Source organism: Stegodyphus dumicola, chromosome 2 (genome assembly GCF_044657685.1).
Source record: "Stegodyphus dumicola isolate Sdum_Otavi_A_Nest chromosome 2, ASM4465768v1".
Lineage (NCBI taxonomy): Eukaryota > Metazoa > Arthropoda > Arachnida > Araneae > Eresidae > Stegodyphus > Stegodyphus dumicola.
Genome location: NC_140769.1, coordinates 181867112 through 181939200, shown reverse-complemented (window position 1 = coordinate 181939200; position 72089 = coordinate 181867112). Strand labels below are relative to the sequence as shown.

General features: G+C 32.3%; 1 protein-coding gene across 1 annotated transcript; it reads left to right on the top strand.

Annotated features, from left to right (window-relative positions):
• The first annotated feature begins 14046 nt into the window (after window positions 1-14046).
• On the top strand, window positions 14047-67766 carry LOC118196420 (uncharacterized). Its single transcript, XM_035367875.2, has 4 exons — window positions 14047-14165; window positions 47220-47306; window positions 55388-55516; window positions 62854-67766. Exons 1-4 carry the CDS (start codon window positions 14145-14147, stop codon window positions 62917-62919), a joined length of 303 nt encoding a protein of 100 aa, XP_035223766.1. The 5' UTR covers window positions 14047-14144; the 3' UTR covers window positions 62920-67766.
• The last annotated feature ends 4323 nt before the right edge of the window (window positions 67767-72089 follow it).

Below are 72089 nucleotides of genomic sequence, written 5' to 3'. Positions count from 1 at the left end.
ATCCGTCATCGTAAGGGATCATCGCACGGGAACACCGACGCCCTGTCTAGACGACCTTGCCCGGAAAGCGGCCGATATTGTTCCAGGGTCGAAGCGAAATACGAGCTGCTGACTCCGGTCGCAAGACAAATTACAACATCAACATCGGCTGATCGAGAACCGTGGAGTGATGATGAAGTTAGGAAAGACCAGCTGGAAGATCGCGACATTAAACCCATAATTGATTTAATGGAGTCATCAAACAGAAAACCTACCTGGCAGGACATTTCTATCTGTAGTCCTGCAACCAAACAATATTGGGCACTCTGGGATTCACTTCACATTCGAAACGGCGTCTTGTACCAGAAATTCGAATCGGATGATGGGAAGACGTTCCGATGGCAAATTATATTTCCAAGATCCCGGATTCCTGATGTCCTTAAAGAACTACATAACAGCCCTACAGGAGGTCACTTTGGAATTATGAAGATCTTACAGAGAGTTCATGCGCGCTTTTACTGGAATAATGCAAAGGATGACGTGCAAAAGTGATGCCGATCTTGCGATGCCTGTGCAGGTCGGAAAGGACCGAGGAAACGCAGCCGAGGCAAGCTGCAACGTTACAACGTAGGGGCGCCTTTTGAACGTATCGCCTTTGACATCCTGGGACCTCTGCCACGAACTGCTGATGGCAACAAATACATACCCGTTGTCATTGATTACTTCACCAAGTGGCCTGAAGCGTATCCTATTCCTGATCAAGAGGCTGTCACAGTAGCTGAGGTAATGATACAGCACTGGATTTCCAGGTTCGGAGTGCCTCTTCAGTTACATTCCGATCAGGGAAGGAATTTCTCCTCGGCGGTAATCAAAGAACTATGCAAACTACTCGGCATTGACAAAACTCAAACGACGCCATTGCATCCCCAGTCGGACGGCATGGTAGAGAGGTTCAATCGAACCATCCTTAATAACCTCTCATTAGTGGTTTCCAGAAACCAACAGGATTGGGACAAGAAATTACCACTCTTTTTACTGGTTTACCGCAGTGCTGTCCACGAGACTACCGGCTATTCTCCATCACAGATGCTCTTCGGTCGTGACCTTCGTCTGCCTTGTGATCTATTGTTTGGCCGCCCTCCGGATGCTCCTTCATCGTCTGAGGAATATATTCAAGATCTCCAGGCCCGGTTTGAAGTGATGCACAACTTTCCACGAGAGCGAGTCAACTTGGCGACGGAGAAGATGAAGCCCCGATACGACACAAGAGCTACTGAACTTCAATTCCACAAAGGAGACAAGGTGTGGTTGTGGAATCCGACTCGACGGAAAGGACTTTGTTCGAAATTACAGTCACCTTGGGATGGCCCGTACACAGTCCTAAACAGGCTGAATGACGTCGTGGTTCGGATTCGTAAGTCTTGGAACTCTAAACCTAAAGTCGTTCATTACGACAGGTTAGCTCATTACTATGGCCATAGTACGTAATGTAAATAATTGTAAATAGTATAAGACCATGGTCCTTTTTGTTTTTAAATGTGTATTTGATATGATTTGTATTTAGTATTTGATTTGTATTTAGTATCTGATTTGTATTTGATAGCATTTGATTTGTTTTATTTATTGCATTTATTGTTCATGTTGTTTATTATTGTAATGAAATACTTATTAATGCATTTACGCCACAGTTGTAAGTTTAGCTTCTTGTCCAGGGATTGTACTGCCTGGGACGTGCAGTCCTTGGGAAGGGGGCAGAGTTACGAATTTGGTTTTTAAAAAGCCAAAGTTAGTTCAATTATAAATTAATTGGTTTTATTTCCCGCGCAGTGCAGCGCGTGACGAATATTAAAAGAAGAAAGCTAAGCCGGAAAATTAAAAATACAAGAGCGCGTGCATTAAATAAATATCTCTTTTTAATTTCGAGAAAGTACTGGAAAATTCTAGCGCGTGATTTTCAAATCTTATAAAAGGAGGAAAACATCTCAGTTCGTAGTAGTTGCTTAGTTTGTTGTTGTTTAGAAAACTGCTCTTGTTGATTGTAGCGAATTCGCGTTCTTTAGCTGTTTTGAATTACGTTCTATTGGACATTTGAGTAGTTAAAAGATAACTACTGTGAGATATTGTAATACTACGTGATAGTTTGAGAAAATTTATGCATTTTTGTTGTGATAATAATAAATTTTTGTTCATTTTTCATCGGACTTGTGCATTCATTTCATAACGAACCCGTACGCATGCAGCAATGTATAACTCTTTTGGATTTAACAAAGGGATACTGGCAAATACCTTTAACACCTAATGCTCAAAGATTATCCACTTTTGTTACAAGTTTTGGCACATTTAGACCTCTACGGATATCTTTCGGACTTAAAAATGCACCATTTTCATTTAGTAAAATGATGGCCGAAATCCTTCACGGTTGTGAAAACTTTGCTGTTCCATATTTAGATGACGTGGCAATCTTTTCAAACACCTGGGAAGAACATCTAAGTCACCTGAAAGCCGTTTTGTCCAAAATAAAGGACGCTGGTTTAACTATTAAACCAATCAAATGTAAATTTGCTCAAGATAGAGTAAAATATCTAGGACATATTGTAGGTAGTGGTATAAGAATGCCAAGTGAAGTGAAAGTAAAAGCTATTCTTGATTTTCCAGTGCCATCCACAAAAAGTCAAGTCAGAGCATTTTTAGGATTAGCGGGATATTATAATCATTACATTCCCATGTTCTCATCTATCGCAGCACCTTTAACAGAAACTTTGAAAGGAAACTTAAAGAAAGAGAAAATAAATTGGACAGAAGAGTTCACAAAAGCATTTGAAGAGTTAAAGGAGAAACTGTCTCAAAGGCCTATACTACATGCACCTGATTTCAATAAGGAGTTTATTTTGCAAACTGATGCTTCAAACTCTGGTATGGGTGTCATTTTAGCTCAAAAAGATGAACGAGACAATGAACATCCAGTATTATACCTCAGTAAGAAGTTTACAGAAACTGAAAAAAAGTACTCTATCAGGATCAATGTTCCGTCTTACCTTCTTCGGGAACATGCAAGGACCTGACTCGGAACAGAGAGCTTACTAAAGCTATGTTCAAAACTGTGGGAAGTAGACAGGATACACAAGAAGGGTATACAAAACCCTTTATTTTTCTCTATTTAAAATAACTTCCGTACTTCGGAATACACAGACCCGCTACTTGGGGTCTAACGTAAAAATATAAAAATAGAACTAAACTCTAATTTAACTTTAAAATAATAAACGTGGAAGATTGGCCTTATATTAACAGGAAGCCGTATGTAGTACAGAGAACAGTGAACACTACAATACGTTTAAAATTTATCAAGAGGATTAAAACCTCTGGCCTGGAAGGCAACCAGCAACTGCGTAAAACTTCTAAGGTACGCGGCCTGCTTCGACTCACTGCTTCCTCTCTCTCGCTTGGCAAAAAGCCACAACTTAAATACTTGGCGTTCGCCAGACAAACTTTGCATAAATACATTAACGCTTATAATTCTGGCCGGAAGTAGAAAATAAGAAGTGATAGTAAAGATTAAAAATAAAATAAACGTTAGTAAAACTTAAGATCCTTACACACTTCCCGCCAGAGTTAATTAGTTTGAAACTGAGGTCTAAAACGACCTTGTTGAAAACTTTTAGCTCTAGAATCTAACGCGAGGCCAATCTTTTACAAACATTTTTCGCTAGAAACTAGAAATTTAAAAGAAAGAAATTTGTTACAATAGCAGCTCCCAGGATACAAAAATTTTTTTTCATCTGTACTGCATCTAAACAGGAGCTTTTATTCAAATCTGGTTCCTTCCAGAGATCTGGAAGGAAAACTAGTTTAATGAAATGTTACAAAATGAAATGGCAAGTAACATGTATAATTATATTTCTCTTAACATTCTTATTTCATTCATGACTATTTTAATTATCTCTCCCCGTGCTCTCTGACATGTGTTGTAAAAGAACACCAAACACGAATGTGTTTCTGTCTACGTGTTCAACACTTCCTCCTACAATCAAAACACTAACGTGTTAAAATTCAACATACCAAGACCTTGTAACACACCCTAATTTCAACTCTAAGCCCTGAGGTACTATTCTGAAAGTGGCTAACTCTGAAGTGTAGCGTCAGAGAGCCTAACTACATCATTCAACCTTTAACACATATTCACCATGATTTAGTCTTTTTACAGTCACACGAATAAAAAAAAATTTTAACATTACTTTCACTTTTACCATATCACGGTATTTCTTAACATTTAAAATAACAGTTCGCATTGTATATAAGAACATATTAACATGCCGTTAATTTTATACATTTGAAAACATACATTAGTAGTACATTGTTAACTTCTATTCTTTTCAAAGCAAGTGCCAATTCTTTCTACATTGAAATAATACATTTCAAAAAGTCTTTCAGACTAAAACTTCTTTCTTGCCAGAATGTTTTAAATAATATTTATACAACAACTTTTTACAATATTTAAGTCTTTACACAACGCTATTATACATCAACTTTAGTTTTACGCGCGAGTAATTGAAAAACATAATACCAAAATCGGTAACAACTCATTTCTCGCCCTTTTGGCGATAAAGGTAGACCTCGCATGAGGTAAAACTTCTTGAAATCTGCCACTTGCAGTAAGAATGAAAGATTAACTTAAGTTTGCAAAGTAACATAAAATTTTACTTATCTTTGTGATATTCGGACATTCTTTTCTGGGCCCAGTCCTTAAAGGTAGTGCAGATAGTTGTTTGATTTATCCTCCTTCTTGTCCGGGCTCGCTCTTCAGTGCCTTCCTCCAGATGCTTTCTTTTTTCTCCAGTTCGGTCATCCTTGAATACCTTCTTTTTCGCTTCTGCCTGTGGTCTTGGCCGTTTGATGGCAGCTGGTCTTGGCAGAACCGGGAAACTTCTTTCGTGTTCCTGCTTGGACCTCGTTGCTGGCCGTTCAAATTTTCCTTGTAGCTTTCCCTCCGCCGCTGATGGCTCTTCCGCAGTTCGGCGACATTTGCTGCGGAGAGTCCTGTCGGATGAGTAGATCTTCCGTTTTAGAGGCGGGTTATAGTTGCCGTCATTTCTCCTGGTTCTCTTTGCATACGTCGTCCTTCTCCCTTCTTCATTCTGGGGGTGTTCGCGAGCTCTCTTTCCTGGACGGTGGAACGGCTTCTTTTTCTTGTTACCTTCAATTTTTCCGCTGGGCAATTTTCTTTTCACTTGCTTCTGTCTCTCATTGGCTTGCCCTTGTACTTGTAGTTGTTCCACCTCTGGAGCTTGTGCCTGCTGTGTCTGCCGTGCCAGATCCTGCAAAAGATCTGAAAATATTTGCATTTTATTACGATCATAGTAGGGTTTGATTTGATCAATGTTTGCGGAGCAGGTTTCACCATTTCTGGCTTTTAACACTACTACAGCGTGAGTTATTTTTTCTATAACATATGGTATTTCAAATCGTGGAAAAAATTTGGCAGTTTTATCTTCTGGTGCTGAAGAAAGTGAATGCTTAATTTTTAAAACTTCATCCCCTACTTTATAAGTTACTCCCCGTCGTTTCAAGTCATAATATAATTTTTGTTTTCTCTGTGCTACTTCAGTATTCTTCTTTGCTTCCTTAATTAGTTTTTCTATAACACCCATTTTAAATTCTGGGGCTCTTTGTTGCACATAAAATAATTTATCTAACGGCATTATAATCTTTCTGCCCAAAAATAACTCAGCAGGAGTTTTGCCCGTTGTATCATGTTTTGCGGTCCTAAGGGCGAAAGCAAATTCATTGACATAGTTATCCCAGCTTTTATAAAATTTTTAACATAACTACGGATAATTTTCACTATATTTCTATTGATCCGTTCCGCTATATTTGATTGCGGCCGATACGGGACCATTTTTAAATGATGTATGCCCAGTTTTTGGCACATGTCTTCAAATATATTACTTACAAATTGAGGACCATTATCCGATATAACTTTTAGGGGCGCCCCGTATTTTAAAATATATTTATTTAAAACAGAATCAGTAACTAATTTCGCGGAGGCTCGTTTTAAGGGAACAATTTCGGTCCATTTACTAAAATGATCAACCATAACAAGGAGATAGCGACTTTTATTTAACTGACTTTTTGGGAAAGGGCCCAATAAATCGATGCCAATTATTTCATTTGGAAATTCGGATTTAATACTATTTAGAAACCCAGCCGGGCGGAAATTAATATAATTAACTGCCTGACATGTTGGGCAGGACTGGACATACGCCCTTGTTAACTTTTGCAGTTCAGGAAAATAGACTGCCTCGCGTACGCGTTGGATAGTTTTTCGAATACCAGCATGAGAAGCTAAAGGGTTGTCATGGAGCTCCTGCAGGATATTTAATCTAAGACTAGCTGGGATAACAGGTCGAAATTCGTTGTTGGAATTTGTAGTTTTTGTATAAAATAATAGACCATCTATTAGTTCGTAATGGGTCGCCCTATTTCTTATCGCCACAATATCTTGGTGGCTAAAATTTTCAGGATCCTTTAAATACTCATAAATGCTTCCAAACTCAGGATCCTTACCCAGTTCGGTTATTACAGTTTCTCGGGAATTTATTGTACATACTGTGAGCATTGCCACCTTTACAGTATTACCTTGTTCATCTATTTTAATTCTTGATAGGGCATCTGCTACGATATTTTCCTTTCCGGGGGTATGCTTGATTACCAGATTATATTCTTGTAGCTTGAGTGACCATCTTATTAACCTTGGGGATAAGTTTTTCCCTGAGTACAATCTAGTTACCGCCGCATGATCAGAGTACACTGTTATTGGCGCCTTTCCAAAATAGACTCGGAACTTTTGCACTGCTAACAGAACTGCAAGTGCCTCTCTCTCAGTCGCGGAATAGTTTCTTTGTGTTTGATTTAAAGTTCGGCTAAAAAATGCCACGGGCTGCTGATTTTGCGAAAGTACCGCTCCTACCGCATAATCCGAAGCATCCGCTGAAATTTCTTAATTCTCATCCTTTTCAGGAAATTTCAACACAGGGGTTTGCGTTAATGCTTGTTTTAATTTTTCGAAAGCACTATTGGCTTCGGCCGTCCACGAGAATCTTGCCTTTTTCCTTTTTAATTTTAACAATGGCCCAGCGATAGCTGCAAAATCTTTTATAAAGGACCTATAATATGAACAAAGTCCTAGAAAAGAAGAGAGCTTCTTTGCCGTGTTTGGAGTCGGATACTTTTGTAGAGCGATTATTTTTGATTCGTCTGTCTCTATTCCTTTCTGAGATATCTTGTAACCTAAATATTTTAATTCAGGCGCTGCAAATTTGCACTTTTCGACATTAACTTTTAGACCGGCCTCATTTAATAAAGAAAACACCTGTCTTAAATCCTGTACATGTTGGTCGAGATTATCACTAGTAATAATGATATCGTCTAAATAGATAAATGTGGACTTTCCAAGAACAGGTCTTAACACAATGTCCATACATCGCTGAAATGTTGCCGGGGCCCCTGAAAGGCCAAACGGCATACGCAAAAATGCATAAGTGCCAGACTTGGTTATAAAAGCAGTCTTAGGCACGTCCTCAGGCCTAACCCCTATTTGAAAATAACCAGTCGTTAAGTCTAAAGTCGTCATATATTTGGTGGATGTTATGTTCCTTAGAATTTCCTCAATAATAGGTAACGGATATACCGGATATTTAGTTATGGAGTTTGATTTACGGTAATCAATAGCGAATCTCCACCTTTTTGGATGTGTCAAAGGATAGTCATTATTTTTCTTACATAAAACCACCGGGCTAGCATAACTACTTGAGATGGGCGTTATGATCTTTTTACGTAGCATATCGGTGATATGCCATTCTATAATTTTTTCCTTATTCTTATCATACCGGTATGCTTTGTGGCGAACTGGCATTGAATCTCCGGTGTCAATACTATGGTTAGTAACCTGAGTAAATCCTGGAATATCACTAAATAACGAAGCAAATTCACTTACCACTTGTCGGATTCTTCCTTGCTCGTCATTAGGCAGGTGGTCAAGATTTAACATCGGCGGTTTAGCCTTTTCTGCACGAACTGGTTTCATTGTCAGCTTAAGGGACGCTTCATTAAAATCCAGCGTTGCTTGTGCTTCTGAAAGAAAATCTATTCCTAAGATTATATGTGCTTGCAGATTCTTTACTATAAAAAACATCACCTTTACTTGTTCGTCCTTGATAGGGACATACAGCGGCACTTTACCTATACGCTTACATTTTTCTCCTTGCGCCGCTAACACTGTCGTATTATCCGAATTATATATGCGGTATTTCCGAAAATACTTCCTAAAAAAATCTTCTGCCACACAGGAACACTGCACGCCTGTATCCAGGAGTGCGGTGGCTGGGATATTATTCACCAACACTTCAATCTTCGGAAGAGTCAAATTTTTCACCATTACCGTATTTAACTTGAAGGAAGAGGGGTTTTCGTGGCCTTCGGATTTCCGCACCCTCTCGTCAGCAGAAATCCGTTTTAGTTTAAATTATTTTACTTTTCCGTGCTTTCCTTCATTTTCCACTGGCCTTGAGACTTTTTTCCTGGATTGCTACTGAACTGTCGTCGTTCGCCGGCTGTTTTTGAATGCTCGGGTTTCCTTGCCCACTGATTCGTTTTGCTTCCGTAGCCGTGTGCTTGAGTTTGCTGTAGTCTTGGCGCACCAAATTGGTTTCGCTGTTGATATTGGCGTCTTCTTTCAATGTCCGCCGTTCTTCTACTTTCAAACTTGATTGCTAGCTCAAATAACTTTTCCAGTGTAGTCGGATTTCTTAATTCAATAAAGTCTTGCACTTGGGGCAGTAACCTCGGCAAAATCACTTGAATTATCTCAGGATCCGGACGGTTTCCATACAAGAGTTTGAAGACGTGAATTTTTCTTAAAATAAAGCTTGAGAGATTTTCGATTCTTTGTTGATATATGCTGAAAAGTTCCGTTTCTAATTTCGCACGATCCCTTACGACAGGGAAGGCCTTTTAGTAGGGCAGTCTTGAAATTCTCGTAAGTATAGGTGGGACTTCCTGCTTGACCCAAGAGACTTCTGCCTATACATTTGAACCAGTTAAGCGCTTGGCCCCTCAAAGCGCTGGTAGCTAAGGTAACTTTTTGAAATTCGTGCACGGGGTAAAGCATGAAGTGGTCATCCAATTTTTCCAAAAAACTGGTTACCGGTGAGTTTCCATTAAATGTTGCTTCTGGTTTCATCGAAGCGCGCATGGTCTGGACGATGTAACCAAATCCTTCCAGGGCGGCAGCTGGCATTTCTGGATTCTGAGCCGCTTCTGCAGGCAGCACAGGTTCTTCTTGAAACTCGGCCATGGTTATTCTTCTTCGTTGGGCGCCACTATCAGGATCAATGTTCCGTCTTACCTTCTTCGGGAACATGCAAGGACCTGACTCGGAACAGAGAGCTTACTAAAGCTATGTTCAAAACTGTGGGAAGTAGACAGGATACACAAGAAGGGTATACAAAACCCTTTATTTTTCTCTATTTACAATAACTTCCGTACTTCGGAATACACAGACCCGCTACTTGGGGTCTAACGTAAAAATATAAAAATAGAACTAAACTCTAATTTAACTTTAAAATAATAAACGTGGAAGATTGGCCTTATATTAACAGGAAGCCGTATGTAGTACAGAGAACTGTGAACACTACAATACGTTTAAAATTTATGAAGAGGATTAAAACCTCTGGCCTGGAAGGCAACCAGCAACTGCGTAAAACTTCTAAGGTAAGCGGCTTGCTTCGAACTCACTGCTTCCTCTCTCTCGCTTGGCAAAAAGCCACAACTTAATACTTGGCGTTCGCCAGACAAACTTTGCATAAATACATTAACGCTTATAATTCTGGCCGGAAGTAGAAAATAAGAAGTGATAGTAAAGATTAAAAATAAAATAAACGTTAGTAAAACTTAAGATCCTTACAACTCTACCACAGTAAAGGAATGCACCGCCATAATATTTGCTGTAAAGAAACTTCAATGTTATTTAGACGGGCATACTAAATTCCTCATCATGACCGATCATAATCCCTTAGTTTGGATCAAAAATAATGTGAGTCTAAATCCACGACTTATGAAATGGGCACTAGTACTACAACCCTACAATTACACGATCGTTCATCAAAGTGGTAAAAACCATAAAAATGTAGACGCATTAAGTCGTACTCCTTGGCCTGATTAAATAATTTGTTTCTCTATATAGATAAAAAATATTTTGTTCCTTCCTCTCTTCCTCAGTGTATGTTATTATGTTATATCTTGTATTTCAATTCTGTATTGTGCTGATATTGTTGTTTAAAAAAAAAAATCTGAAATGTTTCAGATTTTAAATTACGTCCAAAGGGGCGTTTTTTAACATTTTGTGTGTTACCTTTTTTTATTAAATATCATGTTCCTCGCACTTAAACTATAAGATCCAGTTCAACAGCAATATCGCAAAATAGTTTTAAAACGAGCATATCTTTAGAATTTCCGATACAGAGACTCACGCGCTGGAGATAAAAATGTTTTTTCTGCACAACGTTGCCATTGCTCGCTTTGAAATCCTTGAGTTTGTTAATCAAAAATTCGTCAAAGTTTTAAAAAATAGGAAATCGATCATAAAACAAATTTCAAATTTCAAGTTTGGTCTTCCACATGCTCATATTCGTTGGAGGATTACGTTATTCAAAATTCGATGACTCTATGTACCGTTGTTTTATCACAATACGAGAAATATACATACATTTATGCAGATTGTTCATTATTTAATTTCTTCAAATATAATGCAGGACTCTAACATTTTGTGGCAACAGTTTGAAAAGTGAACCGACATTTATGAGTCCGACGCAAAATGCCAAAACGAAACTAATAGTCCTTTGGGATTCAAATCCCTTTGGACTAAAAAAAAAAAAAAAAAACGTAAACTTTAATTTATAAAAATATAAATTGAGGTAAAATGATGAGGAATTTAGTATGCCCGTCTAAATAACATTGAAGTTTCTTTACAGCAAATATTATGGCGGTGCATTCCTTTACTGTGGTAGAGTTGTAAGGATCTTAAGTTCATCTGGAGGGGGGAGAGGTTGTAATATCTTGTTATTTAATAAATAAATATAATTATTGTTAAAGTGGCTACGCCATATTTGTATTAAACCGTTACTCAGCAACGTGAGATATTGTTTTAAAAGATTAGAATTCTGAAGATTTTACCAGCTAGGAGTAGTATGAAAATTTTGCCACTTCAGAATTGTATAAAATTTCTATATCACCATGAACTAGAAATAAAATTTTTGTTCTACTAAGAAGATTGTCTGTTTTGTAAATTACTGCAAAATACATTACAATATATACTATATATAGATATAACTACATATGAGTGTATACACCAGTGCTCCGCAACCGGTGTGCCATGAGTAGGATATAGTTGTGCCGCAATCAAATACATGTATTTGACATTTTGCAATTTTTTATCATGTATTTAATACACAATGACAATTTTTTTCCTTAATAATGTTTATTTTAAATGTTTTTATATATTTCACTGTTGTGTGGTTGTGTGTGTGATTGTAAGTGTGTCAGCATTTGAATTTTTTCGGCACTTCCTTGATAACTCGGAACTCTTTGGTGTGCCACGAAATTCCAGAAAGATTTTTTATGCGTCGCAGGTGAGAAAAGGTCGCGGAGCACTGGTATACACATTAAAAAATACCAATATATATATATATATATATATGTGTGTGTGTGTGTGTGTGTGTACATGTATACATTATTTAATTCAAAGTAAAGTTAATGAATATATGCACAATCTTTTCTTAGGCTATAGATTCATCATGTTTTATTGATGCAGGAACATGAAAATGTGCAATACCCTCACCGGGATGCATATTTCACAAGTGCACATCAGCGTAGCCACTGAGGGAGGGGTTTCGAAATTGGACCAATCAGCTTCTATTGATCTTGTGACGCTAAATCTTCGTGCACGTAGGCGTATGTTGTTTACGTTTCAATTTGCATTGTTTCGCAGTTATAAATGTATGACGTAAAAGTAGAAAATCTCGTAATGCTTTCGTTTTATGAGTTTAATTAATCGCCGACATTTCACTTTCGCGATTTTTATCACGCATTGATATTTGGATTGATGTTCACGGCATGTTATCGCTCTTTACACCGAGAAAATGTCTCAAGCTACAATTAGCCTCGAATATTATGCATTTACTAACAAATGTGGATTAAGAGAATTCATGCATATAGTTTTTTTTTTTTAATTTTATTTTGAGCTGAGAATGACTGGAAGTGTTACAATGAATCTAATGTTTTCTTATTTCCGTGCTTGCATTCATTTGATTTTGAAAGTGTAAGATTCAGAATACATATTGTGTATGATCTGATTATATCCATTCTTAATATTAAAAGTTATATGGGAATAAATTGAATATATTCGTTGTGAATAGAGAAATTCATTCTGTTTGATGAGTATTTCTTCTGTAGACAGTACATTTAAGAGTGAGCAGTTATTAAATCTGAAATTTAACACACTAAATGCAAATTAGTAAAGCTCACTTTGAAATTCTGCATTGGTTATTATTATAGAACATCTTTTTCATATGGACTGAAATAAAAAGTACTGACTTCTATTTACATATATAACTGGTGTCAATATTTTTCTCATATGCATAGTTTTATGTACAGATAGCATTTGGGCTCGGATGTGTATCACATATTTCTTTCGTCTTATTTATCACTTATTAAGTAATATTTCGCATGTATATTTTTGCGGAGTATCCAACATGTGTTTGTATTTATTTCAAATTCTTTCAACCAGGTAGTGAAATCTTCAGAATTGCTTATATTTGATCTAGCTTCGGAATGAAAATTTTCAGAAGAAATAGACGATGTACAGAATTTTGTACAGAAAATTGCGTGGCAAAATATTTTCAATCATCTTGCCTAAACTTTAAAGCGTGCGAAAGGTCATGTGACACGACAGAAATATTACTGGATGCTCATTGGTCCATCCTAGAAGCCACTCCCTCGGTGGCTACACAGATGTGCACTTGTGAAATATGCCACCGGGATTCGAAATCCGGAAATCTCGAATACGCGTCCAGCGAGCTTCCATTTATACCTCGAGGACATTGAGAAAGCAGGGAGAAAATACCTTATATTCTCCTTCCTTTAAAGGGTGACTGGGTATTAGGGGACCCAACTGCCAAATCCTGGTGGTGCGAATTATCGTCCACCACCTTTTAGTTCGGGTACCACTTGTAAAGTCATTAGGTTTTATTGATGCAAGAAAAGTGAAATTGTGCAATGCCTTCGCCGGGATTCAAATTCTGGACCCCCGTAATACTTTTCCAGCATGCTTCCAGTTACACACGAAGGCACGCGGAAAGGAAGGAGAAAACAAGTGGAATGAATATTGTAAGAAAATTTCGAGAAACGTAAATTTAAGCTTCATTTTAAATAAGTAAAATTGTTTTGATATCAAATAAAAATTAAACAAAATTTTCTTTAAAATATAATAGAACTCATGTATTCTAAGTCTCAATTCTCATCTAGTACGCTAGATGAAAAAAAAAAAAAAAAAAAAAAAAAAAAAAAAAAAAAAGACTGCGAATATGCGAATATTTGCTAATTTTTTATGAAGTATTAAGTTTTTTTGGAAATCCCCTGCCCCAAATTATATAAATACAATTTTAAAGGAAGAGAATTTTAATGCCAGGGAATATACAAGTTTTTTACATTATTATTTTTGTTTTCTAATATGTTTACTGTAAAACAAGTTTCTCTGCTAGAGTGTCATTAAAGCAGTGCAGCAGTCTTTCAGTACCCCCTGTGGTCTATTTGAGACTCAGATTATTATACATATAAAATTTTGCTAAAAGGAGGAAAAGCCAAAATATTTGCTATTGATCAACACTTTTCCTATTTCATACGTGTGTAACTAACTGTTCATGACCATTGTTTTCTATTCATCTCCTAAAGCGTTTCTGCACACTTTTGCGCCAAATCAATTGCCGTACTCCCACGTGATCTGAGCAACACGTAGTTCATGACGTCAGGAGATTCACCGCGGAGATGGGAAGTTCGGATTTTCATTCAGTCGAGCTTCTTGTGTTCTCATGCTATGGCGCGGGTTTTGACGATGCATGTGGATTCTTTCAGCACGAGTAAGTGTTTTCATGTTTGTTTCCTTATAACCAAGTTATTGCAAATTCGAATTGTTTTACAAGTCTTTCCTAGTTTTGTTAGTATTTGTTATTTCAATTATTGTTGCATTATTTAATTCAATTTTATTTTTAAATGAGTCAGAAAGCATATTTTATCTCTTTTAGCATATTTTGAGCATATTTTATAAAATATAATCAACAGAAATTTAATTTAAATAATTAAATGAATGCATCTTTCTGTTACAGCAATTTTTTGCTTTAAATAAGTATTTATATATAAGTTTTCAAAATATTACTTTTATTACAAATTTAGTATATCTTAAGTGCAGTAAGGATATCTTATAAGATATTTAGACAGGAATGAGATAGCTACTGCCCTTACGGCTACTATTTGCAACGTTTTACTTCTTTCCCCTGATGCAAAATGTGATTTTCGTTTTGCAAAACATAAGATTTTGAATTCTAGCGCAAAAGTGAGCACAGAATATCAAGAATAAAAGTTCGTCACGTGTTTAAGGATTATTTAAAAGCAAAAACAGGACTAAACCAAGACTACCCTTCTGAGGTTGTTGTTCTGAGCAGGCACATAATGAAAATGAAACTGAAAAATGTCTAGACACAGTGTGTAATAAAAGTGTGTCTGTTTTCAATATGTCTTCAATATTGAAGACATATTGAAAACAGATACACTGTTTTGCACGTTATTCAAGTTTGAAGAAATATTGAATACATTTCTTTCACCTGAGTATATGTACGTTTCTGGACGAATAACAGTTTTATTAAGCATTTAATATAAGCTTCTGTATATATTGAATTGGAACATACATTTTCAGTGGCATACTATCAAAAGCAGATAAATGCTTATAAATAGAATTTCTATAAGACCACAAGCCAAAAAGCCGAGACATGACGCGTGAACTGTGCGGCAAATCTGATGCTACCTAGAAAAAGTAAATAAAAGTGGTATTCATCAGAGTTTGGCGGACAGCTCCCACTATCTATCGGCGTTATGACTTAATAATGTGTGTAGTGTTTTTAGTTAAGGTTTTTAGATTAAGTAACATGCATTTGTTGGGCACTTTTTGTATATCTCACGACTAACTTTCTTGACAAACTAAAAAAGTAAACCTAGTCAGTCTTAAAATTATCCATTCTAATTAAGAGTACATGAAGATTTTCCGAATATAGTTCAAACAGTTCACCTTTGAGAAAGGCGCAAATAATTATCTTTGGAACAGAAATATATGTAACTTTATCTGCTAGTAATTAAGAACTGGATTAAAAGGTCGGAGGTCAATAGAATTAATAAAATACTTTTTTACTTATTTTTCATTAGATCCTTAATTCAACATATTCACTTATATTGAAATTCTCGTACTAATTCTCGCTGAGAATTTTTGGTAAGGATTTGGGGAAAAAACTTTGTTTTAAAAAGAGAGTCTGAGGTGAAGCAATTCTGAAAGCACCAATCTGGTGCTCTTTCTCCAGTTCTAGTTCAATGGAATTCTAAACACTTAGTATTTTTCAATAGGTAAAAAATGCTAAATTTGCAAACTTGTTTTCTAGCAAATTATATTTATGTAGATTAGTAAATATTACTCAGATTTAAGATTTAAAATTATAATATAAAATTAAATAAAATTTTAAATTAATATTATTTAATATGTTAATCAATACGTATGCTCATTCAATTAGTATAAATACTCATACCTAATACTTAAAGCAAATTTATAGTAACTAAAAAATATAATAGAATAAATTATATTTTTATTTTACATTAAAACAAGCATTAAAGGAAATATTTACTAATACTTGTAATATTAGATTGTTTCAATGCAAAAACTTTACAGCAACACAAAATGCTCTTTTGGCAAGATGGGGTATAAAATTCTCAGAAAAGGAGATTTTTGGTGAAAATATCTATTTGGTTTGTTTTCTATTAAACTATGTAAAACTTGATCTTTTTAAACCTGTCTTTTTTTGGTTCTAAGATAAATAGAAAGGTAATTCTAAGAGATTTAATGCTTGATGAAAACTGTCAAAACAGTTGTAAGTATCCGTCCTTCAGATCATTTATCACGTGTTTCGTTTATTCTAAAGACTATTTATTTAACAGTGAAAGATGTATATGGAGAAAATAGTATTACAAAATAAAGAGAAGTTACAGATATTCAGAAAGATATGAAATGCTTTTTTACAAAGTTAAAAATTTAAGAAATTTGTTCTAAAACTAACTAAGAAATTCGAAACTTACAATATTCCATGCAAACGAATAATTTATGTGCAAAATATAGAGCTATTTAGACAGTTCTTTGTAATATATATTCAGGTATAAATCAGTGCGTGCATGCAGAATGTGAAAAGAAATCTTACAGCAAGTATTAAGATATATCAATCACATGCGTAGGAAAAATTAGAAAGACATTTTAAATGCGTGCCAGAAAGCATAGTTAATTTTATAAAACATCTAAATTTAAGTTATATGACAAAACACCATTGAAAATGTAAAATACAAAATTCTATTGAGAATTTAAGGGTTGTTTCTAAGAAACTGAAAGCAGAAAAATTTAATTCAATTTGAGTCATTTACCATGGGTGAATGTGTATATTCGGTCATATATTAATAAACAGTTTCAAGGTATTTTTTCTGTATTAAATATCCTACGTGTGATTTATGGACCTTTTATTAGACAAAAATTCAGAACTCTTATTAATGAATGCATTACTCACTCTAAGCAATATTCCTTACTGACGACAAAGTCTATCAGAAAAAAAATACTAAGTGACATCTGAAAGTTAAATTCCGTAAAGTGGAGAGAAAAAGGATGAAAGTGATCGCTTTAAGATGATAAGAAAGGGATTCCGTGTCATATGAAAGGATCTAATATTTTAATTAAGATATATGTACTTAGAATAGCTTACAATTTAAAATCGATTTTTAAGAAAATATATTTTCGCATAGACTTCGTATAGATTTCAAGTACTATAACTCAAAACGGATTTCATGAATTTTTACAGAATCACACACAACTATTTTCAATATTGAATTTGAAGGCACAAAATACAAATTTTAGGGAAATGGTATTTTGAGGGAATCTAAATTTTAATCTATTAAAATTGATATAAACATGCATATTTTAATTAAAATATTTTATTATAATTTCCATTGATCTTAGTTAGCAATCTGCATAGTTCGATATTCTCATGGATTATCTTAGTTATCATCATATCAAACAGCCTAGTACCTCATTCGAGAAAAGTCACATAAAGGAATAAATTTAATAAAATAAATATTTAAAAAACGATAAGGTTTTTGAAATTGCATAAATTTTACTGATTTGTATCAAAAACTGGAATTTTTATAGAAGAAAAATAATTAAAAAAATTTAAAATGTTTTAGACAAGATGGTGTTTTGTATATATAATCACAATAAACAAGATTTTTTTTAAAAATCTTCATTTTAACAAGTAAAATGTTTTTCGTGGTAAAAGAAAAGGGAAAGGATTCAGTCGGATACATGATTAAAGTACAGTATAATTTATCTATATGTTAAGTTTTCTTTTCAATGCTTAGAAACAACCATAAATGTTATTTTAATTTTGTAAAATTAAGACATTGAATTTCCACCTTTTGCCTTTTCTATATATACTTCAGTCTACTTTATATATTCCATTTTTCCATTTCCGTTACATAAATTTTAATTGTATTCTCATTAGGACTGATTTGGTTCTTTTTAAATTTGAAACTTTCATTTAATAATAGTTTAACTATGTAATTATTTTGAAAGCTTCAGAAATTTTTTTTTCATGTAAAAGGCAAACTGTTAAGAATTAAGATAAAGTTAAGAATTCTTCAAAAATTACTTGATGCATATAGAGATACAATTTTTTAAGCTTAGTAAATATGATATCAGTAAGGGAAAAATAATTTTCAATTGAATTAAATTAAAGTATTTTTAAAAATAATTTTATGAATAGCTGATGTTTCATACTTTCGAATTATTTTACGGTATTGAGCTTTGAATATCCCGTGAACATGATACGCAGAAATATTATGATTCAGTTTAATTATTCGAACTAGAACATTTTAGTTAGTCTTATTTTATAAAAATACTAAACATTAAATATTCAAAAAATATTTCGCTTTATTCCCTTTCTATGTATCTTCATAATTATATTTCCTTTTATTTATATTTATGCATGTTAAATATTTTAAAGTTATCTCAAATGTTGCAGATATTATGCGGCGGCACTGAAAAACATCATTTCGAAAAGTAAATCTTTCATTTAAAAAATGATTTTATGATAATAAAATAACTTCCTGCATGACAGATTAAAACTTAAATTGATGAGCATGAAATTCTGGTAAAAAAAGAAAATAATCAGAGCAGAAAAAAATGCCGTTAGACGTGAATATGAGTTAGCTAGTACTAAAACGTTTAGTAAAAATGGAATGCTTAACATATTAGTAAAATTAGGCGTATATAATATTTGTTATATAATTCTCAGTTAAGTTATTAAAATTTTAAATGAGTTAATAAAATGAACACCCGTATCTATGAAAATTATGTATGATTTAATATTTTCCTTTTCATAAACAACCTTTCATACACAAACACGAGTTTAGTTTTCTTTGGTAGCATAAACTAGCATCAAGCTCCTAATAGACGTAAAGCGAATTATCGCTATGTCTGGAATAACAAGAAAGTCTGGGAAAGGTTTTTAAACAAACCTTTTTATAAAGTCAGAACATGAACGTAAAACGCATTTCTCGTGCTTGATAAGGTAAACCACCACTTGTAGCAACGTAACTTAAAGCAACAATCATTTTCAAAAGTATGTTTAGCAACCGAAGATTATACAAACTGATATAACGCGAAGTTGCCTAAACTTCGCACAGGAGTAATAATTTAAATGTCGGCGGCCATAACGCAACCCAAAGAATTACAATTTTATAAGAGCCAGCGAAACCTAGTAAGGTGGTCTCGAGAGGCAGAAACATGATCTTTCTTACGATCTAAAACCCTTATCTTGAACATTCTCAAACTGATTTACATTCTTCTGAGGAAGCGGAAAGGAGAGGTGATAGTAAAGATCTAAATCACAATAACTGATTAATTAAAATAATCATAGTAATCTTACAAGTCTTTTTTCCTAAATATATGCAAAAATAATTATGAGTAAGATGTGAATCTTACTCATTATTATTTTGCATGTATTTAGTTCTTAGAACATTCTAGAAAAATTAATATCATAGCGCTTATTTTTTCACCCTCTATTACTCGTGGAACATTAGTTTTATTTGTAATTTATAAAGCAGATGCCGTAACTGCAAATCCAATTTTTTTCATTATTAGAAGCAATTTCTCTTCCTCCTTTAATTAAAACGCTGTACTGTGTTATTTGCAGCCATATCAGCAATTATTGTACATGAAACCTATACTTTTCGGACAATATTTCCACGTAATAGAATTAGAATACTAATTAGGATACTGTATTCGGCCGCCAAGGAAGCGTTTAAGTATATTATGTTCCAAAAAGCTTTTAGAAACTTTCTATATGGCGCCCGTTGCTGGCGATACCGTATAATGTTAATGTTGGAAAAATTTTTAAATTTTTCCGTTGCCTTTTTGATACTGATACAAAGATGCGTATACTTTTGGAATAAAAATCATGAATATTCATAGAATCATTTGAGTGTTTGTAGTAAACATTTGTCCATATAGCTTTGGGCCATATCATCTCATAGTTTTTATTTTTTATTATGGTATTTCTGTAGAGCGTTACATGACCAACAAATCAGTCCCTCTCAGCTTTACGGAAGGAAAATTCCTGGCTTTTATTATTCATTACACATGAAAATTTCTTCGAACTTTTAATGCATCCGATTTCAGTTAGGATGTATAAAAGAAAAGAAATCAATGTACACTGCGCAAAAAAAGGAGGGGAAGTTCTACATCTCCCGTTCTTGCATATTGCAATGCATGCAAATACATGCCGATTGACGAAATTAAACTTGCGTCTTTCATGTCTCAAAAGCGCGACTTAGGATATGTATTAGATTTATATACAGCATTGTTCTAATATAGGTATTTTGCCCCAAAATCGGACTTTTGCTGAAATACCATACCAATTTCTTTCCGTATTTCGATTCTACGACTCAAATTACGCCAAGCTACCAAGTTTTATAAAAATCGCACGAGTAGATTTTTAAAAAATTAACTCTCAAAATTTTAACTCTCAATGTTAATTGAGTTTGGTATATATTTATTAATCTCTCTTTTTTTATTAAACTTACATGATTTTTCCTTTCACACTTCGAAGTTCAGGTTCATTCCAAATAAAATTTATCAATTTTTTAGGCTTTATTTTTAAAATTTTTATTTTTAAATAATTTTAATAAATTTCTCGAAAAATATTTTGTATTATAAGCTGTAAAAGTTTTGCCATCTTCTTAAAGTAGACGTATTTCTAAGCATAACTGCAAAAAATTACAGTTTTTTATTCATAATTTCGGAAGATGTACGTGAATTTATATATTGGCGTGTTTTGAAATTTGACATATTTGTTGAAAGCCATAAGACATCAAATGTGGTTTAGACACTTTTGCTAAAATTATTTGAAAGTAGAACGATGTGACTTTTTTTTCCGCTCATGAACAATGTAAAAAGGTAGGAACGAGGTGCCTCTTTTCCGCTTCGGCATAGTGGAAGGGAAACGAAAATTGGTTGTCATATATTAAAAAGTTTGGCAAGTGAATTATTCTTGGCGCAAACTGAAAAAAATGCGCCAATATAAATTATTGAATTTCTCTGTAAATGTTGCACCAAAGTTTACAAAATTTTATATCTAGGCATAATTTGAGTCGTAGAATCAAAATATGGAAAAAAATTGGTACGTTATGTCAAAATACCTATATTAGAACAATGCTATATATAAATCTAATGTACATGTCCCAAGTCGCGCTTTCGAGACCTGAAAACCACAAGTTGAATTTCGTCAATCGGCCCAGTAGAACGGGAGATATAGAACTGTCCCTTTTTTTCGCAGTGTACAAAGTGAAAGGATCATTTTTTAAATATAATTAAGAAAATAAAATTTATTCATAACATTCTAAGCAACTGTGAAATTTCAGGGCTAACTCCGTAACGCTCGGATGGTTAAGCGATCTTTTCTTTCGAAATTTTTATTACACTCTAACAATTTTTCACTCATAACACAGGCAAATTCTCGTAGCTTGCTTTCCAAATAAACGTAGGTGGATTTAGTTATTATTTTATTAGATTAATTCTTCCAAAAACGATTGTATTTAAAAGAAATAAGTAAAGAGTTTGACATAACATGAAAGTTGTTTTGATGATGTATTATTTTAAATTGAAAATAAACTGTCAAAGCATCAGACGCAGGACATTTGAAATAAAAGTCATAGAGAGAAGCTCGAAATTGCTTAATAAATGACTGTCATTTACTTAAAAACTAATATAAATTTATGCAGGAAAACTTTCTGTATAATAACGCAAAACGAATAATATATTATTTTTTAAAAAACCCTGCCGTTTTACTAGGTGTCAGTTAGAAGCTGAAAGTAAATACATATTATATTCGAGATTTTCATTTATACGAGATAAAAATGTATTCGATATTCCTTTATATAAGCTTTCATTTAATTAAATGTTCTTTATCTAAATTACGTGGAATATCTCTTAATGTTCTGAATATAAAATATTTATTTGTTGAAGTGCTGTACAGATTAAAGAAAAGAGCAGATCTGTATTCTTCTTTAATCTGGCTACAGTTAAAATATTCGGCAAATCTCAGTACTTTTAAAGTTGATATAACTACTAAAAATTTAGAGAAAAAATGGTATCATGCTCATTGAGTCTCGAATCTATCAGACGTATTGGGACTTGAAACAGCACTCAATCAGAGTACCATTTCAAGTGCTCGCATTCGAAAATTTAATTTCTAAAACAAACCGATGCTTATCTTGATCACTGACGTATTTCCAAATAGGAAGCGACTTTCTTCGACATCTTTGACATCTTCGTAACTTGTTTCTGGTCATAGAGAGTTTTAAGACATGCACTGAAAACAAATTTTAAAATTACAGCGTCCTAAATGTGTATTTAACAAGGCTATTTAAACAGAATTAACAGTATAAATTGTAGCATAATTCTAGGCAGTAAACAAATATACATACAAGGCGTTATCGTTTTCCATAACTAAATTTAAAGTATAAGTTTTAGTATAATTTATGTTTTAGTTTTGAATTAATATTCAATTGCTAATCAATAATTAAAATTATTTTTTTAATATACATATGTATATACATGCACACGCACACCATACACACATATAGAAAACGTTTGCGCATTTATTAAATTATTAACATATACTTTGATAAATTATTTTTCTGAAACTTTTAAGTTGAATGGCTAAAACATTTTAAAGCATTTTTTTTTAATTACTCATCTAACGAATAGGGAATAAATGCCAAGAAAGAATGAGTACCATTGCCATAACTTAACTGATAATGCCACTTTTTAAGGACAAGGAAGTTATGGGTTCCCCAGCTAATAAAGGTAGAATTTCATACAATAACAAAGAAAGTGAAATGGCATTTTATGCATAAATTAACTGTATTAAATTTACTTGCTTCATTGAACTAAAAGTAAAAGGTTCTAAGAAAAATAATATCATAAAATTTATCGTGAGTGGAAGAACAAAGGATTGCAAGATCGAGCGGATAATTAAAACTGTGGGAGTGTTATGTAATGTTGTGAGATATGACAAACGGAAAGATTGTAAAAGCATTTCTAACGCAATGAAGAGAAATATATCGATTTCTGTTTATGTGCTGTAGAATGTTGTTATCGTAATTAAGTTTCACTTTTGATCAGACGAAAGTATATAGATATGAGAAAGTTTGAAAGAAATTTTCAAAGTACAAAATATAACAGTCACTATATGGCTGGTATAATTATATGAAGTCTTTATTATGCTCATGATAAAAATTTCGTTTAAGTTTGTTACCACTGAAAGCACCGAAATCGCAGGAAATAGTAGAGATTATCATGAAGTGGCTGATTCTCATTACACTGATAAAGTACTGTCTTAATTTGGAATATAAATAAAAGGTCTTATCGTAAAGGTGATTGACAATAGTTTTTTTTTTATTTTAGCGAGATAATATTTGCTTAATAATTAAAGCAAAAACAACTTTTTTCGGTCGAATAATTATAAAATTGCATATATTTTAAAGAAGTTTAACTTATAAATCTTTCCTCTTACCAGTAAAATTCGCAGTTCTGTGATCAAAGACCCCATTCCGGATGCTAATTCCTGGTGCCAATGTGATTTAACATATACTGGTCAAACCAGGAGAACTTTCAAATTTCGCACTTAGAAGCATGAGCCATATATTAGAGGGGGGAAAACTCATAAATCCCCTATAGTTCAACACTTAGCCAGAAAATAAATTTCAGTTTCTCTGCAGTCAAAACTGTTCAAAAACATCTTCTGGTAGATATTTAGATTTTCTAGAGGCGTTTTAGATTCACATACAAGTAAAATAAAATTCAGTTTTGGTTAACAATCTCACTTCTTATGCGTCTTTAACTTCAACTTTAACCTGTAGTTTATTTCCCTTTTTAGTGACTTTGTTTTCTTTTTCTTAGCTGAAAATTTTTTCTTCATTTTTTATCGCGTGAGCACATGTTCTCTATTCGCCATTTTCACCCCTGCATCTGAAGAAGAAAGTTAACCTTCAAAACTATAGCTCTGCAGATTTACGCAACATACGATTATTCTTGTTGGTATTGTATCACTAACATTTGGTGTTTATGATTTCAAATTCTGGAACGTTTTCTACGAATATTATGACAAAAAAGTTGCTGTGCCGTACAGTTATAGTTTTAACACGGAAAATTTTAGCAGTATTACTTACTTATTATTACAGTTTTAACTATTATTTCTTTCTTCAAACATGCATTAATCTTACTGCAGTTTAATTTTTGCTAGGAGTTATGTGGATTTGAGCAATAATATCATATTCTTAATTATTAAAAATTTTTAAAAAAATTCCTTAAGTAGATACAGCGTTTTCGGGAAAATAAATATTTGTACAATATCTTACGTTTTTCAACACAGTGTTTTTTATTGCTACAAATAGCTGGTATTCAGTTAACTTCAAGTAGAAATGTGCAATATCCTTCAGTTGATATGATATAGCAAGCACGGCTTCATTTAGCTTTATTATGAGTTTCATTTGTATTCAGGTACAAAACGATAGTTTTGTCTTGCTAATACGGGTACCGATACTAAAATTACAATATCGCTTATTTAATAGCTTCATGTAATATCTTTATATCCCCTACTATACACCGTTTTTGGAGTTTGTGACGTTGCATTTCTACTGATTTCACAGCACGTACTACTGAACTGTAATTTCTTTTCATGTCATATGTACTTCAATAATGAATGCCTGATTAACTAAAAGAGTCAAAAGTAAATAAAGCGGTAATAATTTCACGATACTTTCATTGTCATTTGAATGTTTACATAGTTCATATTGATTTGTAATTCCTTCTTACACATTGCACGCAACACCATCTAGTGTATTTTAGAATTAGCCATGATTGCAAGTGTAATATGAAACTGACACGATATTAACCAATGTTTGTTTTATGTAAATTTTCTCACGTTTTACATAAGTGAACATAATTAATGATATTTCATAGGCATAAACGGTTAATGGGAAATATAATTGTAATTTTCATAAAAAAATATTGCAATAAAATTAAATGGAACCAAGCTTACGATAAGAAAAAGGAAGTTCTTCATACTACTGTACTTCATACTTCATACTTCAACTTACTGTAAAATATAAGGTAAATTACGTCACACAAGGGCTTATATTACATGAATAGAAGTAGATAATTTGTTGGGAAATGATATTTCCGTAAAAGGTCCTTAATCTAAGGCATTTGCGATAGTCAAAATAATCCTTGTAGTGAAATTATGTTATTTTGAAGAAGACATGAAAAATGAGCAATGCCCTCCCCGGGACTCAAACCTGGACCTCTCGAATACACGCCGAGTGTGCTACCGTTAAAACACATAGGCATGCAGAAAGGAGAGAGAAAATACCTGATACCTTATTTCGTAGAGAATGTGAAAAGAAAATGGAATTTATACATGACAAGAAGAACAATTAATTAGGTCCAATTAGGATAGCCCTGTGTGATTATCGAAGCTGGAACAAGCTGCTAACTTTCTGATGTTATAATCCAGTCAAACTTTACGCTGTAATTAAACTTCTGCAACTGGTTCCTGTTTATATGGCATATTGAACATACCTGTTTACCTTAGCTTGTGTACTGGTTAACGAGTCAATTTTTATACGAGTAGTTTGGATTGGAAACTCGGATAAGTTTTACATGTTTGTCATTCATGTGTACATCGAGTAATGCACATAAAATCTGTCCATCCGAAAGTCGTTTTATGTCATTGGAGGAAGAAGAAGACATATTCATTTCTGGATTACTGCCGCCGAGTACAGCCGTTCAGAATCAATACAATGCTTTTGACACCTACTTGTCTATGGTAAAGATTAGATGTTTACATTTTACCACCATTCGTACATTTATTTACTAAGGTTTTGTTAATCTTTCGAATGCAAATGCAGAGTTCTAGTTATTGGCTTAATATATTTTCATGAATTTGTGTTCAGACTTTATAACTGTTTTATGTTTTTCATAGGAGGAAACTTCCAAAATATGCATTGTTTGAAAAATCCCCAGATCCTGGAAGCAACGCAGTTTCGCTGCAGTTTGTTGTCATGAGTGAAACAAGTTGTCAATACCAAATGTGACGATGTTTCACATAATGTGATTATAAGCAAAATTGATTACAAAATTAATCAATTAGGTTTAAAAAGAATTCATTTATTGGCGTTCAAAACATTATTAACGGAATCTCTCTAAAAGTTTTGCACCGTTATGTTACGCTACCGTGTTTTTATCTCCCTGACAATATAGATGAGTGTTTTCATTTCACAAAATATCAGATCTTAAACTTCTTCGAGACAATTTAAAGATTCTATGTAAAATGTTGCCTTTCTATGTAAAATAACATTTTAAATTTATCCTTAAGATATGATTAGCGTGTAACTGATTTGCTAACTGAGCGATCGTACAACTGAAATTCACATTTGTTTTAATTATCTATCTAATACATGCAATTTAAAATTAATTTAATTCATAATGGTATATCCAACTGATAATTTTACGTTAGAAACTTAATTATCTAAATTATCTTAAAAGGTGTCTCTAAAGACGTATAATATATACCTTGTTACAGAATAGTGTTTTTTAAATTAAAATTTAATTCACTGAAGCTAATTTAATCCCATAATGTGCATAAATACAAAATAAATATTTTTTAAAGCTGGCTTAGCTATTTGTTGCTTTAGGTAACGGAATTTTAAGCAGAAAAAGAGCTGTGTATGTAACTAAAACTATCAAAAGGTTAACCCATTCATAAAATATTTGCTTACAGCTTTCTTTATTTTTTTACTGTATTAACACTTGTAATGAAGAAACTGCTAATTTCTCAGTTTATTGGAGATATAGTTGTAGCTCAAACTCGACCATAGTTGAGGATGTACGTTACATAAAAAATGAATAAGATTAGTATTAATTATGATTAGTGTTAATTTTATTTAAAAAGAATGTACAAATTTTACTTTATAAGTTTCACTTATTTGGTTGAGTGTACACTAATTGTAAAGTCAAGAACATACAGGTTTAACATTTCGAATCTATGATTTCCTTCTTTCCTCTTAGGCTTCTGCTCTCTGTAAAATGCATCACAAATCTGGATTGTTATATAAAATAATAATGCAAACAATTAAGCTTCAGCGAATAGAATAGATTAAATATATTAGAAATAGTGTGTTATTTAACATCCATCTCAAGGAAGTCTGTGATATACATCCATACAGCGTGTTTCCAAAAGGCAGAGTATTTATAGTGATGGTTTTAAATTGTAAAACAAAGCGTGTTCTGCCTCTCGAGGCTATGTTACTATGTTGCTGGATTAGATAAGATTTGAAGTCTACGGCCTTGCATTATAATTGCAGATATTAAATCTCAATGCCGGCTAGGTAAGTGAGCCAACTTCTCATTAAATTGTTTTTCTTTTTTTATGTAGCTTTTGGCTACTAGCTTATTGAATTTAAATTTTACATTTGATTGACCTTTTACTCTAAGTTTCATCTCCACAAGTGGTTGGCTGATACGTAAGCACTAGGTGTACTTTCTGTTCTTCTTAGTTTTAAGTAAAAAGTGTGATTTACACACTTCTCAAGTTTCAGGTATTTTTTATGCTTAGCGACAATTCGTTTGATGTCTACCAAACGTCTGGACACTCTTAGATAATTTCAAAACATACCAAACTTTATAATCTCATCACATAGCACCGCCTCACTGGGAAAAATGAGAAGAATGTTATTCATAGCTGAGTACGATTATATTTATTCTAAAACTATTACACTCAATACTCGCTTAACAGACACCTGCCATAGCGAGCCATTCTCATAACAAACAGAATAAAATGTTAAAAAAAAAAAAAAAAGACTTGTTAAACTAGCGATGTTTTGTAGAACGAGTGACGGGGGGATATTTTGATGTCACTTGCAGGATCCTGCCTTCATCTCGGCTATCATTCTATGTTTAGCGCTTGTTTAACTAATATCTTATTGTCGCGTGTGCAAATAGTATTCAGAAATATTGCTGTCTATACTTTTCATTGCAAAGTTTAAATAATCTTTCATGTTACCCCCCCCCCCCACAAATGCTTCAAAAAGACAGGACTAATAGAAATAAAATCATCGTAGAAGTCAAATCACTAATAAGGGAGAACGAAGCGTGAGCATAACTGATATAGCGGGCACATATAATCGGTCTACATCAACGATTTCCACTATCCTCAAAAACAAAGCAAATATTAAGGAGATTCATGCTTCTAAGGATGTCACAAGAACTTTTGCTCATCAGCCATGTATTCTGGAAGATGATGAAAGATTGCTCCTCGTATGGATCAACAAGAAACAAATGCAAAGCGGTGTTATTAAAGAAAACACAATTTGTGAGAAGGCAAAACTAATTTTACCGATTTCTCTAAGAAGAAGCTAGGATCATCAGGAGATGAAGAAGAATAGATCAAGGCAAGTCGGGGGCTCGTGAAGTTTAAGAGAATAATTGACATCCACAGCATTATGAGGCATAGCAAGCTCAGACATAAAGGAAGCGGGAAACGTCATCGGAGTATTCAAGAAGCTCGTGAATTCTGAGAGTTCTACCGCAGCAGGTTTTTAATTATGATAAGATTGTTCTCTTCTGCAGAATGATGCCCATGCAAACTTACATTACAGCAGGAAAAAGGCATTGTCAAGCCAAAAGCCAATGAAAGACGGTCTCACTGCGGTATTTTGTACAACTGCAAATTAAAACGATGCTCGTTTCCCATTCGGACAATTTGCGAGCCTTCAAGAAGTCCAAAAACAAGACTTGGGAGACACGTTTTTACAAATTTAGTCAATGAAGATATAAAAAGATATCTGATTGAGATGAATTTGCAACTTCATGGCTTGTTTGTAATGAACAACGCTTCTGTACATCCTCCAGATATAAAAGATGACTTCTTTGAAGAATTTAAATTCATCAAGGTACAATTTCTGCCTCCGAGCACCACTCCTTAAATGCAGCCCATGGATCAGCAGTTCGTTTCAAAATTTGAAAAGCTCTACACAAAAGAGCTCTTCAAGAGTTGTTTTGAAGTAACTGAAGGAACCAAGCTCTCAAAGAGTTTTGGAAACACTTATATATCGTTCTCGTTGCCTGCCTACTACAAGACCTGGGTGGGGGTCACCAAGAGAACCCTTATTTTTGCATGGTCGTACAGCTTTGTGGAACGCGACACCGGAGGTTTGATCAAGTACTTGCAGAGCTTGAAATCAAATAGAGATTGCGGCTGTGGCCAAGATTATGGTGCTGTATATAGATAGTAACGACATTGATGAACTAACCAAAGAACATAGCCAGGAGATGACGACCGAAGAGCTTAGGGAGATGCATTCTGTGTCACAACAAGAAGTTGTGGGCGAAATTTCGTCCCGGTAGGAAGACAAAAACAGCCAGATCAAAAGATAATCTCCCAATAAAAATCAGAGAGATGCTGAAAACAAAGGAAGCTTTTATATAGTATTTTAAAAAGCACCAGCCTAATAAAGCAGTATCTATGCGAACTACAGATTTATTTAACGATAATGATGTATCCCATTTTCTCAAACTTTTGAAAAATAAGGAAAAACAAATATCTTCAGACAAAGTTCTTGTACAGAAGTGTGTACAATAAATAACATATTACATTATTATAAATTTGTTTGAGAATTTTACACTGATTTCCGTGGAAAAAAATTATTTCGCTTACGAGTAAGATTCAGCAACTAATTATACTAGTTAAGCAAGGTTCCGGTGTATTTGAAATTAAGAGAAATTATATATAATTATACGTACAAAGAACTTGTGCATGTTTAAAATCCGAGTTTTACAGAGCAACGTATAAAACTCGTGATTTCATCCTCCTATGAGGATTATTATGGCTCATTATGGCTTAATTTAAATACTGGTGTAACCTAATTTAACTTCCAGTTTAGACCGCCAGATAAGTTCGTGCCACGTCTTTACTATCAGTATTAGAACATTAGGTTAATAAAACAAGAAAAATATTACTGAATATTTATTCTGAAGTTAAAACAAGCAATAAATTAACTTACGCTTCTTGTGGATTGACAGATGACAATGATTGGAAGTATCTAGAAGTCAAATTTAAATCTAGATCTGAAGCACCTGGCTGTGCTATTCAATAATTATTAATAAAATTTTGAGTAAGAGAAAAACTTACTAACTCTTAGTAACACAGTTAACAACGGATAATCACTTGTTTGCTATTAATTGAAGTGTCAGAACCTATTTTTAAAATTATATGTCTTGCTCCTATTTAAAATTCATCTCACTTACATAATCGGATGGAATAAACAAAACTTTAGGAAGGAATTTAAATTTTAAATTAACGTGTAAATTAAAATAAACCTTGTATCTTTTACATAACCTCAGTATAGAAGTATGGATTTGTAACTTTAGTTTTAAAAAATGTTGAAATTGGAAATATTTCATTTAATATATTTCAGCTTCTAGACGGCTTTTGAAATGCACAGTTTGGATGCTTACATCGAATGAAAATGATTTAAATTATAAAATTTGATAAATTTTCTTCAAACAAAAGTCAAACAAAATTAAGCTTTTCGCATAATGGTTCCTAATAAGATGCAGATTATCATTCTAATTATAGTTTTGTTGATGGGTACTAAAATCTTAAATTTCACATATGTTTGTTAAAAGATGGAAAATTTAAAATGGTGTATAATTTACATGTTAAACACTTTTCAGCATACCAAATAAAATGTAAGTAAACAATTAAAATTATGAACATCCTAAGCTTTCAATGAAAATTTCCAGGTCAGAGCAATCTTTTTCATACTGTTGTATAAACTAGATATACGTCAGAACCTGGAATGATACATCTTCTAACAGATTTCTAAACTATCTTCATCAGCACGGGAAAAATTTGAAGAAATATTCAAAGTTTAAAATATTTAATTTATTTTAAAAAAGAAAAAAGTACTTAACATTACAAGAGGTAAATCTTTGCTTTTAATCATGGTTGCTCATGTATTCATGATTAGAAAAGAGACGTAGAGCATTTTACGATCTATTACTCAAGATACTGAATGAAAGGCAAATACACATCTAATACAGTTAACGTCAATGAAAAGAGTCTCCTATTGTTTGACCGGACCCCAGGAATTTTCATGGAAGAGACATTTGCGGCGCGACCGAACGATCATTCAATCAGTTGATTCCCCTTTTTCACTCTGACTTATTCCCATTTACTTACTCCTCCTACTTAACTTTGAATGCAAGGTTATCTGGGTAATTCATTTTGTTGAAATTTTGTTTCGGATAAAGGCATATAAAATTCACGATGTTTGTGGACGAATGGTTGATCGGTAATCGCTAATCGACATGTAAATGCTAAAAAATAGTTTTGAATTATTAAAAATCGTTACATTGTCATTGAATCATCATTTGAGATGCCAAATAAACTGTAAAATACCATGGGTTTCAAGAAATGAAAATTATCACGATATGAAACATTTTTTGAATTCAGCTTTAAGTTGCCTTTTACTTCCTCTTATATTAAATAATTTGGTAAATATACTTCGTACCAGCATAGAAGAATATCATAAAGTACATATGTAATAATTATTATGCTTGTATGAAGTACTTATGAAATAAAAATAAAAATCTGTTTCCAGAGGAAACTTACGAACTCTTCATAAACATGATATAATATTCAAGGTCTTGGCAGCTGTTACATACTATAGTTATAAGTCTTAATAATTTGAGAAAAAATATGTTTTTATTTATTATACTACTAAAGATTCTTCTGGAACCTGAGAGAATAGAAAGCCAGATCTTTAGATTTAATAAAAAGGAATTACAAATTTTTGTGATTATTTTCGGAAAAAAATAGTAATGCAAGAGTCTTTATGACCTGATATGCATACGTAATGGGTATACTGTTAGAGCTTATATCTGAGGTAAACTTTTATACATATATCATGCTTTTATATAAAACCGGGTATACGATTTACACCATTAAAACCAGCGGATTGCTTGGTGGGCAAATATGGCTTCCAATGCCATATTTGGGATTTCAGCTTTCTGTACTTTCTTATGGACCCGAACATCTTATGCCTACAATTCTATTAAGTATGAAGAACATCCATAAAGGCACCATTCCCATTCAAACGAAACTCTACCACTTTCATCCGGCACCAATTGCCCTACCCCCTTTAATATGACCATTTGTATGCCATGGGTGGTGATATTGAGGGGCGACGATCAAAGAACCGTCTCTAAATTATGGGGTTCATGTTCGTGACTTCGCAGGGTCTTTATTGGTCTGTTTTTGTCGAGTACGTCCCCTGTGTGGAATTTATTTTATGGGTGTTTAATTCAATGGCACGACGGCAAAGATGGTGATTATCGGTACGCATGATTGGACAATGAGGATCTCTGGCCATCTAATTTGTACTTGGCTGCATATTTAGCAAGAAGGGTTTCTAACGCAAATGACAAAAGGGGACATTCTCAATTTCCTCAACTTTTGTAATCGGAAGAAGAATTATCACTTCACACACGGTGAAATTATATTTGGAATCTGTATGAAAAGTCTATCTGGCATTTTGACGAATTTGTCAATACATAAAATTCTGGAAATACACCTTCAGTTTTTAACCCCAAATCTTTATCACTTACCGGAATACAGAAACCGTTCAGTCAAGATGAAAATGCATATTTGTGCATTTTGTTCACTGCATATTTGTGCTGTTCCCAATACTTTTCATGCTATGTGACATATGTGGATATACCATAATAATAAAACATTAAAATAGATGAATATTGCTAGAAAAATCTCTTTCATAGTTACGTATACGGTAACTTAATAATTTCATAAGGTACCCCATGTTAAAGCGAGAGAATATGCGATCCTAATGCGCTGAAACTCTTATCTGTAATTCGCACATTTAAATCTTTTAATGTCATGCGAGCACTTATCTTTCAAACTTGAACTAGCATGGCAATGAAAAGAGCTAGGTTTCAGACTTTTAAATGAATATCTGAATGAACTAAAGTGAATGAACTATCTGAATCTATCTGATTTGAATGAACTATCTGAATCTGTCTGATTTGAATGAACTATCTGAATGAAATGAATATCCGAATGAACTAAATAACTGAAGTTTTGTCTCATCTTTGCATATTTACTGTATAAGGTGTCATTTAAGGTTTTCACCAGTTATTTTATGTTAATATTAGTTCTTCCCGATCTCATTTCCATTTTCATGCCAAAATGTCAATTTCTTAATCGCGTGATATTCAAATGAGGTAGAAAGAAGAGATTATTTAAAGGAAGGTTTTAGAGTGTACAATCAGAACTTGTTCTGCTTGTTTGAAGACCACATTGCTAAATTGATTCTCTAGCAAATGGCATTCTGACGCGTTGAGTTATTCTCGCCATTAGGTTGTTACGCTGACCTTAGGTCAGGGCCATCTTGCGTGTTATTGAAACTGTGAAGCTGCTAGGCTAAACTTATTTTCATTATTTTTAGATTTGGTTTAATAAATTAAAATTAAATTAAACATTCTTTTAAAAATGCATATGTGAATGACCGTTGAGTAGGCAAGTTTGTCTCCTGCCAACTCAACGGTCATTCACATATGCATTTAAAAAAATATTTAATTTAATTTTAATTTATTAAATTAGTAAATTTATTTTCATGGATTGATTTTGCACTTGATTTGCTTATGCTTCTGAATTTAAATGATATTGTAGATTAGTTCGAGTATTAAATCTTTTATATGTTTGCACATTTTTTTAAAAATTATTTTGGCTTTTTTTCTTTTTTTGCTTTTATATGTATATGTTAAAAATTAAATTTAAATTTGTTTAAATTTAAATATATATATACTATATATACATATACATTAAAAGTATATATATATATATATACCCGGCTCAACCGCATTAAAAGTATATATATACTAATGCGGCTGATTGCAGCCAAAAAAGGAGGTGCACAACAACATGTCGTAGAAGTCCCATATGCAAAATTTCAACAGTCTGGACTACTCGTTTTTGAGTTACGCGAGATACATCATACGTACAGAATGCGTAAAATCTCTTCCGAATCCATTTTAATTCCATTTTATAATCCGTTTTGAGAAAATAAGTCCTTTATTCTGTCCGTACGTACAGATGTCATACGAAAACATACTTAAATGGCTTCGAAAGCGGTCAAAATGGATATTTTCGTTGAAATATAATCCCCGAAAGTTTTCGCGATTGCAGCACTTCCTTTACTTTACACAAGCAAGTAAAAATGGAACCCAGTAAAATGACCCTCTGCTGCACTGTGCATTTCAGTTTTAACAAAGCAAGTCTGTTGCAGAAATGAATTTGTTAATCGGTGAAACTTGTGTCAGTACACGCAGTATTCGCCAATTCTTTTTGAGATTTGGTTTAATAAAAAACGAGTGAATTCTTATATTTTTATATCTTTAGAAGAGAACACATGAAAGAGAACCTATTGACCAGGAGAACTATTTATGTGTGTTAAGTAACTTCCTGACGAGATAACTTCGAATTTTCCGTTAAAAGTTTTTCCGTTTAAAGTAATTTCTTAGTTTATAACCTTATACTTTCTAATATTGTAAAAATAAGCGGAAATGTTATACTTAAAGGGGAATAGTTGTGTGGTAAAACTTAAATCTTTTCTTTACATTCAAAATGTAGAATGCTCATAACTGACGTCGATTGGTTTAACTATTATTATAGGTTTTCTTTTAATTAACAATAAAACACCATTTAAGTTTCATTTTTACAAAAAAAAAAAAAAAAAAGCAAAATCTATGCGTACATTGGCAGGTTTGTACGAATTTATATTCACTTTTCATTGCCTGATAAAAGAGCTTCCAGTATTACACGAGAATCTCTGTGTCGTAAAATTCGCTTAATTCTTAACTAGTAAGAGCGTATAAAGCGGAAACTTGTAGGAGCAATAGCTATGTATATCTCATCGCCTCCCTAACGTCAATTGATGCAAGGCAAAGAAAGGGTTAAAGAGCTATAAAGCCAGCGGTAGCTCACGGTTTATGATCCCCGACTAATCACTAAAATGCCCGGTATTTCGCTATCTTCGTATTCTTAGAAGTTCGGAATATCCCTAGATTGAGAATAACAGTGGTTTGGTAAGAATATATCACCTCTATACATAGAGCATCTAGGCTGAATCCCTGAAAAGTCATCAAAATTAAGTTAGGTCTAGAAAATCGTATAATTATCAATAATTGTAGTTTTGTCCACTTCCTGCCCGAAATTTAATCAAAATTATTAAAAAAATTATTTATGGAAAATTTTAGCTGCGCAACGGATGAAAATTATTGAATTTTGTTTCACGTTAAATCCAGCAGTGTTTGGACACAACAAAGAGCATAATAACAGTTTCGCTCAATCACTTACGGTATTCACAATTTCTCCGCTAAAGTGTTTCCAACAAATTAATTTTGTTCAGCCGTTTCACTATAGATTAGCTTCAGAACTAGAAAAAAGCGAATATTAATTTTCTTATTAATTTTTATCAAAGAGGAAAATGACATATTCTCCGCTAAGCTAATTTATCTTTTAGGAGAGAATAATCTTAATAATATATTATGACTGTATAAATACCAGTATAATACTAATATCTAATAACTATCACACTTCGTATGGATCTACTGTATTTATAAACTTAAGAGGTTGAAATGTAATTCTAAATGTTGAAAAGAGGGAATTACTACTTTAGAAATTTACATCGAGAATCGGTTACAACTTTTAACTATCGTTTATCCATTTGCAAAGAATGAATATGGTCTTAAGCTGCGCAAATTATCCACATCTCAAATCCATCGCCACGAAATTTAACATATGTCGAGCTTTCTTCCAAAAGTTGTATAGAAACTAAATTTGATAGACACTCTTCTTTGAGGAAATTGCAACCCTATGAAGGAATCATGCGAATACTTATAGAAAATGCAAAGCAGGGTATTATACGCAAAAGACTAAACAAAGTAGCACCTCATGAGTAGGATGAGCAACCTTCTCTGAACCACATAAATATAGAAACTCCTTAGTTATATGGCATAAGTCATATAAATAGATGTTTGCAGCGAAACGTTAAAAGCAGTGTTACGTTATCTGTATACGTTTCATGAGAAGGCACTGTGCTTTGTCGACTATAAAAGGCCCAATATAAGGAAGTTACACCTTCTAAATGAGAGTGAATGAAACAGTTTGCAACGAAAACCTGGCAGTAGACCACGAAATGTTATATCAGTCACGTTATGACAGACACCTTGTCCACATGACAGTCACGAAGAATATAAATTCATCTTCACAGTTGGAACAACACTAGGTTATTGTCACAATTGCACCACTGTTAGCTTCAACTGTTTGCTGGCGTTTTCTGGACGCTGGATTAAGTGCATGTATTCCTTTGCGCAGGAATCTTCTGACGCAAAACTATTAATGCCAACGGCTGACTGTTGGTTCATCAACTCAGCCACTATTGCACCGGTTGGCAACAGATTGTCTTTCAAGATAAATCGCGCCTTCAATTATAAATATAATGATTGCCGATTAAGATGCTATAGGTTGAAACACCACATTTTGGATCACATTATAAAGTTTAATTTTCTTAGCTATCATCATTTTCTTGACCAAACTCTATGTAGAATGACAGCGAATTATGGCTGTCTAAAATTTAACGACAGAGACTTAAGAAGGTTTTAAAACAAAGCTTTTTATTAAATCAGAACTAGAACATAAACGCACGACTCGTGCTATAATTTAGCCAACCACTTGTAGCGATGTAACTTAAGTAACAATAAACTCAAGTTTAATGATATGCCAATAGTCAAAGGCGTCACATTTCAAAATAACGCGAAGTTGACTCGTAACTCTAACCATGATAGATATTCAAATATGGGCAATCATAATTGGCAATCATAATCATGCAAGGCCCAAAACTTCAGATCTTAAGCAATAGCGTAATAATGTGACTTAGAGAGGCAGAACACGCTTCTAAGTCATCTGCTGAAACCTTTCTTTAAATACTATCTCTTCCTACTTCATTTACATTCTAGTAGGGAATAGCTGGTTATGGGGAAATAATAGCAATACCTTATAACATTATCATGTCATGCTGGATGATCACAAACGTGACAGCCTGAGGCACTTTTGAATATGGAGATAGAAATGCTGAAAATTTCTCAACATTGTTGCCAACATATCAGTTACCGCTTCTTCCATGATCAGCCCATTCATCATACATGTCACTTATTAATTATACCTGGAACTGTAACAGCCTGCAACTCGTTTGAGACGTTCTTTCAGTGAGATTGTGAGATTGCTGGGGAATGCCCCATCCACTTGATCACGAAATGATCTTATGATTAATTTCGTTCTTTCCGTAGTTAATACGGATAAGTTTTGTGCTTGGATAGAATAGAATGCATTCTGTTAGCATACCTTTAAAACAGCTTAATTCAGTTCAATGACGAGTACGAGTTCTTATTGCAATGTAAAGCGGCTTCACTAAATATTGATTTTGGCATTTAATATACCTGCATTGCTCTGAAAATTTGTCTATTTGGGCTACTACAGATCATTGTAGAATACCATTCATTCAGTTATAATGATTCCTTCCTGCGGTTGAAAGTTAAAAAAAAACAGTATTGTATTTTGTAATGAATTTCCCAATATTAAATGATAGCATAATCTTGAATTTTTGCACTGATTACTAAGAAAATAAAATTTAATTTTTTCAATATTAATTAACAGGATTTTGGGTGAAACGGAGTTTATTAGATAACATCATACTTTTAAGACGGATGAAGCTAGGCAATTTACTTGTAAGTAAGTCGAAGTTTAGCAACCTGAATGAAAAATTCTATAGGTTAAGAGATGTAATTCTAAAATTCTGAAGCTCCTGTATTTATGTTTATCATATACTTCTTAGCAATATTTTATCAGTTCTCTAACTTTTATCAGCCTTTTGGTTTTAAGTCTCGTCTTTTCTCATTTATTTCAGTCACTCTAGGAATACAAAAATAGAAGTTTAAAGATAGGGACATTTGAAAAACATACAGGTAGAGTTTGGATTCAATTAAAGAAAGATTAATGTTGACTGAACATGAAGATGGCAAATCTAACTCTCAGAACTAGTTCTAAAATTTAATTCCTAGTATATATATGTAAGTTCATGATGGTTATAATAATATTCAAGATAGTGCTAATTATCGGTATTATTTTTAGCCATTGTTTATTTGCAGAAAATTTTAAAACTCTTGTTTGGATATATCTGATTTATAATATATATATGCTATCCAAAAATAAAGTACAGCATTAAGCATGAACGTAAATTTTTAAACTTTTTTTTTTTTGGCAGTACTAGTTTCGATAGTTTTTGAACTCCCTTCTTCATAGATATTCAAATCTGGTAGCTGGTATCAGCTACCACATTTGAATAGTTACCAATATATTGAATTATATATTTGAAGCTACCAATATATAATTGGTAGGAGCTGAAGAAGGTAGTTCAAAAACTATCGAAACTAGTACTGAAAAAAAATAAATAAATAAAAAATATACGCTGATTCTTAATGTGGGACTTTTTGTATTGTTATTCAACGTGATATTTAAATTAAATTACAGATGTGCTATTTAGATGATACTGAGAACCATGCAAGGCTCTTAACCTAGGTTTAAATTTTGTACTATATCTTAAGCCCTTACTAAAGAGCTATCGGCTGTTGCATTATCAGTTTAAATTTATCTTAAAATACAAAGTTTTGTAAAAATTATGAGAACGAAAGAAAACAATAATTTATGTTATTTTAGATATTTTATAAATAAACAAAGATGATGCTTTTAATACTCATATAATATCTGAATTAAAAAATAAAGGTGTCTAAAAATACGGTAAAATCTGTGTAAGATATTTCACATTTTGATGAATATGCATGTTTAACAACTTATTTATATTACTTTTGACATAAATTAACTTAAAGAATTTATATTAAGTTAAGTTAAATGATTATGGCAAAGCATTCTAGAGTTACCTATTTTATATTCGAAGTCTTCATGGAAACATTATAAGGGAAATTGGCCATATTCACGTTACGCGTGGAGAAGTTCACAAAAGTCCAGGAAGTCAGCCCGTTCCCCGAATACTTTAGCGAGTTTTTCGTTCTTTTACAGAAAATCATTCATCATTTATTGACTTTTATTGAGTTCCTCAGGTTCTTGAGAATTCTTTAAGATGGAAAGGAAATAATTTTACTCTGTTCGGAGATTTGCATAAAGACATTTTACATCACATATCACTTTGCCGCTTAGCTAGGTCGCCTCGGTATGAAGAAAATGTGAATGGTTCTTTTACTGCCACCGGCTGTCGCTTAATGACCAAGAAACCGAAGAGAGTGTTGTCATATAATCCAATCGTGGAGTCTGGACTTCAGAAACTAGAGGGGATCGTCTCGCAACCAATATTTGTTTCCTAAAGATACTCGATATTCAAGAACTATAATATTCAGAATATAACATATGTCTAAAATAATTAAAATTTAACATTTTACTTTCAAGACTTTATGAGATATTTTACCTAACAACCTTGCCACGAAATGTCAAGAATATTTACCAACATTTGATAACGAAAATGTCTTATTTTAGCATTTGCTTTGAGAATACTGCTTTATATTATTTTATCAAAACTCAGTAAGATCTCAGTGTGCCTGTCAGTTATGAAAAATTATTGGAAATTATACATAACGAGATTTAATCATAATGCTGAAATGCTAATAAATAAAATATAAAAAATTAACTGAAGGTTATTTCTATTAGCTTGACTCGCACTAAAATGTGCGAAAGAAAATAATTATATGACTTCTTGACCACAACACTAAAAAAATTCAAATTATATGACCACAACACTCAAAAATTGCAAAAAGATATTATGAGCAACTGAAATTTTTGTTGCGGTCAATAATTAATAAGTCATATAATTATTTTATTTCTTACATTTTAGTGCGAACCAATAGAAATTGCCTTTAGATTAAATTGTTTTTATATTTTATTCCCAATGTGTTTGGTTTTTTCAACTGACTTGATTTTTTTTTATGTACTCTTGGCAATTATAACTCTTATAACCTACTACTATGGTTATTATAACTATTAATAACCTACTACGAGTGGGACATCAACTACGTAGTAAATTGATGCGTGTAATTCCGTCTTTAAACATCTACTGGGACTTATATAACCCATTGGGACTGAAAGGGTTAAATTTGATTCCGTTTTGAAATTTATTAATCATCGTTTTTTGTATTTATTAAGCAACTGTAATTTCACTCAGTTTTAATTAAATTTTGCGTAATCGATTATTTTTGGAAATTCTTAAAGTTTGGTTTATATATAACGCCTAATTATAATCGTAATCGATTATTTTTGGAAATTCTTAACTTTTTGTTTATATTTAACATCTGATTCAGCAAGAGTTATCAGCACAGCCATACTTTATCAGCTAGTAGCGCGCACTATCTGTTAATGAGACGCTGCACGACTCCTTTAATCGTTTGACTGCTACGTGGCGCAAAAGCGCTGCGTTCATTTGTCTCGAAAACCGCGACGCAGTTAGTTATTTTAGAATGCATTCGTGTTACAAAGTACGCGTGAGGTCAGACTACGTACGTTCACACCCACGGAGCAACAAAGACACACTGAAACTCGCAGCGCACGGTTTTCGAGACAAATGTGTGTGTGTGTGTGTGTGATTATGGCAAAGCCTCGAAGGCTATCTGCCTAAGGGGAGGGGTGCCTTAGTGGAGGACTTTCTAAGGGAAACTGGCTCGTATACACGTTACACATGGGGAAAACCACGAAAACGCCCATGCAGTCAGCCCGTTTGCGGGATTCGAACTTCAGACCGAACTACCAGTGTTCAGCGACTTTACCGCTCGGCCGCTGGTGGGCCTTTCGAGACAAATGAACGCAGCGCTTGTGCGCCACGTAGCAGTCAAACGGTTAATAATAACGCTAAAAAGAGCACGCAAAAGTATTCGGCAGAACGTAGTTATATGACAGAGGTTTGAACTTTAAAATTAACCTTTAATAAATAAAAAAAGGGGAAAATGTGAGAGGTTTCAGATTTAAACGGTCGCCCAAAAGATTTTATTAAGTTTTTTACGCTTTCATTGAGTTCACAGTCTAATAGTCTGTTCTTCGTTCAGTCCTGTAACTCCTTTTTTAAATTTTTACTTCCTTGTAAGAAGTAAAAAGGAAGTATTGTAATCGCGAAAAACTTCCGGCATCACATTTTAAGGAAAATATCCATTTTGACCGCTATCGAATGAAATTTAACGATATTTTTGCTTGACATCCGTACATAAGGACAAAATAAAGGACTCTTTTCCCCTCAATAAATTATAAAACTTATTTAAAATCAATTCTGAAAGTACGTACGCACGCATAACTCAAAAACGAGTAGCCTCAGAACGTTGAAATTTTGTATATAGGATTGTTATAGCATATAGATGTGCACCTCGTATTATGGTTGCAAGCGGCCGCACCAAACATACATAAATATATGTATATATTATATATATACATATCCACTCTGTTACTGGGCTCAGTAATCTCAGTTTCTTTATTATTATATGTTTGTAAATTGTTCCTTTTTAGCTTTAAAAATGATTGAATTATGCTGTTCTTATCTTCCGGTTGAAGTTTTTATGCCTTTAGTAAATCTGCATGCAATATGTTTAGAATTATTAACAATTTAAAAGTTGTTTAAGTGCCGCTATTTTTGCAATGGCGGCAATATTTGTTTACATTTGAAACAGAAGAATAGTAGATTTGTTGTAAATCTAGGGAAATTAAGCTTCGCAACAACAAAGATAACGCCTTCTTTTATTATTGCGAATTAAATCATGCTTAATCCATTCTGGAATTATTCCAGGAAATAAGTGTTTAAGATTTACTTTATAATTTTCAATACATATATTTTGAGTTTTTATGCATTTTTGCCTTGCCGCGAAGTGAAGACTGAATTAATTGAATGAGAAATACTTAATCGTCTGTGAAAAACTGTTTCGTTTTTGGTTTTGTTTGCTTAATTTCTTTTATACACCGTTTTAGCTTTATGTTATGTATTTGAATAGAATATGTGGCAACAATTAGATAATTCTTAACATAACATAAATTTTGTGCATTTTGAGTTAAAAAATGAAAGAAATGTAACGCTCTTAAGTAAACCTAGGGCCAGAGTGTCGCCAAGGTAAAAAAATATAGTGAATTTTAAAGAGTGCATTTATTCTATTGTGATTTATGCGCTATCGACGAAATAAATTTAATTCAGGACAATAAGCTTAAATGAAATGCAAGAAAAAATGCGTATAATTTAATATTCCGTACAAGGAAGCCATGTGATGTACACATCAGATTTTTACTTCCTTGTTTAGTTTTATTATTAAGCATTGTTTTATTTGCACTTACTCCACATACAGTTCAACAACAAAACCACAAAGTTTCTAAAAGCTGTATAGCAGCATAGAGTTCCTGATGCAGTGTTAAGTGTTGGCATACATGCTATTTATATTTTTTTCAGTCTTTCTCCAATTCATTATGTCAATATTCACTCTTCTTAGTAAGATGGCTAACAATAAAATTTTTTTGTCTTTTTATTATTAACTTTTTATGCGTTAACTTTATTTGTTAAATATCATGTTCTTCTCACTTAGCTACATAAAATTACATTCAACAGCAAAATCATAAAATATCTAAAAACAGCATTTCTTTAGAATTCCCGAATAGAGTTTGTTAAAGGCTGCTAAACATATTTTTATATCTGCTATATTATGTCTTTGAAAATAAGCTGCCCACGCAGCAAGATGCCATACTTAGTTATCATAAAAAAGGAAAAGAATATAATGATTTTAATGAGTCCAGCTAGGGTAATTTCATAAAAATTTTGAATGATTTTAATTAGACATCTCCTAATTGTAATACACGTTTTGAATCAATTACATCAAAAAGTAGAAAGTTCTTAAGAACTGTATTAATTGCTTTTAAATCGCTTACTTTATTACTCAACAATCTTCCAGATTAAATTTGGAAATATCTTAGGCTTTATTGAACGACAACACACTGGCGCGTGGAAGATAAAAGTGTCGGCCGGGGGCAGCACACTGCTTTCATAGAGCCGACTTTGTTAATTAAAATAGAAAGATAAATAGGTTACATTTTTTACTAATGGCAACAATCTCGCGCGTTGGAGACAAAGCTGTTTTATTTCGAATAATGTTGCCACTTTTTTTTTTCAAATCATTTAGTTTGTTATTCAAAAACTCATTAAAGTTTTATAAAATAGGAAATACATAATTAAAGAAATTCGAAATTCAAAATTCGTGCTTCCTGATTCACATGTTCGGGTGGAAGAGTAATTATTCCTCCTCGAGAAGTTATTTGAAATTTGGTGGCTTTAGGTGTCTCGTTTTTTATAGTGTGAGAAACGTACATACATATATACATGCAGATTCTTCATTACTTAATTACTTTAAAACTAATACAGCGCGATAATATTTGACGGCAACAATTTGAAAAGTGATACGCCGTTTATAGTGAACCTATGCAGAATCTGATGTCGAGAGTAATAGTCCTTTTGGGGCTAAAAGTTATCGGATATTGATATGAAATACAATTTCTGAATGAGAAATAAAACAAGTGTATAGTAAACTATCTTTCTCTCAGACAAAAAGTAATAGTGAGATGATGTAGTAAACTATTTTAATGAGAACTGAAAGGAAAGATAATAGATTTTATAGAAAAAAATAATTAGAAATTAATATGATAAAAAGGTTTTAATTCAAAAAAGATAATTAACATAAAAATTAATTGGGAAATAATATGATGCAATAAATTAAAAAAAATAGAACTTAAAAGAAAAATAATATGTTATTTATTTCAAAATTAACTGATTTTGATTAGAATTTGATCAATAAATGGAAGGATTAAAAAATTAGAAATCTGCAAAATGAATGAGCTAATACACAGAAAGAAAGTAAAATGTTTAGCTTAGTTTATTATTGGATAACTTGTTTTTTAATATACCTTACATTAAATTTTCGTAAAAATGTATTACTCCTAATAACGTTTTTAAGAAATTTTCAGTACGCCAATCACAGAACGCAAAGTAGGATGCTACGTTTTTGTTAGTCTTTTCGTTTGTCTTGGAATAAAACTACGAAATGATACTTTATGTTTATGTATCAGTATGTGTGAAAAATTAAATAGTAAATTTCCGACTCAGTTAAAAGCACTGTTCCTTAACCTTCATTTTCGAGAATTCAGGAATCGCAATAAGGCTTTTATAAATGTTAATAGATATAAATTTTGATGAATGTACTTTTATTTACCGCCAATTTTAGTTCAATATTTTAACAATAAAAATCTACTGTCTTAGGTTCCGTATGAAAGGCGTACATTCTGAAAATAATTTAGTCCTCTATGTTTTGCTTGAATAACTAACTTCGCAAGCAATAAAATTCATTCTGCCTTCCTAATTGTTTATCTTTTGGTAACAAGTTACTGTAATTCAAATAAAAAGACCATTCATAAAAACTTCGTCATATTTTAATATCAAAAGATCCTGTTATGAATAACTCCATTCTTTGCTATTGTTACGAAGTATATACATAGGTTGGTAATTTCAGTGCAATTATACATGAAACTGGTGTATTTTTTGTAATGCAACATAAAAAATTGAGAGAGAGAGAAGCTATGTCGGAAAAATAAGAATACAGGAGCAAGTCTGTTTAATATTGAGTAGCTGGGTAACTCGGTAATTTGGCGAGATATCGCCGAGCTAGCAACAGTTTTGGCGACTTATTTTTGTAGTCAAATTTGACGAGAAATGGCAAACAGTAGCCTAACTTGGCAATCATTTGGCGACATTTTGGTCCGAGTCCTATATCACCGTAATAAGGATTGTAATTGAATAAATGAGATTGATCACTGTATTAGTTGCAACCGTAATTCGACCCTCATATTGTCTTCCAGCAATTTCGAGAAGCATGCCCTCGCACTATATGGATTTATATTTAGTCTGATGCTGTTTTCTGAAAAATGCATGAATATGTTAGATACCGTAATAGATGATGTTACTTTAGTTAATATATAATTTTATCTGATATTATGTGTCCTTCGTTGCTGTGTCTCAAGGTAGAGGCAAACATATAGCCTTGTTTCCCATGATAAAAAAATATTTTAAAATTTTTTATATTTTAGTTTCCCGTCATAGCAAAAGTTAGCTTCTAAACTAGACTTAAACTGTTAAGTGACTGGATCCCCCCCCCCCAAAATTGATATATTTATATTTAATTTCTCCACCTCTTCACATCTATTCAACTTTACCAAACACACATGGAAGACACTATTTAATGTGAATGTCAACAGCTTCCTCCCCTTTTGACTTCCCTCATGGCCACAATCTCTTTTTTTTTTTTTTTTTTTTTTTTTTTAATTCTCTCACTTTTTTTTTTCTTTCTATAGACCCTTTTTTTAAAATTATTTATTTATGCAATTTTTTTTCTCTCAATTACCTTTTGGGCCATTTTTTTCAAATTTTATTTTGTCCCATCTTATCTTCCTGGCCTTTCGAACTCGTATAAAATATACGAAGTTCCTTTTTACTCTCCTCTGAAATACGAAATTGCGCCCCCCCCTCTCTACATACCTTTTCTTTCGCACCTAAGCTTGATTTTTCGCCCATAGGTGCAGAAAGACTTAGCGGGTGCAACACAAGACATCTGTCTACTTTGTCTGTCGGTCTAATCTCGAGAAGCGGAAAGTACTAGAAATATCTCGGCTGTCGGGTGGAAATTATATAAGGCCCGAGAGAGTATTTGCTCTCAGTTGATCTCAGTATACTTTTCATTTTTATTATATTTAAATAGACTAATACTTCCTAATGAAAAGCAAATTTTCCTTTTTGCTACTTCTTTTACACCTATAACTGCCCATTTATTGACACACACACACACGTATATATATATTAACAAGCAAGGTAGTTAGTACAATACTGTATGCCCAATTTGGTCTGGATAATTTTTTGCGCAATATGCTGCAAAATTAAGTATATTAGAAATTGTAGAAAGCTCGCCTAAATATATATATATATATATATATATATATATATTTAAATTACCCCTGTGATGATGAAATGCAATTAATTCAGCTTTAATACAGTGAAATAAAGCTTAGCTTGTAGAGGCAGCTATTTTTGGAAGCAGGCAAGAGGTGAAAAGTTAACAACGCTTTCGCCGGGTATTGAACCGCGGACCTCTGGAATACCGGCTCAGTGGAAAGACCACCACATCACGAAGGCATGCCAAGAAGGTGTGAGAAATACCTTATAAGCTTATGAATGAAATTTAATACGTTAAAGAAACGCTTATTTTAGGCACCGTCTAAGCTTTTGTAGGAAAGATATTAGATCTGAATGTTATCGTATTTGATTAAGAAAACAAAGAACTGGTACCTAAAACATATTTAATAAGCTTATACCGAGTATTAGCAACAAGGCTGAATAGTTTTTTTGTTTGTTGCTAGGTGTCTTTAAGTTACCAAGAATATGAATTTATTTATAAGATATCCAATTTATATGCCTTACTTGTTCATTAAATTTTATTTTTTACTTTTTTTTTAATTCAGCAGGAATAATAATAATAAATTAATAAATAAAAAAAAATAAAAAAACAGCAGTAGAAATAATTAAAACGTTATTACTATAATAACATATATTATTACTATAATAGAAAACGTAAGCCATCTCCCTTAAGGGAGATGTGCTAAAATTATGAATGTTCTCAAAACTCAATGATTTACGATGTAATTAAAGTAAGCTCGATCGCATAAGTTTAATAAGTCGTAAGTGGTATACTGGAGAATATCTGAACTGTTATATATTTACAGAGAATAAATTTCTGGAGTTCAGTACGTTTAGAACACGCTGATGAGTTTGTAACACTACGCATATTCTTTACCATCACTGTTAACTATTAACTTTACCTCAGTGTGTTGACAGAAGTAATTTTTTGTATACTTTGATAAGTCAGCATATTTTCATTTGACTTCTTGGCATGGCTGGCTCTTTAAAAATTTAATGAAAAGTCTTTGAATTATGACATTCCATGAATAATTAATGATTCATGAAATTAATTGATACATTTACATTTCAGAGAATTTTGATGTTTTTTTTTTCTTTCGTTTCAGAATTTAATCAGGAAAATTCAAATGCCTCCATTGAATGTAATAAATCTTAATGACAGTTTCCCGGGAGCATCGCATTACTCCACAGAGGTAAATTAACTTCGCTTATCCTTTTAAATAGAAGGAATCTGTTGTAATTCAAAAGAATAAAATAAAGAAGATAGCAATCCGTTTATATAATTTGATTCAAAAGGCTCATACATCAAAAGTTAAAAAAAAAAACGGTAGAAATTCCGAAATGATTATAATGGCAAATTGTCTTAAGATATGACTCTCTCCCCTCTATATTGTTACAGAAAAACCGTTTATTTGACGCAAGAGGGAGATGAGTTTTAGCTAAGTAAAACGAATTTTTTATGATTGAGCATTACTTCACAATGCATGAATTGGTTTCGATGGATGCCGTCTTTCTAACACTCTTTGTTGGCGATTGCAACGTTTTATTCCTGGCTTCTTCTATTTTATCTGAACTTAGAAGAGAGCAGTTACTTCATTTCTTATGGTGGTCGAATCCTTATCTCCATCTTGCATCTAAGCAAATGCTTTTAAAGTTAAAATCATAAACTGTAACTGTAATTTCAAGTAACATATTACTTAACAGATCAAGAGTGCCACACGTGAAACAATTTGCAATTAATACCTGTAGAATTTTATGTTAATTAACCAGTTATTAGAATTTAAATCTTAAATATAACTTCTTCTTTCCGTAGTCCTTCCCAAAATTGAAATAAGTTGTTGAGTATTTTAGTTGAGGGTTTGAATGTTTTAGAGTTACATCATTTTGCAACTTGCAATTATGTACTTTCGCCAGCCAAAATTTATTCCGGCTTCAGCCATCTTGAAAACCTATTTTAAAAGTGCTTCGTTAATTACTTTAGCTAGTATTTTTTTTTTTCTTTTTGCTTATTACGTGCTCTGCCCTTAGGCACTACACGGAAAGGGAGGGAAGCCCCGTGGAGGTCTTTTTAAGGGAAACTGGCTCGTATCCACGTTACACATGGGAAAAACCACGAAAACGCCCATGCAGCCAACCCGTTCGCCAGGGCTCGATCCCCGAACCGAACTACTAGTGTTCAGCGGCTTTTTCCACTCCGCCGCTGGTGGTCCTACTTTAGCTAATTGACTATTATTTTCTACGTAATCTAAGACTGCACAATTTGAATTTAAATTTTCAGTTTTATGATACTTTAAACACCCAAAAGTGCCGAAGTTACGTACATAGCACAAGTTCAATTAAAATGTTATTTTAACCTTTTTAAGAATAGGCCATCTTAATTCAGACTGCAGCGATAGCCTGTTTATCAGTCTTGTAGGGTATGAAGGCCATTGAATTAAACTTCTAGGTATAGCAGAATCCTACATTTCGATTTTGGAATTTTCACAATTTTTGAAAGTGTGATGTGCGCGACTCTTGGATCACCTTGTATAACTTTACATTCTTAGAAATTCACAATATTACTTCTTCTATGAAAGTTTTGGGGCAAATATTATCAAACGCCTGTCTGTATGTACGGATGTTACCGTGAAAGACCGAAATTAGAGAATGTTAACATTCACCAAATACGTTGGTGAAAGATCGAATATTGCACTACATTCTTGTATATTCGGACCCTCACCGGTGTATGTCGACAATCACAGATATGCTCTGGTATATGTCGAAAAGAGAGGTCATAAAGGGCCATAATAGTTTAAGTTGTTGCAATAAATAAGATTTGAATCACATAATTTAGTAAGTTTTTTATTACTGTTATTTTATTTTCTCATTTAAAACGTACTGTATAATTAAGTAAGTTTTTAACTTCTATTATTTTCCTTTCTCACTTTGAATGTATTGTGTGTTTTAGGTTCTCATGTTCTTAAGTTCTTATTTCAAGTCTCAAGTGCGTTTATTCGCGACTGAATTACGGAGAAGAAAATATAATATTGTTATATGTTCAACATTCACCATTAGTACATGGTGAATGTCGACATTGACCGGTGTAAGTCAGAAATAAGAGTATTTGGAAAATATTTCAGACATACACCAAGAGACTATGTGAATGTTGACATTCACCGGTGAAAGTCGACATTCTCCAGATTTCGGTCTTTCACCGTAACACGGACACAATAAAATAGTCCAAAACGGAATCAAATTCGTGACGTCTGCACGTACGTACGTATGATTCGAACTCCATGGATCGCTTTAATTAACCGATCCCACAATCTAGAATAATTCTAGGAAATACTAAATTTAAATAAAGTGCACCAAAAATATGTAGAATTTAGTTGACCGTACAAAGAAGTAATATGCGGGTGTTTACATTAGATATTTTACTTTGTTAGCCACTCAGTAATATTTCAGTTTCCTTTTTTCTGTTGTTCATTTTCAGCTGGTCGTTCTAGAAGTTGTAATAAAAGGATGAAATATAAAGAATTAAAGAAGAATTCCTACAAACAAGGTAGAATATAATTGTGACCGTAATATCAGCGTACATTTTTCCCGCTTACAATAATATGAGTTGTTGAGAATTTAACAACTATTGCTTCGAAGAATTAGCAATCAAATAAATAAAGAATTCGTTCAACTCGACTAGATATTTTTAATGATTACGTTACTTTAGTTGAGAAGTGTTACGATTCTAACTCTGATGGTATGTCAATCAAGATGTTAACTATACTAACATCACTTCATGCAAATAATGGCATGGCGTGCTGTACTTTCAGCCTGAGAGTTGAAACAATTTTTAGCTCTTTTTAAGTTTTTAAAACGCATATTAAAATAGTTATAAATCTAAATTAGAGCGAGACATTTAATTTAAACTTCAGTTAATTACTGTGCCTGACGTTTGGATTTGCTAGATAAACGAAGTGTGAAAAATAAAAAATCAAACTGATATGAAGTTACTTAAAGATGATGCGATCAATTACATGGATATGTTAGTGAGTCCATCAGTTGAGCGATGCTGAGTAATTAGTCTAAAAGATTTTAACTACCATAAATCACGCTGGTCGCGAAACATAAGAATAATCAAAATTAAGCATTTTATTATTATATAAAACCCTTATTTTAGTTTTGTTTACTCAGTGATCGAAATAAGTTAACTGTAAAAATGTACTTATTACAATCTAAATAACTTATGCCTCAAACTGGGGTCTTTCATCCAAGCATCGTGCGAATTTTACAGACATCGCACACGCTACATTAAAATAAAATAGAAATAAAATAAATCAGAAAGAAAAGTAACGTCGAGGAAAATAAAATAATAATAAAAAAATACAATTTTAATGGCATTCATCGCGCATCGGGCATTCTTCCAAAAACGACCTTTTTATGACCATTTCCATCTCGCCAAAACTCGCTATCTGAGAAAATAAAAGCGCGCCAAAACCGTCCGTCATAAAGTGGGGCGCTGGAAGCTCGTGCTTTTGATTTAACGGGGCAGCAGCCATCTCCTGCAAAGGCGGTTTTAATTTTTAATGGCCAGCCCTTGCTGGCGCTTTTAATGGAATCTCGGCCGCAGTGGCCCGCATTAACAAACACATAAAGACGCTTTTTAAAGAGCGGCGAATCGCCTCTTAAAGCCGGGCGGAGTTCTGTGCGGGGTCCACAATCGTAAATTGAGAGTGCTTGCTTTTGCCTGTTCTTGTCGGAGAACGTGGAATTTGTGATACTTATTAGGTTGCGGGAACTCAAGAGCTGTTTCTCAAGTGATTCGCTTGAGTACTGTGAACGTTTGTGAGAGCAAGGGGCAGAAGTTCGTGGATAGTGGTCAAATGGAATTTCTTTCTATTCCCTATGATCTATCTAATTTCTGCAGGTGATAAAAGCTTGACTTGCCGAAAGGTTTATTTACGGGTTTTTCTGGCATCTTTGATAAATTTTTAATGAATTAGTTTAGATAATCCAACTGTATTTACACTTATAGTTAAATTGAGGGAAATCCTAATGATTATTTTATCGACAAAAACAGCATTAGGCTTTATTACCCTAATTTGTTTTTCATACAAAAGTTAACAAATTTTTCAAAAGCCATTATAAATGCTCAATGTTTAGTCAAGAATCGTTATTCTTAATTCTTACAGAACTTCTAAAATTTTACATACTAGAGCTATGAGTGAAGTGAAACTAGAAACGTGTAGTGCAAAATCTGTCTTATAGTTTCTGTGTTGATGTTTGAAGAGATATATAACCTAATTATTCCGTATCAAAAGTACCCTATAATATAAAAAGCATTAAATTACTGCAGATCTTTTAAGGAAAGCGGCTTTAATCTACCAATTAGTAATAAACAGTTAAAAATTTTCCTTTTTTGAAAGCAGTTCACTCTATGAAGTATGCCTTTAACCAGTTTTGAAAGGTACGAACAGAATTCGTTTCCTATTCTGAAAGTTGGTTCCAATCAAGGAAACGAAACCTTTTGTTGTGTCTGAATTCTTATCCGTTTCTACAGCTGTACTTTCTATGTTCTTTGGAATTCAAGTCAGTAATATGGATAGAACAGTTCGAAGTTTCATCTCATTATTAGGAAATCTATTTTTCACTCATTCCAGAAAATACCAGAAAATTTATTCCAGAAAAGTTGTATGACAATGCTACATACTGTAAAACTGAATCTTAATGAAGTGTTATCCAGAGATAAATTTTAAAACTCCAGGGTTGGGACAAAATAATCGATGGTATGAATGCCATAAAAAACATCCCATGCCATATGAATTTTACTTCAAACTTAAGAAATCGTCTATTCCAGTGTGAAAAACTCAACTTCTCTTACAGCAGCTCTCATGCTCATGGAAACTTTCTGCAAGTTCGTATAATCCTGAAATTAAGTTAAAATGAGTGGTTTGCGTTAAGCATTTCTAAACTTACGCATTTAATTATCCTATAATAGCTGTAAAGAATGTTAATTGGGTCACTACAAAATACGTTTCCATCAGCAGCTGGGGAAACGGCACATAATAAAAGGGATTTTTAAATATCCTTCTCAAAGCCTATCTGTAAGAAATAAATTTTTATCTTAGTGTTCTTAATCTTACTAAGTAATAACTGTATGAAAATGTCTTTCATACAGTTATTACAGCTGATTCCCTGAAGGATATCGAGGGATAGTACAGCTGTGTTACCATATGGTAAAATCCTGGTGTCTTGGTTGATTAATTTTTGTCCTGTCTTGTTACATTCCGTTAAGTTTGCATTACTGAACACATTTTTGTTGTACTTTAACTGTCCATCTTATGCGACAGAACATACAGTGAGTTTTCTATACCTAGTTTAATTATAAGGTTTTATTTTTTAAATGTTTCTTAAATAATGTTTTATATCTCCCACTCCAAAACAGAAAGTTCCCATATCAATCGTAAAAGTTAATCATAATATGATCGAATATCTCATCATTATTTACTTACTTTTATATCACGCTACTCAGAGTATCCCTTCTAGACAAATCTTCTGTAGCGTCTGAACCCTTTTGAAAGTTATATATTTTATTACCCTGATTACTGAGAGGCGAAAACGTCAACCACAGCCCTACCGGATGGGCATAGTATTTCAAAATGGCTAACGCGGTAAAGAACATTTGAGAATTTGAAACATGAATGGGAATTATAAGCTTTACTGCCTCTCTTCGACCAGTTCATTGTCATTTTTTAAGACTCCTTCCCAACTGTCGAAAGATAATATCACTGGAAAGCGTAAACTTTTCCCGGAATATGAATCTTACTAACCAAAGTGTTTTAATACGTTTTCCCATTTATTATGTAGACAAAGACTGTCCTTCTCAGAAAATTGTCCTACAAAATGCATATTTTTTTAACATAAATAACATGCAAATAGAATACTGTTGGATTAAATCTTCAGTTTGATAAAGAGTATTTTACATATAAATCATTAAAAGTGAATTTATCACAAGGAGTATATATTATAGGTAGCAAAAGGGCGGCTGGTACTATTTTAATTGATGGCATAATTCTACTAATGGATATTTACAGATACTGTTTCATAATTCATGCGACCAAATTAAAGTAGTAGCATTTCTTCAAAAATGGGTAATATCTATTTTTCAAGTAAAACTCGAAAATTCTTAAAGTAAAAATCTAAATTTTCGAGCGAGTTTTATAATATAATTAAATAAACAACGGTTAAAAATCGGACAAAACGCAAAATAAAGGATTTTATTTAATCCGAAGCAACAATATTTTCACTTTATATTCTAATGCTTAAAATAAAGCATTTAAAATTCGGAAAAAGAAGTTTCTAATTGTTTCTTGCAAAATTATATCAAAAGATTGAAATAACATTGTTCTACTAAACTTAAACGACAGTATATACTGAAATCATATTAAAATGGAAAGCTTAGTCACAGTCGTGTTGTAGAAGACGCTTAGCTGAAAGAGAAATCGGTAAATGATTTAAGATGATTAGCCAATTGTGTGTGCACAAGCTAGAAAAAACGGGCGCTCGAAAAGCTTTAGCTAGTTTTTGTTTATGATAGCGGTGGCATCCATTAAAAATAAATAAAATATACTTTATATAAAATAATATACAAAATTAGGCTTGAAAAATAGATCTAATCCAAAGAAAAATTCTCTGAAATACCTAAAGCTAAAAAAATTAAATAAATGAAAATTGTATAAAAAGTATATTAGGAATAAAAAAAAACTGAAAATTTATGAAAGATATATAAAAGCGGTTTTAAAAGTGTAAACTGACCATTTATCATCAGGATATGATTTAGAATACCATCAGAAGGCTCAACTAAGACATTGCTTTGGTACTAAAAGCAAAAATTAATCTTTCATTCTGTCAAAATAAGATTTTACTTTATATAATTAGAGAAATTCGACTGTTTCGATCAGTCGAATGTATAAATATTTATCCTGACATATATCTTAAGGCCACTAGACTGGTTTAACGACAGAATTATCTATTATCCGAATAATGCTGTTGCTTTCGATTATTTCTTCGTAGAGCTATCTTAAAAAATTGAGAAGAACAAAGAGAAATTCTAAGATATCTTCAAAACTCAATAAAGATCCAAATCAAGGAGATAATACTCATATAAATAAGTGATCGAGACTTTGTTGACTTAACGACTGTAACTTTCAAAGTAATCATAGGAAAAATACATTTAAAAGTGTTTATTAAATAAAAATAACATGTCCTTCAATTTGGTTACGAGTCTAGCTTTATATTTTCAAATACAAGAATTGCGCTCAGTTACAGGATTTCTGATAGGTCAACCTTATTTTTAAAAGATAATCACCTTCAGAATTTTCGCTACATTCCGTCGAATGGAATAATAAGTTTGCCAGCACCAAATGGAGGAACTTTGAGAAAAATTTTGAGAATGCGTAAGACTTCCTTACAGTTTGCATTAATTGATGAATTTTTTCGGCATGTATCCTCATTGACCAAAGGAAAACAGAACAGGGAATGAAGTTTGGTATACACAATATGTTATATTAAAACGTTAACTATGTCGGCACTGAAGTATTTCACAGCACCTGCTCGAATTGAGTAAAACCATCTCGCGAAAATCCTGACGGCAGAGTAAAAGGTGTGTGAAGGTTAGGCTTTACAGTTCCAAAACCAACGGCAAGAAACGAAGCATTCTGGTCTGACACGTTTCTGTTCACAGCATCTTTTACAATTATTTTGTACTCTAAAAAGTAATACGTACCTTACTAAAGCATCTCAAACTATAATAGTGATAAATTTTGTTATGTCATCTTTACCTTAAAAACTGAAAATTACATACCATATTTAAAAATCAGATTTAAAAGTGAGATAATTTATCTTCTAGCCCTTAATTTTTTGCTAAAGCGAAACATATTTATATAGTTTTGTTTCAATACTTCAATATATGATATTTATGTCGCTTAATTATTCTTCTCATAAGATAATTTCAACTTATCAAACTGAACTCTGTGTGATTGATTTACATGATCTTACCTTTTCTTGAAAGACACTTTTAAAATAGAGGGATTTTTTATAAATGAGGTGATCTCATTTTCTGACGAATACGATATTTTAATTCTCCTCCAAATAAAAAGTTGGAAAAAGGCAGGAAAATTTTGAAGAAATATCAATAATGTAAAGGTAACAACGGTTTTTGGAATTTAACCTCGTCTTCCTTTATTACTTCTTAAAATGACACTCTAATTTCAAATTATTATAAAAAGATTCGTTTTTTTAGGTCGAGATGGATGAGAAGCGGACAGACATCCACTGCACGAAAAGTCAAAACGAACAAGCTGCTGAAGTGGGCAGGAAGTTGCTACAACTGGCCAAAGATATGGAAGAGAACTGGAGCAAAGAGAAAAAAGTAATGTTTTCTGAACAATAAAATAATTTAAATTAAATTTTACATTTGGTTACTAAAACATGGGGGAAAAGAAATTCTGCCATCTTAGTGTTGTTTAATGGATCTAACATTCGTGCATTATGCAAAAGAAAAGGAAAATGCTCCAGTCTTTTATGAATTTATGTTTTTGATGTCATTTATTATCACCTTTTGTGAATTACTTGTCACTGAGGTATCCGATTACTTTCCACTCATCTGTATCTTCTGAACCTGTATGTACCATGCAGAAATAATGCATATAAATACCCCCTGAATTTCAAATTAAGTATATTCATAATTTTTTCAAAGTCGTGGGAGACTCTAGAAACTTATTACTCTAGCTTTGTTCATTATGACAGTCAGAAGTAGATGGGGTTATCAGGAATTCGGGAAATTACCCGAGACGTCGGTGGCCATAGCATTGCCTCATTACCTGATATGGGCGCTTTAAAAATAAATGAAACATTCATCATAATCATAAGATTTAGGCAGGGAAAAACAATAAACTCATTTCAAGAAAAATATTTAATGACATCCGTCTCCAAGATAAACTAACGGCAAACGTACTAAATCCATCGTTGTTAGCTCATATATATTCAAAACTGTTGGATCTAATTATTTACAGCACAGAAACACAGCAGGAAATTGTTCATGTCTTAACAACTGGAAGATTTCATAACGTGGCCTTGTCATAAAGATGCCGTCAGCTTTATGCAAGTGGTAGGATAAAAACCTTCAAATGGGCGTCTCGACATCTTGATTGCCATTGAATTCTCTGTGACATAAGCTGAACTTCATAAGGGTGCCGTGTACCTTTGTGTTGTTAGATCGGGGCATCTTCGTGTTTTGGCGAACAATGACCAGTTTGCAAAAAAGTACTGGTATCTCTCTAAAAATAACCATTCCGGTCAGACCAGCCCATTCGCCTCTGATGTTAGAAGAAGAATTTTGGTTTCTATGTACTACTCCAACATCTTTTATAATGGAATTTATTAACAAACTACTAGCACGGTTTTTTAAATAAAACTGTGATGTCACTTTTCGTTGCAGTAACAGAGTTAAGTGCTACACATTTTATTAATTTGTGAGGATTTATATATTTATTTTTAGCTAATAGTTAATTTTAATTTCAAGTGCTTTTCTGTCACTTTCTTTTCACCCACACTTACATGCCAGAATGTAAATGAGATAGCGAGCGTTTATTCTGACTGAGGAAGAAAGAAGTGCTATTTAAGCGAAGGTTTTGCAAGTTAATTTTAAAATATGTTCTGCTTATTTCAGGCCACGTTGTATCAAGATTTATTAGAAATTTATTCTGTGGTGTTGAGTGCTTCTAGCTATTAAGCTTGTTTCGCCGGTTTTTCTACAAACCAGAGCCTTTCCTGCGCGTTACTTTATTCTGTGAGTCGTTAGATTAATTTATTACATTTGATTAATGAAACATTACGTATTTAAGGCAAGCCACAAGTCTTGGCTTGTCTAAGCCCAAGTTTTGTCATTGTTACTTCTTTGTATTCAAATAAAAGGGTCTTATACACCCTTCTTCTGACTTTTGTTTTGTTTCACAAGAGGAGAAGAAAATGCTTCTAGAGTCTTTTTAAAGTCGATATGACATGCTTCCAAAAAATAAAAGACTTTACAAATTTGCAATTTTTTTCCTTCATAAAAAAAATCCATGAACAGACATCATGGATCTTTATTAACACTTTAGATTATTAATAGTTTTTTTCTTTTTTCTACCATTTTCTTTGTTGAAAATTCCATAACTAACATAACTAAGCAGGTATCTGATTATACACAACTTTCGAAATGCATTCTTTTTTGGAAATAATGCATAGGGGAAGGTTTTCCTATTTCACGGGGGGGGGGGAGGTTTCTCTTGTAATTGCACAACGAAAAACGTGTAATCAAAGAGTTCCGTTCCACAGAGGCTGAAACCTACTGTTAACTAAAAAAGGTTATTTCTACAAGGAGTGAAATTTGGATAGACATTTCTAATGCCCAATGTTTTTCTAACTGGGACACCAACTTTCCACATATTCTCCAATGTATAGCTTTTAAGTATTATTCCAGAACAGAGCAATACTGATTTGTCCGATAAGGGAGACTTGCACATAAATTGCTGACACCTTCTCATTGTGCATAAAGTAACAAATTGAATATATCGAAAATGTTTTTCTCTTTGTATAAACACTAACTTGAAGATATGACACAAAAGTGCTTTTACAAAGAACCATTTAAAAGGATAGAAGAATAATGTATTAGGAAAACGAAACTTGATTTTTATTCAGGCACAAAGTGGCATGCCTAAAACTTCTGTATACTTTCTCTAAATTAATCTAATTATTTATCATTAATACTTTTTTCCTTTAATAAGTTATTTCTCCCGCCTTCTTAGCGAGCCTTCGTGTTGTAGTGATCTGCACTCTCAACGCGTAATTGAGAGGTCCGCGGTTCGATTCTCGGCGAAGGCGTTGCATATTTTTCATTTTACTTGCTTCCAAAAAATACACAATGTCTCTACACTTTCTTTAAATAATACTTTAATGATAGGCAAAAGATCTTCAATAGCTAATTTGTGTTGTTGAAATGCGATTTCTTCGGTTTAATGAAAAAATGGAAGTGACGTTACAAAGTTTATGCTTTAATATTTCTGTAAGGGAGTTGCAGTAGAAAAAAATACGCATGGCTTTAATATTTAAGCGACGCCAGACATTCTATCCCGAATTTTACAACACTAATTATGAAGCACTTTAGATATCTATCGTAATTAATAAAAAACTTCTTCTGATCAGATACTATAAAATAATTCAATGAAGATGCCTTCTGTTCAGAGTCAATTATTATGTCCAAATGTGCTGCAGTGTTTGACAAATAACACATATTTCGATATGAATGCAGTAGCTTGTTGAAAAATAACTGCGCAAATTTGATATTGGATCCGAGACTATATATTCCCTTTCTCAAGTCACAGAAAACACCTGAGAATATATTTGCAATTATAAAACAGATGAACCACAGAGTTGAGTTTAGAGCTCCATGCAAGATGCTTGTTAAAATACTTTTCAAAAGTACTAAAATTTCTAAATTAATTTATAATTCTAAAATATTTTTACACTAAATTACTTAATCAAGTGAAAACATTTATTGAAATAAAATATTTATATCTATTGGGTTGGCAAGAAAGTAATTTCAGTTTGCACAAATAGATAGCGTTATGTTCGTTTTGATATTCTTTTGTCAATCTTATAATTTTTTGCTTATAAGATATACCAGCTGGCACGTTTAGGTTACTATAGAAAGAAATTCTCTGTATATTAGTTAACGGTCAGTTTTAACATGCCGTCCAAAAATAAAAATTTTCTACATATTTTGCTTTTTTATTTTCTGAAAGGCAAGAAAGCGGTTGAGACTCACCAAGAGAAATGTGAAGTTTGTGCTCTCCATTGCTTAACAGAATGTATGTGCCATAATTAGTTAAAAAAGTTTCGTTCTGGAGATTTTTCGCTTGAAGATGATCAGCGTTCTGGTCGATCTTCTGAAGTTGATGATGACAAAATTAAAGCCATAATCGAATTGACATATAACTGTGCGAAAGATTGCAAAACGATTAATGTATCACACACAGTAATTTAAAATCACATGAGCTATCTTGGTCTCGTTAGCTCTATTTCGCATGAATTGAAAGAAATTCTCTTAACACAACGAGTCAATTTTTGAGATACGCATTTCAAACGCAATGCAGTCGCCCTCTTTTTGAAATGATTTATCTCGGTGATGAAAAAGTAACATATGCGATAACATTAATTGAACAAGATCATAGTCCATGCATGATGAATCAGCACAAATCATATCGAAAGCTAAATTGCATTAGAAAAACATCACGCTGTCAATTTGGTAGGATTACAAAGGTGTTGTGTATTTTGAGCTGCTTCCGAGCAACCAAACGTTCAACTCAGATGTTTACTGTCAACACTTTATAAAACCGGAGGAAGCGATAAAAGAGAAAAAGCCAAAATTCGCAAATCGCAAAGGAATCGTGTTCCACCACGACAATGCAAAGCCTCACACATTTTTACCAAACATGTACTAACTTATTGGAGATTGGTTGGGGAGTGATGTCGCAACCCCCATATAGTCCCGACCTTGCACCATCGAATCATCATTTAGTCCAAAGTTTACAAAACTTCTTAAAAACTAAATTTTCAATAATAATAATGACCTCAAAACATACTTGGTTCAGGATTTTGCTGATAAAGACCAGAATTTCTACGAGCGGCGTAATCATGAAGATACCAGAATGGTGCCAAAAAGTCATTGAATAGAATGGAAGATATTTCACTCATTAAAGTTAATTTTTATGTAAAAAAATTGAGTTATATTTCACACTAAAAAATAAAAATTACTTTCTTGCCAACCTAAAAATTCCGAATACTGCAAATTACTCTATAATTTTATGGTAAATTAACTAAACTATTATCTTCTCTTTATAAGCTGCTGATCTTTAAAAACCATGTAGGGATTCCGAAGTGTAAGACTCTGTTCTAAAGTGGTCTACTAGAGGCAGTGCGGTAATGTCGTTTAACATTGGTAGTTCAATTTGCGTTCGATTCCATGCAAATAGGCTGGCTGCATGGGTGTTTTCAGGGTTTTACCTAAGTGTTGTAGGATTCCCCACTGTGTAATTCTAATTTACTGTTGGAAGTGAAGAATCTTAAGAACTGATAAGCGAATAATCGCTTGAGTTCGTGTGACAGGAAACAGTAAGATAGAAGGGTAAAATAACCCTTTATTATTTCAATTAAAGTTTAACAAAACTCCGTCTTGGAGTTGTACAATAAGTCCGAAACTTGAGCTTGAACTTAACAAACTAAACTAATCTTAACTAAAGAGATATAGCCGAAGCTATCAAGCTTCTAACAGAGTTGGCCCCTTAACGCTAATTGACTGCGAAGTTATCAAGGGCCTAAAGTAAGGCCAAGCGTAATAATAGCTTACGAGAGAGTAGCCTAAAAAGGCGGACGCGTGCAGCCAGAATATCTGGTATCTCTCTCACTAAGCCTGTAAAACTTCGCGGTTATATACCGCTCTTCCTCATTACCATTCAGACGTGATTCTAAAACTACGTTCTGGCCGGAAGTGGTAAGTTGAAGTGAGAATCGATAGGAAAGGATGTTTAACTCAAAATTTAACTATTAATAAAATTAACATAATCCTTACAGTGTATTGTGGATACAAGCCAGTTTTTCTTAAAATATCTTTCACGAAAGCATCCCTTACCTTAGGCACATAGCCCTCGCGCTCTTTGCCGTAATAAAATAAAAGAAACCAAACCAAATCAGTTCGAAGGAAACTTTAAGCAGGTATTATATAAGCATTTTCCCTTCGTGAACTAGAAAATTTCAACAGAGGTAATATTTCTGAGCAGAAACTAAACGATGTTCAAGAAACAAACTTTTCAAAACGTTTTTCAGAAAAAATCACTGAGTGAGAGAATTATAGCTGAAAGTTTTCAATTCTCGGTTTCGAAAGTAAATATATAGCCCACATGACTTAACTTCCATGCTATAGATCATTACCATTCTTAACGTTAAGGAATATATCATAATAATAATGATATGGTAAAAGATGCGAAAAATACTAGAGTTGCCAAAGAAGAGCGAAAATTGTACATCTGATGTGACTGACTCGGATGGCTATAAAAATCTAAGACTTATTTGCAAGTCATAACAACGGAGTTTAACAGAGTTTATGCCTTTATTTTCCCGCTAATGATAAATAGACGGTTGCAGAAGACCCTTCTTATATCCTGAAAACGTATTTAATCTATGAGCATTTACACAGGAATTTTAAGATTGACAAACCTTTTTCGATAGTCTAAAAACTGCATACTCGTCTGAATATGAGGGTCTCGGGTTCTGAACCATGTATGTAATCATAAATATAAGGCGGTAAGAGAATATCAGTAACAGTAACAAAATGTACTTGAGGTAATGTACGTGATATTTCAGTACCAAAATGCAATCTCAATGAATACAAGGGTCTACTTGCATGATAATAGCTAGATCACAGTAGCCAGTACCTTCGTCATATATTGAATATTATTAGCTCGAAATTTATGTGATATCTTATCCTACGCTAATCTCGTATCCTCTAGTGAGTCCAGTGAAAGGATTTTAAGTAAAAAGTTTAGATATTTTAGTAGAAGCACAAATATCAAATAAATCTTCAGTGTGATGAAACATCTCAAGTTTACCGTAAAAACTTGTTAATGACCAACTCAGTTCGGCCCTCGCTTTTAACGACGAGGTTCATCAGGAAAAGCTAATTAATGATATCTCCAATTTAGATCCCTTCTGGGACTGGGTTTCCGGTATCCTCTTCCAAATTGCTTTTGGTCTGTGATCAGTTTAGTATCCGTTAGGGATTGCTTCCTGTTGCTAAGATGCTTCTTAAGAGAATTTGATTTTACTGCTTTTGTTATTATCTCTTCAGATTTGATGGTTTTATGGTAATCAGATAGTTGGAGAAGCGTTTTATCTTCTAATGGAGGAAGATGAAGTTTTAGTTAATGAGTACTAACGTATGTATATTCATTCTAGAACGAGCTTCTGTTTATCATTATTTCTTCTCGATGGCTATTCGAATCACCGCTTTTAAGTGTCTGACATTAATAATGTTCATAAGGTTGGAATTGCAACGCAAAACTGTGAGATACGTATAAAATTATATAACCATAAATGCGGTCAAGCATATAGTTTAAGTATTAGACATCTGGAAGGACATAAATATTTGATTATACACAGGTAGGCAAAAATTACAGAGTAATACAACGGTTCCCCAGTATCTGCGATTTATGGTGTAATTAAAGATACTATTTGACTCCGAAATGCAAGTAAGGCGGTAACATGCCGTATTATAATAAATAAGCACGCCAGTCTGTCTATAGAGAAACCAACCTGAACAAAACCATGTAAAAATAGTAAAATAACTTAAAAGTTTGTCATGTATACGGAGACTGTAGGTCATACAATGAGGAGAAATGGAGTTTTAAAACTGAATTCATAATTTTATAAAGCAAATTAGAAATGTGAATGTGAAATTTGAGGCTGACGAATAAGCATATATTTTTGTTCTCGTAAGAAAAATGCAAACCATCTCGTTAAAAATGTTACTATCATTAAAACAGAATTGAGCAAAATGTTCTTTTATTTTGTTATTTTGCTATATATATGCTTTTGTACAAAGTTATAAACCTAGTTATGTTTTACAATGACGCATATGATTGTCTGATTTTAATTGTTCATTTTATTTTGCAGGAAAAGACGGCGACAGTTGTTCGGTGTTGGAGCAAGTGGCAAAACACTCAATCAAACATAAAATAGTGATACTACTAGGCATTCTTTGACCTGAAAGGACATTTGTTTTAAAGATGAATTTAAGGACATCTCAGTTAAATGCGAGAGCATATTTTTACATATGCAGAAAAATACATCATCCTGAAAAGAAACAAGCTGTTTTTGAAAATATTTATAATGAATTGAATTATTACAGATATTTTACCACTTATGTGATAACAGACTTTGAAAAATTGAGCAAAGTGTTAGTAAAAACCGCTGCCACTGCTGTAGAGAAGTGAAAAATTAAATCTTATATTGTTAATTCGACCTACTCTACAAAGCTGAAGATAATACACACGTTAAGATTTCCACACCGTTTTGTGTGAAAACATACTTGATTTTCGTGTCTGGGAAATGGAAGAACAGTAAAATTGAAAGTGTTCAAGAATAATGAACATTGTAAATTAAGCTTATTTTAATATAATTACTTATATTATTGTTTTTGTAGAACACAACAAATTGGAAATTATTTTATTCTTTTGATGTGATATTTGACATGACTTAAGAACTCATATTGAATTCTATAGTACCAAATATACATTCTTAATAATCTGTTAGTTGTCTTATCTGTACAGTTATAAACCTTGTAATTTAATTGATTAGTAATGAATTTGTAACATTCGCATATAATATCGGTCACTTTCAGTAATTAGTAACATCTTCACAAGTGAATGTTTTGAATGTATACAGAATGCGGAAAGAAATAACAGGATTCAATGCTTTGTTCGCTATTTTTTTTCCATACACTTAATAAAAAATAAATGTTGACGGACTTAAATGATAACAAATGTTATTAAACAATTCAAAATATATGTCGAAGAGAATGCAATTTTAATTGCATTTTTTGTATATTTTGAACAAAAATTAAATATTTAAAAGCAAAGCTCCATAAAATTAAAAGTCTAGAATTTTCTTAGATATGTTACCGTGAAAGACCGAAATTGGAGAATGTCGACTTTCACCGGAGAATATCAACATTCACCAAATACGTCGGTGAAAGACCGAATATTTTACTACATTTTTGTATATTCGGACCCTCACCGGTATGTCGACAATCACAGATATGCTCTGGTGAAAATCGAAAAGAGAGGTCATAAAGTGCCATAATAGTTTAAGTTGTTGCAATAAATAAGATTTGAATCACATAATTTAGTAAATTTTTTATTACTGTTATTTTATTTTCTCATTTAGAACGTACTGTATAATTAAGTAAGTTTTTAACTTCTATTATTTTCCTTTCTCATTTTGAATGTATTGTGTGTTTTAGATTCTCATCTTAAGTTCTTATTTCAAGTCTCAAGTGCGTTTATTCGCGACTGAATTACGGAGAAGAAAATATAATATTGTTATATGTTCAACCATTAGTACATGGTGAATGTCGACATTGACCGGTGTAAGTCAGAAATAAGACTATTTGGAAAATATTTCGGACATACACCAAGAGACTATGTGAATGTTGACATTCACCTCTGAAAGTCGACATTCTCCAGATTTCGGTGTTTCACCGTAACAGATACATATAAAAGTTCTTACATAAAAGTTCTTAAAGTTCTTATATTTCAGATACATCGCAGCTTCAGTAGTTTACTATTATTCATCAATTCACAGGTAATATTTTACATCATTTTCTAAAAATCTACCATTTTACTCCTGATTAAAAATTTTATACGTCAACCAAGGTTTAAAATACATTGAAAAAAAAAGTAACTATTTCCCACCTACTTCCAATCACATTTTAAAATTTTCCTATATCTACCGCTAGCAATTACGCTTCTAATAAAACCATCAAAACTTTAATATAAAAAGACACAAAAGAAAAATATACATATTATCTCCGTACTTAAAGTCATTTAATATTAAGTACTTTTCTTGGAGCATAACGGGATAGTGGTTAATGACTTTGACTACTGTACAGAAGGGCCCAGATTCCGAGCTCGGAAAAGGCATGAATATTGTGTCTTTGTGGCATGAGGACATTACAGATATATGGCGAGACGAAGGTACTCTCTTGTGGTTTGATGGCAGGGGAGAGGGATTCGAGGGTCTCCCCCTGTGTACTCTCCCTCAACATTTTGGGGGAGCTGGGCAAAATCGTACCGTCACCTATATAGTGCTTAATGTTCTTCCAACCGAAATATGCAATTTTGTATAAAATAAATTTGTAATTAATAAAATTCGTGGGCTTGTTCTGATTAGGTCAGGCAAGAGAGGTTACTTACAATGATAGGGACAGTACTTTCTTTAAACCATTATTATTAATAGATAAAAGGTAACGAAGTAAAATTCTTAGAGTGTTAAAAAATTATCTCGAATATTTTTTTAGATTGTAGTAAAAGGTCTAGTAATAACCTTTTCACCTTTTCTACAATACAGAATGAATTAAATTTATATTACTTATTTATATTTCGGTATCTTACAAGCAAATTCATAATAAATTCAATGAATAATTTTATTTTATGAATTCATTTAAAAAATTGAAAGTAAGAACTAAAAAAGTTTCTATTTTATTGATAATAGAAAAAATTGCTACACAGTAATAATACTTCTAGTAATCAAAACAGTTTGCAAGACAAGCATTGTCTGGTTTGGATTATCGATTTAATAAAACAGTTTCTATTTATCGATATTTAAAAAAACAGTGGCTTCACAGTAATAAAATACTTCTAGTAATCAAAACAACTTGCAAGACAAGCATTTCATTTTCTGCGTTAATTTTTCTAATGGAAATTTAAATTAATTATTTCTTTATTTTTGTATGAAATAATAGCAAACAATAGCTTGAAACCAGTATAATGATGAAAATTCCAATAATTTTATCTGAAATCGTTAGTGAATGTTTATATTCAAAATAAAATACATCATTTTTATTAAGTAATCTGCTGAAAATGAAACCTGTCTGTAGTTTCTTTTATGAACCACAATGACTGTAGTCTCAAATATCTTCCATGTATTAATTTAAATCATTTTCTTAGATATACTTATGTGATATTAAGTTTAAGTCCTTACCTTGAAAGAGCCATGCAATGTAGATTTTACGGATGGCCTCACATCAATTTCTTTATATGTAATTGTTTCATGAAAAGTAAAATTAGAAAAACATGATAGATGAAGACCTATAATAATATTTAAAAAAAAAGAAAAATAGAATTCGGATATGTTTAAATGTTCTTCTCTAAAAGTAAACGTCAGCCGAAGAAGACAGAAAACTTATGCCAGTCAATTTTATATTTGCATTATTTAAAAATATCCAAAGAATTTAATTTTAACGACCACAAAAATGAAATAACGTCTAGTATTTTTCCGAAAATTATAGTTATCTTAATTTTGTAAACCGGCATGCTGCATTACACATCCCTATCAAGTGTTTCACTACTTTTATAGTCTATAACTCATCTCATTTGAAACAAAATATAGAATTTGATAAAACAAGGTATTCCTTTCATTATCAAAGGGGGGGCGGAATGCTTCAGCTTTAGTACCTTTTCTCAAACTTATTCTATCTAATGAAAGTTTATCATTTTTAATAAAATTTTACAAGCTTCTATAATTAAGATTGAATTTTATAGCTTGTTAAAGTAAAATGTTTGGACTGTTTCAAATTAATCACAGGTGAGCTCTTTTTCATGCTTCACAATCTATTTAAGTTTCAAAAAAATTATAAGCATTCATTTAAATTCACAATTTTTGCATACGCACTCTAAAGTCTAGATAAAATAATTATGTTATATAAATACTAGAGATAAAATAATCATGAAAATGCTTTAACAAAAGGTCCGCATTATAGTGTACGAAAATAAATACTTTTACTTCATAACCTGTAATTGTAAAATTCTCTTTAAATTGTTATTTTTGTAACATGACTGATTATTTTCTAATAACAGTTTTAGCGAAAATGTTTTGGTACTAAAGAATTTAATAGAAGGTCAATTATATACTACTAATTTTAAGAAATAATTTGAAGATTATTTGATTTCTAAGAAGAATTCTTAATCAATGTTTTAGTTTTTTAACATCAGATGTACATAGTTATACATTAAGTCATGAGATTACACTTTGACTATATTGCATTAACCATAATAATAATTCCAAAGTTGGCAACAGGTCTCCATCTGCCTCACAAAAGATATTATTTAAAGAAATCACTCCATTCACTTATTTCTAGAGGGAAGGAATGTGTATTTAAAGAGGGGCAAAGGACCTCTAAATCGAATTCTGGAATCACTTTTCAGCAAATTTAGTGACTTCACCGCTGATGATCTAAAATGCCTTTTGGAGGAGTTATTTAAAGTTTTGAAAAATATTTATCGAATTGGTAAAATGCTGACTTTATCAGCCAATAAATGTTTTATCAATTAGAAGATAATCTTCGTTTGTGTTTGCTTGGAACAAATGTTTTGTACCATAAACTTCTTTCTTATACTCTTCAACTTTGAAATTACTTTACATACTCTTCTTTATATGATATACCAAGTGAACTCTGAAGCTCAAATTTGTATATTTTATCTTTGATTTTTTACCCATCTGACGCACAATGAACTATAAAAATAATTCGAGGAGATACAGAAGAAAAGGTGTAAATGCTGTATGCTGTATATATATTATCATGGCTTTAAATACTTTATGCCTTGTGTCATTTTTACTTCTTTTCTTACACAAAATGTTTTAACATGTATTGTATTTTTCTAGTCAGCTACTGAAAATACTTATTTCAGCATGTTGTTTTACCTGTCGATTGTAAATAGCTGCATTTTCATAAATATTTATTAAAAATGATTTTAAATATATTCTTGCATGTATGTCCTTCATATTTCGAGTTTATAGGAAAAATAAATGTTTTTAAAAATAATGTAATAGATTATTTTTACTTACAATCTTTGGTTGAAATTTTCTAAGGAAACGACCATTTATATTTGCACATCCATTACGTGCACATTTTCATTCATTATTCCATTTCCATTTATTACATTACATTACGCAGTTTTAATACATCTGGAATTAGAAAGTGCATTCTCACTTAGAGAATATTAGGGACACTCGATTACTAAAGATATTTGATAACTTAGAAAAATATGTTAGAGAATAAATGAATACAAGTTTGACAACCTAGTACAATTTAATGATAATTTGCTTTTGAAAAACATGGCAACACCTAACAGTCTTTTGCCGTTCTGCTTTAGCATGAGAAATTATTTATTTTATTAGCAATGGCAAGTTCAGTTTTCTGAAATGTAAATATACCGACTGCAAATTTTTCTGTTATTTTGCAAATTTAAGAAGTTTAATTGCTGAGAACTGTTTTTAAATATAAATCTTTGCTGTTATGATAAAATTCTTATAGTAAATTAGCATTGTTTATTAACAATCCAATACGGAATTTTGTTTAAAACACACAGATGGACAATTTGATCTCACCCTCTGGAATTATGTACTGGGTAAAAAAGTAATTTTGTCTTATTATATGCATTGCGATAAATTTTACATGAAATGGATGTTATGTAATTCAGATTTAATTCATGTAATGGATGTGAAACATAACGACATGATGTAATTTTTATTCAAATGAACAAAAATCGACGGTAATGGTGTTTTATAACTGTAAAAGTTTCAATAAAAAGGAGTAATATTTATTTTGTGGATGAAATAAATATATATTAATTGCTATTCCAAATACTTTTATTTTAATCCCACTCGTTATTATTATTATTGCGGTTGTATGATTATAATTGTTTTTATTAGAAAATAAAGCAACCTTATTAATTATTTTCTATAATTTTATTTTGAAGTTTATTGTTAAAGCCACGCTAAAAGCTTTATGTAGATTTCCGAAGTTAAGTTTTCAGCAAGAGCAAAGTTGACAGGTCTCTTTTGTAGTCATAACTAAGAGCCATAAATTATAATAATCATTGTTTATTTCAAATATCATTTATTGTATAATAATATACGTTTAATAAAATATGTTAATTAAACCTTTCATAATAAGAAATATTCCCAGTTTAAGGACAAAATATTGTTTGCTATGGTAATACATGACCCCTTTCTTATCCGAAGGAAATTTTCAACTTTTTAAAATTTATTTTTTTGTTAATTAAAGAATATCACATTCTGTAAAGCAGCGGAGTAATAAAAATGCATTAAATTTCTAAACTCGCATATTATTTATTTAAATATCTGCAAGATGTTAAAAAGTTATAAAATAATAGAGAAAGGTATAATAGTTTCCACTTTTTTGATACATAATTCCTAATACACCTCGTTCTGCTTAATTAACGAATAAAAATTCCACTTATTCAGACTTCAAAAAAAGTTAATAAATGAATAAAATTAAATTGCGGTCGAAAGTTTTAGATTGCAGTCTAACACGTAGAAGTATTTTCTTTACTTTATGTTCTAAATAGCCTACACAAAACAAATACATATATAGGAAGAACATTTTTAAATATAAAAATTATCAACTATTAATACATTTCAATTTGAACCTCAAACACTGATTCAAGTTTACAATCTACAACAATTTTAAACTAAGCAGTTACAATTACTGTATTGATTTCAGAATTAGTCCTCCATGGAATTCAAGTTATAGAATATAAAACCATATAATTAAAACGAGCTGTTAAAAATAGTGATGCTAAGTAGTAGCCCCAAAAAACGTTCTATATTATTATTTCATCATAAATTAACGTCGCATGGGGACGGGTGTACTTATTTAATAAAGAGAAATATAAAAATAATTTTTTAGCTAATTACTCATTTATAACTGTGCGTTTGTGAAATAAAGTTCAAATGTTTCTAGCCTCATATACTTTTACAAGAATTAGAAAAAGTCTTAGTATTTGTTTTATTTTACAATATTGTTCCTTTGTACTTCGACGCCTTTTTGACATCTTTTAACTGGTATTTTAATTTCAATGAAATGTTTCTTGAAATATTGCCAGTTAAAAGATGTTAATCTTTTAAGGGATATCAGAAACCCCTATACCGACAATGTTAAATTGGCCATTTTCGATGTACCTTTTCTCAAAATCTCGTGTAGATACAAGCTTGAAATATTTTCTGTAATTAAAGTATAATTATCTGATTATACTGAAATGAGCTTTTGATACATTTTGAATTTTAGAGTAAATTACAGAATATTTTGTTAGGCATAGTAAAATTTAGCAATTTTCTCACACTTTTGTGTTTTATTACAAAAGTTTATTACAAAAAGCTCATTTCAGTAAATATTAGGGAACCTAATAAATAAGCCACAAAAAGTTTAGATATCTGCGAGCAGTAGTTCCTAAAAAAAGGTACATCGAGTATAAAAAAATCACGTTTGGAGAAAAACGCGTTTTTATGTAAAAATACTCATTGATCAAAGCAGTAGATGACAAATTAAAACTAGATTTTTTTTACAGTTCTAATTTTTATAAAGATTAAAGAATGGTATTTTTAGAAAGATAAAAGTGAAGAGAATTTGAAAATGCAAAAATCCGAAATCACAATTTTTTGAAGATTTTGGGGTTCCAACACCCCTTAACATCAATCTTTGATTGTTAGACTCAAATTTTAAAGCTTGTAGAGTTGCGCGCCTCCAACCTGCACGCAACCAAGAGGTGACTGTTGAAACTGGAAAATAGACAGAGTCTTGCTAAGGGTTTAAGTCCCTTTTTATTCAACTTAAGAAATTACAATTGCGTGCTCTTGACGCTCACAAACTACGCCGACCCGGCGGTAAAATAAAAATAAGAACCTGAAAAGAAATAATAACAAGACTCTAACTACGAGGCTCTATAAAAGTAACTAACCTCACCGCGTTTTACAATACCGCTACTAATGCAGCAAACTTTGAATATCACGTTGAACGATTAACAATTCTCCGAGGCAAGCACACAGGCCGAAACGCGGTGTTCTTCAATTTCTGGCTAACTACCTCCGCGCTCGTGAAGTAAGAACAGCACATCTCGAACTCGTTTCCTTTCTATTTAACTCAGAATTCTTCCGCTGATAATTTGAATCCTTGCGCGTTCTACTAAAATTTACATACTCTGGCATTGGCAGTTCCAGGGGAAAGTAAGGATTGACAGGAAAGATAGTTTAAACTTAAAATAAATGTTAGTTAAAATAAATATAAACCCTATATTTGCCGCTGCCAGAATTTGGAAAACTTGGAAGCAGGTCCTACAAACGACCTGTTGTAAATTTTCTACGATTCTGAACTAACTGGTAAGAGCCTCGTTTACACAAAAAAAAATCTTATGTAACAAAATGTATACTAAATTTCTGTCAATACTTATATAAATCTCTCTTCTTACAGCAACATTTCCTGGACTTCATCAATCAATCTTGTTCTTTTCCTTCCAGCATCTGGAAGGAATAAGTATCAGTATCTTTCTAAATTCATTATAATTTACACTTTCTTGACACTGAATAAATTTTTTGTTTTTAAACGATTCGTTTTCCTTAGTTACTGCTTAATTCACATTCATTCAATTATTCAAACATTAATTTAGCTTTACCCTGGCTCTCCACCATGTGTGGTGTAAACAGGAATATTCGTGTTTTAGTCTTACAACACTTCCCCTAACTACCATGATTTGTTAGAATTCAACGACCAAATAGACACACCTTACTCGACATTCTACAACTCGGTGAGCTACTTTAACATTCTTAAAAATTCAAGTGTAGGTGGATAACCCTACAAAACACATTCATTCTAACTTCCCCTCATTCATCTTTAGACATGCAGGCTTTCGCTCTAAAGCATGACTTTATCTACAGCTTAATACTTAAATTTTGAATTCATTGCTTTTGAGCATTTTACTTTTAGCATCTAAAATTTTATGCTTCTAGACTAAATTCTACTTTTACATAACATTCAAGTATTTACGTATATTTACAAAATTTTAATACATATGATTTTTACAATTTACCATTAAATGAATAAGAGAAAATAAATTTTTTACTTTACTCATTCTTCGCCAAGCTGGCGGCACTGAAACTAAAATTCTTATTAATACAAGAATACGAAGTTATTTTTATCTTCGGCCAAATTTTGGCTTTAACATAACAGAATCAGTCTTTCGACCAACAGAAAATGCTTGTTCTTAGATTTGTATTTAAAGAAAATAATACTTTTGCCTTAGCTAAATAAAGTAAAACAAAACTAAGTCTCAACC

What these genes read in the sequence shown, in the direction of transcription:
- LOC118196420 (XM_035367875.2), top strand. Translation starts at nt 14,145, where the DNA reads ATGTGGATTCTTTCAGCACGA. An exon ending in TGTGGATTCTTTCAGCACGA is followed by an intron (nt 14,166 to 47,219) that starts GTAAGTGTTTTC and finishes CTTTCGTTTCAG; the next exon opens with AATTTAATCAGGAAAATTCA. An exon ending in CATCGCATTACTCCACAGAG is followed by an intron (nt 47,307 to 55,387) that starts GTAAATTAACTT and finishes TCGTTTTTTTAG; the next exon opens with GTCGAGATGGATGAGAAGCG.